At 41.3% G+C, this 72,089-nt stretch overlaps 1 protein-coding gene across 1 annotated transcript; it reads right to left on the bottom strand.

The window, feature by feature from the left end:
• Positions 1-24,842: 24,842 nt before the first annotated feature.
• Positions 24,843-45,460, bottom strand: SLC30A8 (solute carrier family 30 member 8). Its single transcript, XM_033051071.1, has 8 exons — positions 45,129-45,460; positions 36,912-37,120; positions 32,152-32,298; positions 29,109-29,262; positions 28,399-28,588; positions 27,909-28,014; positions 26,210-26,344; positions 24,843-25,201 (listed from the first exon to the last, which is right to left on the bottom strand). Exons 1-8 carry the CDS (start codon positions 45,206-45,208, stop codon positions 25,056-25,058), a joined length of 1,167 nt encoding a protein of 388 aa, XP_032906962.1. The 5' UTR covers positions 45,209-45,460; the 3' UTR covers positions 24,843-25,055.
• Between the last annotated feature and the right edge of the window lie 26,629 nt (positions 45,461-72,089).

The raw sequence follows: 72,089 nt of genomic DNA, 5'->3' as shown, positions 1-72,089 counted from the left end.
CATGAAAAGAAATGTTATCTCCTATTAAGAGGTATTAGAAAACATGTCTAAATACTGATTTGGCAATAAAGAAGAGTAGGTCAGGAACCTCTTCATATTATGAGTTTAGGTAGGTGATCCTCGTGGATTTATATTCAGTTCATACTTATACTGCTTAGAAAAGATTTAATGGAATCACAGAATATCCTCAAGGATATTCCTGGTCCTGCACAGCACATCCCCAAGAATCACATCATGTGTTTGAGTGTGTTGTCCAAATGCTTCTTGAGCTGTCAGGTTTGGTGCTGTGACCACTTCCCTGGGGACTGTTCCAGTGCCCAGACACCCTCTGGGTGAAGAACTTACTTTTAATACTCAGCATAAACCTCCTCTGACACAGCTTCACCCTCCAGTTTTGTCACTGGTCATCCCAGAGAAAAGATCAGAGCCTGCCCCCTTCTCTCCCCCAACTTCTCCTCATGAGGAATCTGTAACTGCAGTGAGGTCTCTCCTCAATCTCCTCCAGGCTGAACAGACCAAGTGACCTCAGCCATCCCTGTGGTTTTCCCTCAAGGCCCTTTATCATCCTCATTGCCCTCGTGTGGACACTCTCTAACAGTTTAATATCTTTCTCATACTGTGGCACCCAATACTGCCCCCAGCACTCGAGGTGGGGTTGCCCCATTGCAGAGCAGAGCAGGACAATCCCCTGCCCTGCCTGGTTGTGATGCTGTGCCTGATGTCCCCAGGACAGGGCTGGCCCTCCTGGCTGCCAGGGCACTGCTGACTCAGGTTCAACTTGACATCAACCCCCAGGTCCCTTTCTGTGGCTCTGCTCTTCAGCCTCTCATCCTCCAGTCTGTCTGCACATCCAGGGGGGCCATTCAATGGGAATTAATGCTCAACTATTGCTATTAATTGGCTACCTTAATTCTTTAGCCATTTTTAAAATCAATTCCCATATGTCTGGGTAATGAAATGTCATTCTGCCAACCAAAGCAGTTGTTATACTGCAATGCAGTGGAGGAAAAATGTAATGTGCTGGTGTAAGGAAAATTTGTCTGGCTTCACCTTCCTCTTCACTCAAAGTTCTGAAAATATTGCACAACAGCTCCAATAAAGCAATAAGTATTATAATGCAGATACAATACCTCCAGAGGTGTTCTCATTCTGGTGTTATAAACATTAATGCATGTGTAATAGTTGGAAATCTTGGAAAAACAATTGAACTTGGACGTCAGCATGCTTTCCTTCTATTGCATTTTTCCTCTATGCAAATATGTGTGTTTTCACAAACTGTTCCTTGTGCACTACAGAAAAGACATCTGCAAGATAATCTTGTCCCCTGGTCTATTTTTGCAAGAGTCCTGAGCAGATTCTTTCTGATGCCTCTCACTTTTAAAAAAATAGCTTTCTAGTGCAACAGAAACATTAATGGAAAACATCTGTTTTCCCTCAAAGCCTGTTTTTTGTCAGGAAATGAAATCCACACTCAAAACCCTTTAATCCAGAACTGTAAACTTCATCTGACTTATGCTGGCATATATTTACATAAAGTTGGTGTGCATAGCTTTAAGACACTCTGTAAGCACTCAGTATTAACAAGTCCCATGGAACTACCAGTCCCATTCCTGTTTATTCATGATATATGGGAATGAGGCGTCTTTGCTTCTGTGGCTTCTGTCATTAGAAACCTCAATTACTGCTTTCTGCCATATCTTCTTGTTATTTTCTTGCTGTCATCTGTAGTCAACAGCTCATCCATCACCGTTGCTTTGATGATTGCCAGAGCCCTTGTACCAAGACCACACTGCCAGTTTGACATCCTGGGGGTGGAATAATCTTCCCATTGCAGTAGGGATTTCTAGCAGCTCAAGTGCCAGTGAGACAGGCTATTCCTTGCCAACGATAAACATGCAGATGAAAAACTCCTGTATTTCCTGGCTTTATGTTTGTTTGTTTGTTTTATTACTATCTGTTTTGATTTGTGGTCTTGGTCATTCTGATTTCTCTCCTGTGCTCATGTTGCTGCTGTGACACAATCTTTTATCCAGGAATATCTTTTGGAAGAAGTGAACATGATTTTATTTGCTCTGGTTGACCACAGTTAGCAGGAATGCATCAAGCTATCTGTATTAAGTCTGATTTCTCAGTAAATATCAGAAAAATGGTGCTGTGAGTGCTAATTCTCCTCAATTTTCCTTGGTTTGCATCAAGGTAGTTTTAAATGGCATGTTTAAACAATATGTTTGCATTCATCCTTTCCCATGTAACCCTCACACATACACATACACATACACCTGTAGGTATAGAAGTGTTGAATTATGTACATAAAGCAGGATAAAGCAAGTCAGGAACAGACCTGACACGGAAGAAACCACACTATATCCCCTGGAATGGTTCAGCTTTGGAAGTGGCTCTGTGTCCTTCCCTTGCATTGCTGGGAATTCCTCAGTGAAGGAATGCTATGAAAACCATCTCTGCCATGTCTGTACAGCTTGGGACAAGCAAGGAGACTCCAAGGGTTTCCATTTTAATCACTCAGAGTCAATTAGTACACTTATGCCTTTCATTACCTTCTTTTATTTATTTATTTTTTTTAATCCCAAGCATTAAAAACTAACCTCAGAAAAATTTTCTGAAGTATTATTTTGGTATATAATGTGCTCTTTTTTAAATTCTCCCCAACACATATCTGTGCTTTTGAAAGCATTATCTTCAACAGCTTGTTTTTGGCACTCAGAGCCTTATACTATTAAATTACTTAACTGGTCAGTCCCACAACCTGGAAATACTTCCTAGAACACAGGATCTTGCAAAAGATCTGTTTCAAGAGATATTTATAAGTGTATTTATTGCATTTTTCGTTGGTGTAATCCAAGATTGCTCAAGCAACAAAATGTTCCTGTTTTGCTGTTAGGGGAATGATGTTGCCACAAAGGATTTGCATATTCCCTACTGTAGCAGTGGCTTTCCTGATGCAGTCAGCATGATGCACACACACCAACAAGGAGATTTGCCATTTTTCTTTCTTCAGAGGAATCAGCTAACGCGTGTAAAAAGTGAGGAAGCTTGAACATGTGCTCAGAGATGATAAACATAAAATTATATTGGCATAAGGCTTTGCTTTCTACTTTCTGTTATAAAAATTATAAGAAATAAGGAGTCAGTCACTCTCCTTGTAGTTATAGTTAATGGGCAGCATCATCATTATTAGAGCAAATACCTGTTCAGTTTTCCAGGTACACCTGCAAATGGAAAGGCAAGCCCTCCAAGTAATAGAAAGTGTAAAGGAAACTATAAGTGGCTTCTGTACAATCTTGTAGACAGTATTTGACACAGCAGAAAGATGAAATAGTCCTCAGAACTGGAGAAAAAGTATTTTGGAGAAGAGATTCAATTCAAATGTTGAAAGTTGCTGAATTACACATAGTGTTAATGAGTACAATTTGATGCAGCTATCAGAAAGGAAAATTACATTTAATATCTCATGGCAGAAAGTGCACCAGAAAACAGAGGGGAAACTGCACTTCATTACTGGAAAAATGAGCAGGCTTTTATTTCTGAAGATATTCAATTCCTGACCTGCCAGTATATGATCTGCCTGGGTCCATGGCTTCCATTCCTGTCAGGAATTTATCCATTCCTCTCAGAAAGTTTATGACTAATTCTGCTATTACTTGGTCAGGTAAATTCCAACTTTGGTAAATATGTGTCATTCAAACATATGAAATTGGCACCAAAAAAAAGCACAGCAATAAACTTATACATTAATATCCAGAATCATAGCTGTCAGTCTGCAGCAAACATAAATGTCAGTATCTTCCAGTCCTCATTTTAATCTGGTGTGTCCAATATTAGGTAAACCATCAGCTGTTTTGTGAGGAAGATTTAAAGGCATGCAAAACACTCCCAGAAGGGAAGTGCTGCCCAGCCCTGGAGCAGGGATCTGCACAGGTGCAAAGGGCAGGAGCAGGGACAGAAGTAATGAGATGAGAATCTTCTCCACCACAGCAGAACTGGCCACTCATCCTTACCCACAGCATTTGTGTAAGCAGAGCTGCCTGACTATCAGGAGAAGGAAACTGCAAGGAGAGAGAAGAAATCCTTTCAGAAGAAGGAAAATGGATATCTTGTATGCAATTGCCACATTCTTTCTGTAGTTTTTGCATTAAATGCCCCATGGGCCAAGGATACTGCCAGCTTGGAAGAGAAATTGCCCTCAGAAGAACAAAAAAGACAGAAGAGACACCTATTGTCAAAGAAGACAAGGAGAGTTTATTATTGCCTATCTCCAAAGATGTGCTGGAAATACAAATATTGAGACTGGCTTGAAACTCACATGAGTAAATGAAAGGTTAGATTTATTATATTTACTATCTCATTTCTGAGCCTGTAGTAAGAAGCATTTATGTTGCATTCTTAAATTTTCTGATTACCATGAGGGTTGGACCTTGTGGCTGCCTTTTTTTCTCTTAACAAAATGGGCTGAGTTTGGCACTGAGTCACCTATTTCCAGAGATAAACCATAAACTATTGCAAGAATCAATAAGATGCTGAAAGTTGTCAGCACCAGGTATGCTAAAAAGTGGCAGTAATCTGACTTTGGCTTTGCAGAAACAATATAAAGTGCAATTTCAAAGCAAATAGGACTGGGACCATGCAAGGCTTCTGTCAGATTCATGTTCTCATTTCCCTATGGGTCTCCCCCTCTTCCCAGCTGGCTGCATTTCTTTTCTACTGGTCACAGGATTTTTAGAATAGTTTGATCAAGAATATTCTCTTTTATCAGCAAGTTTTTTCTTGGCAGGTGATTTTTGCTGAGGAATTTTTGCAATTTGAAGGCTTCTCTGTGTCTGCAGAAATTATCATGAAGAGGAAGGTATTTTGTTTCATGTGAACACTACCATAGGCTTTGGAGTTTAAACTTGATTTGATATCTAGTAATGCAATATCAAAGACATTTCATGGCACATAGAGCAAAAGGTTGTCCCAACAACTTTTTTACACCCCCATTATTTGCCATATTTTCAGTGATGTTTCTGACCCCAAACCAGTTTTTCTGAAATGAAATGCAGTGGTGTGCTGATGGGAAGGAGAGCATTTCAACTCACTTCACATTCATCTATTAATCTCTTTTACATTTCTTTTCTTTGCTGTTATTGAATGCTGGTGAGCGTGCCAGTGGCTCTGGCAGAGCCCTGAGGAGGAGCTGCAGCAGGAGTTCCAGCTGAGCCCAAGGTCCAGCCCTGTGCTGTGCAGTGATACCAGCTGAGCTCCTGTCCCTGGCTGTGCACGGGTCACTCAAAGGGCACGGCAGAGACAAAGGGTTTATTAAAGTTTAAATGACATGGTAGCTGTGAAGATATCTTTTATTTGTTCTGACATCTCCACTGTCAGCAGGAATGACAAAATATTCATCACTCACCTTCCTTCTGCAGAGCTGAGGCACATGGAAATCTGAAAGGAATTAGCTGGGGCATCCTGTCAAAATGAGCTACTGAGTTTGATGGTATTATAGCAAATGTTAATGAACAGGCAGGGCAGGGGTTGCCAAGAGAACGTTTTACGGACACCAAGACAGCTTCACTACTGATGGCACCTCAAGGTGCCCTTCTTTGTGGCATATGGTGAGGGTCTCCAAGCAAGAATATGTTTTGGAACTGCCAGGAGAGAACAGACTCTCAAAAAGGTAACCAGGTCCCTAATATTCACTGAAATCTGTGGCTCCAAGGATCAAAAACTGAATTCTCAGCACTAGGAGGACAGCTGACTGCAATTGTGACAACATAAAACAGCTTTGTTTTTTTCACGTCCTTTTTATGCTTCCTGAAATTATCAGTTACCTTTGTGTTACCTCATTCTCATCCAGTTCCTCAATAAGAGCTTTCCTGAGGTGCTCAAAGACATTCATCAAGCTTCCTGAGGCAGAAATATAAAACTGAATGTCGTCAGCATGCCCTTTAGGCCATACCTCCTCTGAACTGAAATGAGCATTTGTAAAAGAAAAATTATTCTGCCTTCTCATTCAAGCTCAGGGGCTCAAGAGGAATTTTCCTGCTTTATCCCCCAGGTTTTCCCTTTTCCAAGCTTTGCAAATTAGTACCACACCACTTCTAGCCTGAAAGTTTTTGCTACATCAAAGCAAGGACATCTAAGGACTAGAAGGAGTTTCCTTGTCTCTAACATAAGATGCTTCTTGCTCTCAGTCATACAGAGCAGCTGGCAAAGCCATGTATCTTCAGTAGATGGCCATCCAGATGCAGATGTCAGAGACAGGAGCTGTTAAGGCAGAGGTCTTCATTATGGGCTTTTCTCCTGTTTCTTGCTAAATACTAGCAGTGAAATTACAGTCTTAAATTGGTTGATATTTTGCCATCACCTTGTGGAAAGTAAAGACTTCACCTGCAGAATTTGAGACTTTCCTTCTCTGCTAATGTGTACAGAAAGGGCAGGATAGACTTCCTAGGGAACCAAAGTGAAGAAAGCTTTTTCTTTCTTTAAAAAAGACCACTTTGGTTTGTAAAGCTAATTTAATCCTCTGTTTCCCTTGCCATGGAAAGGACAAAGCAGTGACTACTCTCTGTTTGATATTGCTAGGTTAGAGATGAAATAACTTTCATTAGAAGTAAGTGACTTTAGGCAAGGATTTTTATAGTGATAACAAGACACATGCTAGTTACTTAGAATGTCTTACAAGTAGATTTGACAAACAAGATAATCTTGGATCTTAGCCTCTGTAATTTGGTACTGCAAGAGTTAAAGACTAATACTTACTCTGTTATAATAAATAACTAATATTTTGTATCACGTCATAGTTACTGTATGAGTATTTTAGGTGACCTTTTATTTCTGTTCATTAAGACATGGCATATTTGACTGTAACTTATTGAGATCAATAAATGCTTAATGTGTTAACTTCTCAGTCTAATTTTATGTGACACCTTGCTGAGCCAGCAAAAGGGATGGAGGACAGATTGGGATGTGCAGCAATATCTGAGAGGTATTTATGTACAACAGCTATGGATTTGTGGCATGTTTTCCCGGGTTATTAAACTATTTTCACATTGCTAAGTCCTCTAACTACCTATCCATAAAATGAAGAAGGGGTCATTTTGCAGTTCAAATGCAGATTTCAATAGATCAGGGTTTATTTTCTATCCATACTATAGATTTTAACTGTGACCTTGGGCAAATCACTCATTCTCCCTGCCTCTCATTTCTCTGTGTGCTGAAGTAGGGATAATAACTCCTTTAAGGTGAGAATGAATATGTCAGTGTTGATGTGGCACTCCCACTGTTGCTCAGCTCAGGTTCCTACCTCTGCCTTCAGCTAAGACAGAGTTGATCAAATAGTATTTTGCCTACAGTTTTTTTCACAGTAAATATCTAGCTCTTATAATTTTGACACAGTCATAGATGGTGATTGGCCTGAGACTGTTCACAAAATGTTCAGTCTATAGCCTGACAGACTTAAAGACCTCTGTTCACCCTGCCTTTGGTGTGGGGTCTCTTCTCCTTTTCCAAACATAAGCCAGATTCTAACACATTTTAGAAGCTGAAGACTTTCTGGGTGCTCAGCATTGCCACATAGCCACAAGTAGGACTTCATTTCATCAATGTAAAAGGCATAGTTGCAAAAAGACAACCCTGGATTTGTTGTTTTTTCTTCAGTGTAAATAATACATTGATAATGATTTTCATAATTCAGTCTAGTCGATAGAATGCCAGGGCGTGGGTGTCCACTTATCTGCACAGCAGCGAGCCAAGGCAGTCAGTAAACACTGTTATATTTTGTTATCAATGAAGACTGAATCATCTCCCTGAACATTCAAAATGCCCAAATGTTTGCTGTTGGAATGATTACCAGAAAGCCTTTTAGTAATTGTGGTGTGTTATGTATCAATCATGAGAGCACATGTGCTGTGGTTCTCTGCCACTGCTGTTGGGGGCTCATCTGCTCCCCCTTTACACAAAGTCATCGTCATCTTCAGCATCTGGCACAGGATGCCACTACATCACAGGCTGTGGAAGAGATCTAAGAAGGTCATACCTGTGACATTCTCTCTTTTTCTTTTTCCAGACTGATAAATAGCTCCTAGATTGCTTCTTTTTACCTTCTCCAGTGCACATGTTCCAAAAGACATTTGGGTAAAATCAGCAAAATTCCTCTGTGGTGCCAAGGTCACAAATCCCCACCACATGATCACTACATATTTTTGCCCCAGCAAAACCCTAGATTTTCCATATGCCATTGCATATCAGTCATCCTTAGATGCAGTGATAAAGTAAATAATATTTCGCTAAGTGTTCTGCTTTTAAAATCCCAGAAAGCATCCAAGGCAGCAGGAGGCATGCTGCTCTGATCCTGTGAACAAGTAATTTCTGTCTCCTCTCCATCACAAATTCCAAGCTAATCTGGTTACCCATTGAGTCAGCCCTCATGCTACCTGAGATATTAGCAATTAAAATCTGCACACTCTGAACAGAAGGGATTTCTCTTAATACCAGGAAAAGGAAAAGCTCCAAAATCGCAAAAGTCATACTGAATCCATCAGCCTGCCTTTGAACACAAGTACACAGAAAATTCCCAATTGACATGGGATCAGTGCAGAGCGCAGCACTGGAATTACAGAATATAGCTGGCAAATTATTAAAAAATGAAAAAACGGAACCAGTTCTGCTTGCTTTATCATAGATGAAACTATCTTTTCTATTGGAGAAACAAACTATGTCAAAACAAAAACAAAGATTAAAAAAAGTAATTTTGGATAAGAAATGGGGACAATTCTTTTAGGTCATGTCAAACTTACTTCATCCTGAAACAAAATCCGTGATTGATAACTGTTTGTTACTGGTGGCTTAAGTTTTTTAATTAGAATAAAAATCCCATTCTTTTTCTAATTTCATAAATGGAAACACAGACCTTTCAGCTGTCCCAGGGCACTTCTGTGGTCTAGAGTGGCTCAGGGGAGGTCTTTAAATGCGCCCTCAAAATTAAAGAAAAAAGTATTTTTTGTGGGGAGGGTTTTTTACATCAAAGGGGACAAAGGGCATGTTGAAACTGTCTGGATTTCCACAATGCAGTGTAAAAGAAAAGACTGTAAAAACCAAATATGAACTAACAAGCACAGTTTACCAAGGGTGAACCAGATGTTTGGTCAGCTCTAGCCTGTGCCAAGACTCTCAGAGACATAATCCCTACATCCTTTTGGGTTTCAAAAGCAATAAAAAGAGGGCTAAGGAGATTTTCCATCCTTTATTATATGTGGCGGGAAACATGGTGACAAAGGGTGAGGAAAACCTGAGTTATTTAATGCCTTCTTTGCTCCAGTCTTTACTAGTAACAACAGTCATTCTCCAGGTATGCAGACCCCTGAGCTGAAAGACAAAGATGCCATAATCCAGGGTGAAATGGCCAGTGACCTGTCACACCACTTAGACACACACAGGTCCATGGGGCTGGATGGGATTCACCTGAGGAGAGGTGACAGAAAGCTCACAAAGCCACTCTCCATCATTTGTCATCAGTCCTGGCTAGCTGGGGAGGTTCACTGGAAGTTAGCAAATGTGACACCCATCTACAAGAAAGGATCCAGGGAATTACAGGCTGTCTGACCTTCATGCTGGGAAAGGTCATGGAGCAGATTGCTCTGAGTGCCGTCACACAGGACATGCAGGACAGCCAGGGGATCAGGCCCAGTCAGCACAGGTTTGGAATGGCAGGTTGGGTTTGTCCAACCTGGTCTCCTTCTACAGCAAGGATCCTGGTGGATCAGGGAAAGGCTGTGGATGTGTTTATGTGGACCAGTAAAACTTTTGACACCATTTCCTACAACATTATCCTGGAGAAAAAGGCTGCTTATCGCTTGGACAGGTGAACAGTTTGCTGGATAAAAAACTGGCTGGACGGCTGGGGCCAGAGAGTGGTGGGGAATGGAGTTAAATTCAGCAGGGCCCTGAATGCTCCCAGGGCTCAGTACTGGGCCAGTTCTGCTCAGTATCTTTATCAATGATATGAACAAGGGGATGGGGGTGCCACTTCAGAAAATTTGCAGCCAACACCAGGTTTGGTAGGTGTACTGAGATCTGCTCGAGGGTGGGAAGGGCTCCAAAGGGATCTGGACAGGTTGGATTGATGGGAAAAGGCCAGTGGTGTGAGGTTCAACAAGGCCAAGTGCTGGGTCCTGCACTTGGGTCACAACAACCCCAGGCAGTCCTACAGGATGAGGAACAGTGGCTGGAAAGCAGCCCTTGGAAAAGGACCTGGGAGGGCTGGTGACAGTCACTGAACATGAGCCAGCTGTGCCCAGGTGGCCAAGAAGGCCAATGGCATCCTGGCCTGGATCAGAGTGTGGCCAGCAGGACCAGGGCAGGGATTGTCCCCTGTACTCAGCACTGGTGAGGCCACGCCTGGAGTGCTGTGTCCACTTCTGGGCCCCTCAGTACAAGAAGGGCATTGAGGGGCTGGAGCACATCCAGAGAAGGGCAATGGAGCTGGAGAAGGGTCTGGAGCACAAGTCTGATGAGGAACAGCTGAGGGAGCTGGGAGTGTTTATCCTGGAGAAAAGGAGGCCCAGGGGAGACCTTGTCACTCTCTACAGCTCCCTGGAAAGAGGCCGGAGCCAGGTAACAAGGGACAGGAAAGTAGGAAATGGCCTTAAGTTGCACCAAGGAAGGCTTAGATTGGATATTAAGAAAAATTTCTTCATGGTAAGGGTTATCAAACTTTGGAACAGGCTGCCCAGTGGTTTAGTTGCCAAGCCAGAGGTATTTAAAAGATGTGTGGATGTAGCACTTAGGGATATGGTTCAGGGGTGAACTAGGCAGTGATGGGTTAAGGGTTGGACCCAAGGATCTTAAAGGCCTTTTCTAACCAATTCTATCATCCTGAAGCTGTAACATACAGCAGCGACTTTGCTACTTGCATGTAAGTTGTGTGCTGATGGAATTGCTGATGGTATCAGTGAGAAAAGTCAAAACAGCTTCTTTTGCAGAAGATTCCTCAAAATCAGCCTTTGCCTTACAACAACCATCCCAACTGCATCAGGACCCCTCCAGTCTTCTCAGTGACTGAAAAAGGCTCTGCCCTCATCTGTGTAGAGTTTGCTTCAGTTAAGCTTGGAAGAGTAAAGATAATGAAGCAGTCTGTGTGTGTGTTGTGTCCCCTGAGGGAGAAGGGCTGATGCTCATAAGAGGATTAGAGAAACAACTTCAGTGAATTGATGTGGATTGCATTAATCTTTATATTAAACTTTATATTAAGGCCCCTATTTCAGCTTCCAATGAGAATTCATGGGTAAAGCTGGTGCTTCTCGGAAGTCTGTACTCCAGACTGGTTCATCTTAACCTGTTAAGTGCTGAGATAGGCAAGTCCTGGTATAAGGCTGAGGAAAGTTTTGGTACAGGTTCCCGAAGTTCCTACTGAGATTTCATTATTCTTTCATAGCTGATTCCTTTGGTCAAAGTCTTGTTTGCAATTATGATTTCAGACTCCCCACTACAAGAAAGGCATTTACAGAGTGGAAACGTCATTGAACAGAACATCAAAATGGTCAGGGGCTCAGGCACATGACTAGGAAAAAAGGCAGAGAGGGCTGGATTTTTTCAACCTGGGGAAGAGATAGCTCAGGGAGATCTTTCACTATCTGAAACTGCCTAGTGGGAGGGTACAGAGAGGACAAGACTCTTCTCAGAGATGTGTGCAGAAGCAGGATCAGAGGGCACAGACTCAATATGAAATTGAGGAAATTCCTTTTTGATAAAGGAAAAACTTTTATTGTGACAGTGATCAAACATTGGAATAAGTGTTCATGAGAGGAGTGGAACATCCATCCTTGGAGACATCTAAAACTCAGCTGGAGTTGAGCAGCCTACTCTAACTTGGCCTGCATTGAACTGTATGTTGGACTGGGTGACCTCCACAAGTCCCCTCCAACTTAAGTTATTCTGTGGGTTTAAGAATCAGGAAAACAAGATGTTTTCACTGGCTGATTCAAAGGTTTTTGGTTTCCACACTTGGAGATTCTCTGTTTCTGAAGTGTCAGCAGAGTGCAAATCCAAGGGGAAATTGGAAAGTGGAAGGCCACTAGCATAGCCTGCTTGGATCTTCACAGTCCTGAGCAATAACCAGACCACCTTCAGGCAGAAGGAAGGGGCTGAATGGCAGGACCATGGGTGATAGCTAAATTCACCATTTGGAGCATAAAAGCTTTGTTCTCTTTGTTGTGCTATGTCCCTTACAGGTTTTTATTCAAGTGGAAGAATAAGGTCTTTGGAATTCTTGTAAAATGTTGCATGCTTCAGCTGCAGCTGGTGGTTCAGACTTAGGAGGACAAGAGAAAGTGATTAAGGCCATCTGGTATAACTACAATAAAATAAAAATATATAAATACTCCGATATGATCAAGCCTGCTTCTTTTGAAGTATGAAGGAAGTAATTCAAGTGAGGTAAACAGAAGTAGATTAGACCTGAGAGCATTTCACCTTGGTTTTCTCTAAGAACCAAGCATTGCTCTGTTTTTCAGGTTAATCTTGGTTCTTCATCTCATTCCACACTGGCATGCTCGTGGATCAAGGAAATATTTATACAGTAGGATAATCCACAGCACTCTTTTTCCTCCCTTATGAACCTGCTTTTTTTTTCCTTTTCTCCACACTCTCCATACACATTCACCAACCCAAATTGTTCTTGTTACATAAACTGTCAACTTATCTGTATAATATTGTGTTAAGGATTTAGCTAGAGAAACAAATTCCCTTGGTGTGTGAGCAAGATTAGAACAGCGAGTGTATGTGATGGATTTGTGGACTTAAAACTCATTCAATTTTATTTTGATTATGAAGGCAAGGTTAAATATGAATGATATTAGCAGAAGTATAAGCATGACTCTTCAAAAACTCATGAACTTTAAAATCTCTGCAAACCTGTGTTTGGTGCAGCAATATCACATAAAAATTGGCATGTACTTTCTCATTAGTTTCCATTGCCTCCCTTAAGCAACTAAAATTGCTAAACACTTCAGTAATCAGCTTTCTAGTCCTACTTACTTTTCTCAAAGCCAAATCTTCTGGACACCCTCACAAGAAGAGTTAGCATGTGCTTTTTGAAAGACTAGAGAGATCAAGACAAAAGCCCTCACTGATGTTGCAGCTTGGTGTCAATGATAAATAACATTGCCACACTGAAACCTTCCCAGGAGTGCCCCAAGCTCTGCTGTCCAGTCTGGAAACCGCAAAAACAAATGCTGACGCAAGGGACTATACAGCAGCAGCTCGCTGAAAATGCTCTCAAGCCCCTGTCTACTCTTTCTGCCTTTGGGGCAGTCAGAAAACATAAGTCAGGACAGACAAGCTTAATGTCATGTCATTTATTGCCCATGAAATTTATTGCTCACAATCATTCCCAGCTCAAAGGTGTCCTGAGCATCAGGAGGCCACTAGTGTTAGCTATGAGTGGGTGAAACACACTTCCCATCCAAATGTCAGGTCAATTACCAGTGTAATTGAGGCTGCCACACCCAATTTCATGGTGTTTTCAGATGCAAAACTATGTCAGCTGGGGTGTCTCCTAAGCCCAAATTCCCCAAAAGTCTGCTGATGAACTGACTAAACTTAGAGAAATGTCTTGATTTGATTTCAGGGTTGAAAGTAGTAGATTTTGATAGTCATTTTAAATAGACTTTCACATAACCAGAATCAATCCGGTATGTTGGTAGTTCCTACTTAAGTGATTTCTGTAGGTATTTACTTCTAAATAGCAAGATACATTTCTCTGCTATAGAGCAGCATGATGTGGACTTGGAACCACTGACATGGACTTCAAACCTCTTCCCTATTCCACTGCAAAAAAAAGGAGTAAATAAATCCATGCTTATGACCTGTGGTGGCCTGTTGCCTTTCTTGTGTGTGCTCTTGCTAATGATCAACTGAATGATGGAAAGACATTTATCAAGCAAACTGAGACTTGAGGTCTTTTCCTTGAAAATCTTCTTCTCCAGGTGGGAGCCAGACTGCATTATGCCCTTCAGCTGTTGGAACAAAAGCCTTCCAACCAAAAGCCTTTGCACTTTGAACACCTCCAGTCAGAGGAGACAGCAAAGTTGGCAACACTGCAGTTTTAGATCTGTTTTTTTTTAACTGTTTTTATCACCTGCTTTTGTGGTACAAGGAACTGTTTGCAAACTGGAATTGAACACTGGCAGCCCCAAAATTTCTTCCCGATATGCTGACTGCTTTGTCTCATTATCTGTATTCTGTGATGGCAGAGATTTCAATCCCTGTTGCTTGTCAGAGTTTCGTCATCTGCAGAGGGGAAAGACATGATGCATACTTCACTGTGGATTTGCTGTTATTTCATGTCACAAACTGCTGTGTTTTGAAATACAACCTTTGGTCCTCTCTTAAGGGCAGATTCACATGCCTTTGTGCTCCAGATTATGTCTAAATAAAGCACCTTTGTTAAACACGGTTTTTAAAGTAGAGAACAAATAATTGGTGACTATTGCAGCTGTTCTAGAGTGGGGTAAGTGTTAAGCACCAAGGGAGCAAAGCCTGCACTGAAACAACAGCCTGTCCTCTGGCATCAGTAGGTGCAATGATGGAAGTTCCTTCAAGTTCTGGTACACACCTGGGAGACACCAAAAGCAAGCGAGAGCTCTTCCTGACATCTCAAATACTGGCAATTGCAAGACAGGAAAAACAGGTTTTCCAGGCGGCTTCTGACTAAACGCTAACAGGTAGCTTGACACATAACTTGAAACTTCAGCATCATGAAAAATGAAGGTACAAAAACATCACTTTGAACAACTAAAGACCTAGAATCCACTGGCCCTCATCACTATGTTTGCTCCATGTTATTAGCAGTGCTAGTTCCTGCTGTGAACTGGTCAAAGCTTAAGAAATATTTAAATCTCAAGAGCTATGCAAGATATTAGCATATAAGTCATAATGCATGGAAATCATGACATTTTCCATTTCTTCTGGTCAGCCTTATATTTCAGTAGGAATATGAGAAGTGAAGAACTTTGGAGCAGAACCTTTTGACAGCAACCTTTTGATAGCATTTGAATATCCATGATTGTATTACAACAAAATTTAGAGACAGCCTTTTTTTGGGAGGGTGGTGGTGGTGGTAGTGGTGGTGTTTGTTTGGGGGAGTAGTTTGGGTTTTTGTTTGGTCATTGTTGCTGCTGTTGTTACTTAAGAAATAAGAGAAATATTAGGTTGGGCTTTCTTAGTTTATCAGAGGGTTTCTACACCCCAGAGAATTAAAGGCAGAGGTGTTGCTGGAATGCAGCAGACTTTTTTCCTTATCACTTGTTTTCATATAACAAAGCAAAGCTACAATTTGAGCTAAAACTGCAAGTAAAAATTATCCCTACCTTATTTAACCAAAGCTGTCTCCTCTGGTGCTAGCAACATTATAATCCTGTTTATTCTCCAGTGAGTTTGGTTTGTAGGTTCTTTCAGGGGAAAAGACTTTGCTGAAGTAAAATAAAACACTGAGGGAAAATTCCACATTTTTATTCCTTAAACAAAGAAGATAAAACCCCAGACTTCTCCCCTTTTGCAAATCCTCTTTGAAATAGCCCAATGAATTCAAATGGTTTAATGGTTCAAACTGAGAACAAACACATACCCACTTACTCTTTTGAACAAACACATAAAACATAGAGCAGTGTGATAAGGTAAGGTTACTGAGGCACTTTGTACTTACCAGAGCTTTAGCCTCTCTTACTTGATGGACTCCTAACCAGCTTTGACTTTTCATTGACTTTCCTCACCTTTAATTTAAGACTGCATTGACTTTTCCTGTCACCTTAATCCATTTCTAGCATTAAATTGCTGCACAGCAAGCTATAATGCTACTCAGTATTGATTATATTCTTTTCTCTCAATAATGTTTTGTTACATACATTGAAAAATCGTCCAAGAAGGTTCCTAGTGCTTTGCTGGTTTTTAGTAGTTAATAATTTCTCCTTTTTTTTCTTTCTTTCTTTCTTTTTTTCCCTTTTAATGTTTCATTGCTCACTTAAACCCAGGTCAGTGTTTTGGAGAAAGGAAAGCTGTAAATTATGTGGTGCAGTGCCTATACAGAATGTATTTGATCTCTGAGGTTTGCCATAAATGACATCTGTTTGAGAGTAAATCCTTCCCAGGTCCCAGTAGTGGCTTTCCAAGACAGCAAAATCTTGTTCCCATGGCTGATGCACAGCTAGTCCAAGCTGAGTCACCACAGAAGGACTGGGTGACAAGGAAGAATGAAAGCTATCTCAGCCTTGGGATTTCCCAAATATGTAACCTACCAACAGGAAAACACCTCCCTGGAGGATTTGAGGTTCAGGCTTAAGACACTTGGAGGACCCTCCAGTACTGAGCAGCTAGAGATGAGCTTCTCAGGGATGCAGCAATGCCAGAGAAGTGACACCTGCCCATGTGTCAGGCTTGCACACACAGTGCCTGCAAAGCCAGGACAAATTTCCTCCATGTCCTTGCCCTAAAATGGTGGCAATTTTTCCTTTTTATACATGGGCTTGTTCATGTAGGTTTTTACACCAAGGTAGGCCCTTACCTTCATTACAATAACCCAAACCTGACTAATAGGCATTTATTTCTTATGAAAGAACTGGAATTACAGAAGTGAAAAGATGAAACAAAATATAGTATTCTGCAGGCAGCTACCAAATGGAATAACACTGTGTTAACTGAGGCTTAAAATACTCTCTGGAAACTTAAAAGTTGCCTGAAGAATTACACAAGGAAAGATAAAATCTTTTTTTCCAGCTCCAGGATTTAAGCCTGAATTTATTGTTCCATGACAGGGTGTCTCCTCTCACTATTTAGTGGATCATAAAAAGAAAACTTAATTTTTCTACTAAAAAAATGACTCATGCTTTCAGCCAGGCTCAGTGATGTGCCTGGCTGGGTAGGTCTTCAATGCTTTTTTGGTAGAGAAAGGATGGGACACATCCACAATAAATATAAAATGGTTTAATATTTTTTGCAGGAAGGAAAGTACTGTGTTCATTGCTGTCTGTCTCCTTGACTGCGTTGTCACCATGCAGGTTCATTCCCAGGAATGTAACGTAGGGCTCATGGAGAACAAATCTTCCTCCTGTAATTCTGCAGACTCCCAGGGCAAAAAGGTGCACCTTTGGTTGTCCTCAAAGTCAGCCTGCTTAGGTGGACACATTGCTAAAAAATTAACTACAAGGTAATATGAGGTGATATGTTCCAATACACCTTCTTTAGCATATTTAAAAGAATCTTTTGGCTTGTTGTTTTTTCCTTCTTGTGTCTTGTGTTTGGTATCGCTTTTTTTGTCATGGATGTTAAGTCCTCTCTGACTTTCCTTTCTTCTTTCCCACAATATTAATGTAGCTGTCTAATGCAACCTAGTCTGTACAGGTAAGTGCTGACAGGTATTTGTGGTTATGTGTCTGTTCCTGGGAACATTAAAGCACACTCAGAGAAATCTGGTTTGTGTAACAGCTTCCACCACAGACCTCAGATATGACCTCACAAAAATCACCCTGATTTCCTTATCAGGTTTCTTTCTGCTGTCCCTGGTCTCTCCAGCCCTGCTAGAGCAGAGCCCATCTCTGACCACAAAAACCTGAGCTGTGTGTGCTGCAAACTCTGTGTGCTAGGAGAATACAAATTAATGGCATTAAACTGCTACTGAAAAGCCTTATTGACTCATGTCTTCTACACGATATTGAAGCCTGTGTGGCTCTGAAGCCTCTGTCACAGTTAATACCAGCTTTCAGTCATATCTTTGCAATTGAAACTCAGCAGGGGACTAATGGATGACCAGCTATTTTCTGCTAATACACCATAGAAATGAGTGTGCCTGATCAATTCTTGAAAACACTCACAGTGCAGAAAGTACTCACAGAAAGTCGAAGCTATTCTTTTTAAGAGAACATTTTTTATGCTCCCTGATTCTGCATTTAATTCTGTAAGTGTAGTTTAAAGGGCAAAGGGAGTTTTTAAATTTCATTTCACATTCAGACTCTTCTCCTGTCGGCACTCCTGTGGAATTGTTGCTGCTGCTCATGCATATTGAGGGGCAATGTGCAGGTTTGCAGGCGGAGTACATCTCTGCAGCTGATTCCCAGCCATTTCCCAGGTGCTTGGTACCGTGATAACATTGCAGCCCATGGGGTTCCCCGTTTATACCCTTATAATTTTTAATTCCATCCTACAATGGACTTTCTTTTGCAAAAAGTGTCTGTACGGTGGAGGAGGGCTGGATGCAATGTCCTCATAAGCTCATCAGCAGTTTGTGCTGCTCCTTCAAAGTGTACCACATCCTTCAAAGCACAGCATGTCTTTCAGAGCACTGCTAAAGCTTGCCTGTCAGCAAATGAGAAAGCAGGGCAGGAGCCAAAAGTTAAAGACCCGGGTTGCAGGTTGCTGCTGGGAAGCACAGCTTCCAAGCATTTTGATATCAGAATTACTGCCTAGACCAGGAGCTAGCCCAGAGTGCCTTGTGCCTCTTTGTGGATTAGCAGGTTGTGCCACGATTAATGAATTCCTGCTTTTTCTTCTTTAGACAGAAAGTACATGAGCTGTTCCAGTCAGCTTCAGTCTCCAGGAAAAGAATCAGTACAGAATATAATAACACAGTAGGAAAAAAAGAATCTGGTGCTTCACCAAAGTCTGGATGATGGTCCTGCCCTTGCAATTCACGAGGAGTCCCTGCAGGTGAGAAGCTCCTACAGTAGCTGCAACATGCAAGGACACACACGGCATGTGTCCCAGCAGGACACCTTTCATTGCATGCCAGGGCAGTTTCTGTGGTGTGTGGTAGGAGAGACAGCACAGCTGGCAGAGCATGTGGCTGTGCAGTTTGGGAGGCAAAGCTACAGAGCTCTGCTGTTAGACTGCGAGTCATGGGGTGAAGTGTCCCTGCTGCCACCAGGAATGCTTCACAATAAAACCCTTTCTAGCTTCTGTTAATTCATTTATTTTCATCCTTTCTTGGAAAAACTGAAAAATTGAGAGTCAATCCCTGAGACTGTAGTGAAAAGCAGCATGTCTCTCATGAGCATAACACCTGGGATGGAAAATCCCAAATGTGCACCAGTAACCATGTTAAAAACCCTCTGTTGTGCTTCTGTTCCAGACACTGTTCTCACCGGGCTGCTGTCCAAAACTTCCTTTGCTGCAGTGCACTCTTGCTAGACACTGACTGTCTGACACAATGTCCAAGCAGAGAGAAGTCAAAGGAGGCAGTTAAGCAACTGGAAGTCTTTAATTTCTTTCTTGCTTGAACTGTGTGTACTCAAGTGAGAACGGATTTTATTTTTTTAGCTGAAAGAGATTATCAGAAAGCTTGAGAACATGAAAGAGCACCTTAAGCTGGAGACAGTTCAGATAATTTTTTTGCTATGAACATTCTAAATGACTTTAGTACAAAGTGAATATAAAGCAGTGCTGGACATGTGTTAATATGTGATGTCTAGAATGGCTGTTACTCTTTGTTTTTATGAAGTTCCTGTTGTGAAAAAAGATGGGTCATTATGGCACATTTTCAACAAACATGGAGCAAAAGCCAGTTTCCTTCTGAGGAGCTTTTATCTAACCACACATTGAAGAGGGATGGAAAGGTTGTAAGTAGAAAGGATATGCACTAAGTATATGTTGGCATTGAAATTTGAATAGGTGGGTAATATAGGCATTGATGAAAAAACACAAATGGGGAAAAATAGAGGGGCAAAGAAGAAGGGAACAGTAGACAAAGGGAATGAAAAAGGAGGGAGAATGTATCTGCTATGTCTGGGGAGAAGGTCCTGGGGAATGTGTGTTGGGGCATGCTAACTGTTACAACAGAGGAGAAAATGCTCCAAGACAAAATTGATATAACCTCTAGACATTGGAAAGAGACATACTGCAAACCTGCACAGCCCTTGTTCCATAGCCCACCTTTTGCTGCCATGGACGGGGATATCTGTTTGCCTTCCTCTGGAGATGACAAGTTACTATTGTGATTTCTAAGTGGGCAATATAATCCTTGATTTCATATACAGTTCTCATAATAACATCTCAGGAGAACAGAGAACTATCTCTGTAACTTTAGTTGCAGTAAGACTATTCTATTGGTGATAATACCTGTTCTTATCTGTTCCCAGTGTGAATAATTATAAATACTTCTGTCATTGTTTGGTGTTCATCTCAGCACACTATTGGCACTTACACTTTTTGTCACTGCTCAATGAGCAAAGTTTAGCTTTGCATTTGACTACAGTAATTTCACGAATACAAGCCGCACCAATTTGACCAAAATTTTGGTGGAAACCCAGAAGTGCGGCTAATATTCCGGGGCGGCTAATCTATTAACAAAATTCTAAAATCTGCCAACACGGAAGTGAGAGCCCGCGGCAGCCCCAAGCCAAGCTGGAGCCCGGCCGGCCCCGGCAGAGGTGGGAAAGCCTGGCAGAGGCGGGGCCAGCAGTGTGGGGGGCGGGCGGCAGAGCCTGAGCCAGCAGGGCGGGGCAGGGAGGGCGGCAGAGCCTGAGCCAGCATGGCGGGGGAGCCCGGGAGAACTGGGGCTAGCAGTGCAGGGGAGCATGGCAGAAGCAGGAAGGCCGGCGGGTGGGGCTGCCTGGCAGCAGGGGAAGCCCAGCAGAATCGGGGCCAGCAGCGTGGGGGAGCCCGGCGGTGCGGGGGCCTGCAGTGCCGGCCAGGGCGAGGAAACGCGGCGGCGGTGCAGACGGGAGGGGGCGGCCGGCGAGCCTGGTGGCGGCGGCGGCAGCCCTGCCGGCGGGGCGAGCGAAAGCGGCGCTCGCGAAAGCGGCGCTCGGCGAGCGAAAGCGCCGCTCGTGAAAGCGCCGCTCGGCGAGCGAAAGCGCCGCTCGCGAAAGCGCCGCTCGCGAAAGCGGCGCGGGGCGGGCGCGGCGCTCGCGAGGCGCGGCGCTCGCGAGGCGCGGCGCAGGGCGAGCGAAAGCGGCAGCGGGGCGGGCAGCGAGCCCGGCGGCGGCAGCCCTGCCAGCCGGGCGAGCGAACGCGGCAGCGGGGCGGTGCTGACGGGAGAGGGGGGCCAGCGAGCCCGGCGGCGGCGGCAGCACCACCCGGCCAGCCCCGCCGAGCCGTGGCGCTGAGCTGGGCCACCCGGCCCCGTCGGCAACCATGAGCGGGCCGAGCCTTCCTGGCCCCGCCCCGAGCCAGTAAAGCCTGCTATGCCGCGATCCTGTTACTAATTGGCCAATTTGTGAAAGCTGCGCACGGATTCTCGCGACGAACGAAAGTGCGGCTAATATTTGGGGTGCGGCTTATCTATTGACAAAGACAGCAACATTGTCGAGGCACCGGGGGTGCGGCTTATAATCCGTGTGGCTTGTATTCGTGAAACTACTGTATTTCAAAATTTCTACTCCAAAATGTCTTGAGTCTCTACAAACTCCTTATCCTTGTGAAAAGTGAAAGAGAGAATAGTTTTAGGGGGTCAGAGAAAGACATAATTTGCAAGCTGCATAATGATTACTTTAAAATTTAGAGGAAAATAAGTATACACATGTTGACAGAATTTCAGTATGGGCTACTCAGTAAAGTCTGTACTTGCCCATATGAACTGAACTCCATCAGAAAACAGTCAGGCATGGAAACCAGACCACTTACAAGAGAAATACTTCTCCATTTCACAGTGGTTCCAAAAATAATTTAGATATAGCAATTTTTTGGTCAGTTTTCTTGTAGTTATTCTTCTGACAATCAAAAAGAGGTAAAGTTTATAAAAGCAGACAAGTCTAGAAATTGTCTCTGACCTCTGCATATCTCAGTAGCACTTCTGCAGAAATCCTCCCCAGTCAGACAGAATTCTGAAGACAACCTTGTACCAAGATCATATCCCTGAGGATCAGACTAGACAGGAATGAAGAACAAACATACATTTTACATTCATATGCATAACAGGGACATTAAAAATTCAGCTCCTTATAGCAATATTTATAACTACAAGTAAATATTTTCTCTAAATTAATCTCCAATCTACCATATTTAGGTAAAATTTCCTTAAGTCTTTAGCTAAAGATATGTGGTTCTTTTTGCTTAAAATACATTTATTGCTGCTAACAAACCCAGACATCTCCTCTGCCTCCCCAGTCCTGCCCTGACCTTTACTACTCACATACCCAGGTTACACCACTGTGGATGGAACCTGCTGCCTCACCTCCTTCTTAAAACCTTTTTACAACTTTCCCCTACTCTCTTTCATTACAGATCATTATTTCGCATGAACTCCCTTCTTTCCTTACATCCCTATATTTCACTAATCTTTTTTTCCAAAACGTAATGAAACACCTTCCCACTTTCCTCTTCAATTAATTTGCCTGATAGCCTCAGCAGTCCTGGTGCTGACTACGGAATCTACTTTTTCCCAGCTCCTCTTTTGTTGCTTCCATCCAGATTTTTCACAGCTCTACTACTCAGAGTAACTTTCTTAGTGGACCATATCACTTGCCTGTTTAAATCCTTTCCAAAATAAGCTCTTGCTCTTAAAATTCTGGTCTTTTTCCCTACTTCAATCTTAATCTCAGAACTGAATCTATGTCCTATATGGATGTTTCTGTCACCCACACGTTATCTTTTACACTGTCCTTGACCATAAAACTCTTCCTCAGAATTCCCTATTATATTCATATCTATGTCCTCATTTTATTCCACACACTGGGAAGACATTTTCTTTCGTATGAAGGCCACAATATTAACTTGTCCTCTCTAAGTAATGAAAAGAATACTCAGGTTACCTGACAAGCACAGCTGAGTTGCCTTTGGAAGGAGGCAACTATGCTAAATTATACCAGCAGAGAAACTGGCTGAAATACAAGTTAACTTCATCATTTAGAATTTCTTACTGTGCTTTGATTTATTTGTGTCTTATCTTCTGGAGTTTCAGCTGTGAAGGGCGAGAATTATCTTTATCACTGTACTGAATATCACTGCTATGGCCTGAGCTCTTTCAAGCTGGTAAATAATGAGATACTCATGAAATTCCTAGCGGGTGTTTTGTTTTAATACCTCATCTGATTTCAGTGGGAGGTTTACCTGAGCACGATTTTCCACTAAGCAGAATAATTTCTTGTTCCCCCTACCAGGTAACAAATGCCAGCTTAATACATCAATCCATCATCACATAGTTAGGTGTTATCTGTAGTCAAAAGCCCCAATAAAAAATTCTAATCTCCTTAGAATGATAAAGGAGAAAACTAATCCGAGCCTATTGCTAATAAAACTGAATTTCCTAAAAAGCAAAGGCTATTTATACCTTAATAACACAATGGTCCTTCCATCTATCAGTCTGGAAATTCAGTATCACTGGTACCACATAATTTATTTTGTTCTAACAAACCTGTTAGTAAAGTGAGCCCTACAGCTGTTGGAGAGAGAACTGTGGAGTGGGAAAACATTATGTCTAGTTCTGCATGGTAAGCACTGTTATGGCCAGGGGCAGAATTGAAGTTGTTTTCTGGAGCACTGGAGCATGCATTTTGAAGTGTAACCCTTGCTTTTGCCAGGAGGTGAGAGTTTAATTCAGTTGGTTGGACAAAAATAGAGGGATTGCAGAAAGACCTGACTCTTTGTTCTCAGTTCTGCTGTAAGCATTGCCAGAAATGTAAAAGAGGATGATTTAACACGGTGTCTTGGTTCTGGCCAGGACAGGCTTCATTTTTGCAGTGGTCAGGAGGGGGCATGGCCAAGACCTGGAGGTTATTCTATACCACCTCCTGTCATTTCCCAGGGATGAGGAAAGGGTTGCTTTGGAGTGGTGGAGTGTGGCAGCACGGTGGAGTATTGTCAGGAGGGAGCACTCACACGTGAATCATTCATCTCTTGTACATTCTGTCATTGGTGTTGCCGCTGTTACTGTTCCTTTTCTTACTTCATTGCTGTTTCCAGTAAATTGTTCTTATCACAACCTATAACCTTTATCTTTTGTGCCTATGATTCTCCTCTCCAGTCCACCACAAGGGAGGGGGAATGCGGGAGTGAAGAGCAGTGGTTTGGAGTGTTTTGGTGGAAACACTCAGCTGGCGAAACCATGACTCACATCTTGTTAGGAAACGTGGGAATTAGTTACCTGAAGAAGAGGCATGTCACTTCCCTTTACAATGAACGGCTGTGTGATATGCCAAAGCCTTTTTTTAATTGTCTGATATAACTTCAGGAAGCAATGCCACTGGGTAACACCCCACAGGCCACTCTGAACTGTGACACCAGACAGGATGTTCACAATGAGTCCCAGTTTTTCTTTGCCCTAATTATTTTTTTCATTTTCTAAGAGCACCTGGTCTGTTTTATTGTCATGACTCAGTGGTATCTTGTGACATGGACACAGAAATCCACCTCAAATCTTCTCCCATAACTCATCGTGGTGCAGCACTATTCAAGTTATGGGTTGACAATTCAGAGTACTGCTCATGCCTGGCAAAAAAGACTTTGCCTGAAGGCTACCTGGAAGAATAAATAGGGCTAGCTAAAAAACAAAGAGCTGTTTGTCAAATATGGATGGAATGAACTCTCTTGTGATCCATGGTACATATTTAATATTTCCCTTCATAGGCAGGAAGAGGAGTGTCTGCCAGAAGGCAGGGAAAGCACCGCCACATTCTTCCCCAGATTTCTTCATGCTCTGTGGTAATCTAAATTTTCTCTTTGATCCTGGGTGTTGAATTTGCTAACACCAAACTCACATTTCATTACACCTGTGATAATTTGTCTGTTGGTAATTTGAAGGTTGATTAGTTTGTTGTTACGTGTAATTAGAGACAGGCAATCTAAATATTGCTTAACTGCCAACCTGCTGGTCTAGTCAAGAATAATTTAGATATTTCTCTTGTAATTGAAAGAAACAGCTGATGGACAGGCAGCCTGGCTGATGGCTGGATTTAATACATGTTCTCTCATGGTAGATGACACCAACAAAGAAATGCCCATGCTCTGCTTGCAGTGGCAGGGCTTGTCATGTCAGTTAATTACCATTTGTTGTTAATCAATTACATTCAACCAGCACATACAGTCTCCATTGACCTGTAAGAGGGATGATGGTTATTTGGCATAGCATGCTGCTCCCTTTAATCCCTGGGCTCTTGGCAGAAGACACAGACTGGTTTCTGATCCTCTCCTGATTCAATCTGAATGGTGATGGAGTGGAAGCTGTAGTGCTCAAACAGGGCTTGGGTGACATCTCTCAAAATCTTCTGGCTGTCCATTGTGTCTGCTACAGATAGCAAGCAGAAAGTGATAAAAACACACATTTTGATAATACTTTAAAGAAGTATTGTATACTTCTAATGTAGACATTAATATCTAATATAGATATGCTATACTTCTAAGACAGAAAGTTTTAACAAGAAGTTTGTTTGAGAAGTGTTTCTTGTCCTTTTTATCCTCCTTTCAGGAACCCCCACGTCAGCAAACCTTTGTTCATTCAAATGGGGTTGGAATATGCAACTTTGGCAAGAGTTAAGCTAAGTAATCACCATAGAAATTCAGTTTGGCAGAAGACTGGAGGAAAGCAGAAATATTTAATAAAGATTAGTTTATCCAGTCAGGGAGTAGCAGCAGTGCCAAGTGATTTGGGTGGCTGATAGACCCTCTGTTTTCGAAAACTGGGGACTCTGTATAGAACTTCACCTCTAGCCCTGTCCTTGGCCAAGCACAGCTGGCTTTTTTTTTCTCTTAATACATAAAAATCTGACAGATAGAAAAGAAAATTGACGTAAGTAGTGGACAGTTTGTCAACTGGGATAAGAACTACAATTTAAAATAATATTTTAAAAGATAAACTGGAACTAACTCTAAACTCCATCCATTTTTAAAGATTGTTTTACTGCTGGAGGTACATCAGGAATGCATCTTGGCCCTGTAAGTTTTTCTTGTCGAGATAAACAGTTGTCAAGTTTGACAAAATTATAATAAAAATTCAGTTTGAGTCTAATTCTTTTAATTTGATTTAAATATCTTGTCATTTACTTCATTGCCCCACTGCCTCTGCAGTTTTCAAGTTCTGGGCTAAGTAGAGGTCCCTGTTGTTTAGACAAGGTTTCTGGGAGTAGGATCTGGGAGCTTTATTTGTTATTATTGTTGATTTCATTTTTCCAACAAAATTATGACGATTTTTTTAACAAGCAACAGATATACAGTCAGTTTAATCTGAATCAAGAAAGACTGACCTTTACCTGACAGCAGCTGAATAGTTACTCCCTGCTTACAGAAATTTACTGACCTGTGGCAATGTGAGCAGAGAGAGCAGTTTGATTCATTGTGAGAGACCAAAGATGAAGGTTGTGAACAGATTCCACTTTTTCAACTGCTAAAATTCTTGCTTTTACAGCATCATAAGCAAATCCTTTTGATGTTCCTGAAAAGGAGGAATTGATGGAAAAACAGTATTTTTAAGGAATAAGAATTATGATCAATAGAAGAATCATTTATCATTTAGATGTATGATTTTTATAAAAATATTCAATGCTTTGAAAAGCCCACCTACTTTAGAATCACTGGGTAATATAATCCTATCCCTTGTTTTAAACTTCTCCATGGAAGGCTGAGACTCATGCATGTTTTAGGGGACAGTCTGAATCTGCAGTTTACATAAGGCAGTGAGCTATTTAGTAGATCATGTTGTAGTTTTGCACCAACATCTTTTGTGAGTGCATCTCTATGCCTGTGCGAACAGCATGAACTCATCATGCTCCACTTGGATCAGTAAACTGAAACAGCAGCTCCAGCATCCAATTTCTTTGGAGAAAATTCTGGGCAGAATATTCTACTTAGGAGAAGGAGACTCCCCAGAGAGTTCCCCAGGAGAACAGTGGGCTTGGTGCAGAGGGGAACAGAGCACTGCTGACTTTGGCATGTCAGCACTGCCCACAGAAGCTGGGAGTCACTGCTTTGAGAAAGGGACTCCTGAGTGTCAGGGGTTGCTCCCCCTTCCTGGTAGTTTGATTTTTTTTTTTCCCCTAGTAACCAAGAGATCTGATATTTTGGCAGCTGAAACACAGTCAGTTGCCACACTCTTGTCTGGGTACACTTCTGCATGGAAGTATCTCTATCTCACAATCACTGAAAGCAAACCAGCCCTTGAATGGAACTACTGTAACAGCATCAGATATTTTATTTCTTCAAACAGCAGTAGGTGCAAGTGAAAGACAGAAGAAATAGCCATGCAAGCAGACACACTGAGTAGCCATTCAAACACTGCACTGTTAGAGCTACTTTTCCCTTTAATCCTCATGTCCTCACAGCTGACAAAGAGGGTGCATTATATTATTCAATGTGAGGAAGGCGAAAACATGCATCTGTGACTGCTCAAGTCATTTGGCCTTGCAAATCAAATACTCAGGCCCATAGCTGACAGGATTAAATATTGCTAAGCCTGGCTCTTCTTGCTGCTGCTGTGCTGAGAATTGTCTATTCCCATGCACTGGAATGAGACTGGAAAGCTCCAACAGCTTGCTTTTCTGGACTGATGTAACTAAAAATCTTTTAAACTTCTGTCTCTTGCACTCAGCCTGTTTCACAGACACAGTTCAAAGCACAGTCAAAGCACTTTTTCTTGAGAAAGAAGGGTAAAGGAAATACGAAATGAACAAGGTGAGCAGGCATCCTATGTGCCAAAGGGGTGATAGAAAGAAATGCTACACATATGGCAAACAAAAGCAACTCAGAGCTCATTAGAAAAACAGCAGTACACAGATTTTTACAAAAGCTGGCATATGTGTAAACCTAATGTAATGGTAGAAAACAATTTTGATTAAAATTAGAAGAAGGTTTGAGGTATGATTAGAACCATGAGAATATCAGAAAATGATGCAGAAATGTGCTATTACACTTTTTTCCCCAGCATATATAAGCATTATGGAGAAAGCAACAGAAAAAGAAAATCAAAATATAAGTGTATTGATTCTGGAAACAGGTCCTACCTTCCATTAACACAGTTAAAATATCCCTTAAAATCGTGATGGTAGTTGCCAAGACAAAGGTGGAAAACACAAATGTGCAGATTGGGTCGGCTATTTTGTACTGTGGCTAGAAAAATACGAACACACCACTTTGTTATTTCAATTATTGCTGGTTAGTGTCATTTTTAATTAGTTAGCATGAAAGAATAATAAATTGCATTCATCTAGGACAGAATGAGTGCTGGCCTCCTTTGCCAGTTAGGGAGCTTCACCACAGGGAATGAAGGTGCTACAGATGGAGAAAGGAAGAGGCACCAAAGTATCCAGCTGAAACACCAAGGTTAGACTCAACAGTTATTCCAGTTCCCAAGAGTAACTATAGTTCTCTTTGATACAAATACAGTGTGCATGATTAAGACTGAAGAAATATTTACTTAGTACGTAGTGTCACCACACTGGGAAAATAACAATCATTGATTGCAAGGCAGGCATATGAACTAATAAAACCAACCTTAAAGAAGATGATAAGTGCACTAATCAGCACACTAATACTCTGGAATAGATCTCCAATGGTATGCACAAAGGCTGCCCGAAGGCTGGCATTGCTCAGAGCTGTCTTTTCCAGAGGGGCTGACACGAATTCCCTGGCTTGTGCCCCATGGCTGTGCCCGTGGCCAGTCTGGTGCAGAATCAGGCTTAGTCTGCAAGAGAGGTAAAGCTGCAAATATCAGAGGATGTACTGCATCTCTGAAAGCAGTGAGGTCATACACATCACCACCCCTGTCACTGCTGAAAGCTGAACAGTAAAATCTGACACATTCAGTAGGAATGCAGAGTGCTTGAACAGACAATTCCTAGGTTTTCAGTGATTTGCATAATCAAGAAAGTCTGTGAATGGGGTAATTAATGAGGCCTCATTTTCTATAGAATTCGTGAATATTTTGACACCTAATAAAAAGTGAGATGGAGAGTAATCTTTTCCTGGGGTTTGTAGTTCATAATTTGCTTTCCCAGTGTGGCAGCTAACAGAAAGGAGGAGAGCAACTGCAGCTTTCAATGAGAAGCAGGACCTTTCTTTTTGACCCCTTTCCATGTCCTCATGGAACTCATAAGCACTTAATATTTTTTCAGGCCATTATCTCTCTATAGTTTTTTTAAATTGAATTAGAGCAGCAGGTTCAAGGTTGAAATGTCATAGGAGAGGAGAACAAAATAACTTACAGGATGTTGGTGAGCACGGCACAAGCAGAGGTAATGAGCATCACTGTAGCATCAATATCATAATCTGAGTGTAGCAGCCTCATGCAAGCCAAATATATCAACACACCAGTCACCATCCAGACTATTATCATAGACATCAAAGCTCCCAGAATTTCTAGGAATGAAAAAAAAAAGTGATTTTAACAGTCAGAATAGGAATGCAAAAGAATTTAAGAGGTTGGTGATAATGGTTCCAGGCTTATGAGCTTCATAGCCAGGAGATGCTGCTTGTATGCTGGCAGACTTAAAGCTCACAAAGAATGGGCCAACCTCCTTTCTGATCACAGTAAATCCAGTGGCTATCCAGGGTAGCCTTGTGCATGTGACGGCCTAACTCTCTTCTACCTGCTCCTACTTTTGTTCCTTTCCCAGTGCTAAGTTCATGCAGCATTTTAAGAAATTCGAAAGATGTAAAAGATCATTTGGGGAGTTCTGGGAGGAGCAAAAGGAGTTTGCCTGGCCCTGACTGTGGTGTGAAACCCATAAAGACAAGCAGTCCTCTCCCAGCAAGATTATCTTCATCACAGGAGCAGAAGTTTGAAGGAAGAAGAGAGGCACAGTTCACCCAAATCCACTGTCAGACATAATCTCCTTCCATTAGCCTCCCCTTTTTCTGCACACCTCTCACCACTTCACACTTCAGAAAGACAGTAGCAGCTCCCAACAAAGTCCTGTCAGCAAAACTTATCCTGGAACTCATTCTGCCAATGCCACAAAGTCGTTTTTGTGCCACCAGCTGTGATGAGAACAAAAGAAGTTATTTTTTCCCCAGGGTAGCAAAATTTAATTTTGTCTCTATTGGCTTTGAGTTGGGCTCAAATAAATCCAGTCCCCAAGGCCACCTTTTATTGCAGTGTTATAGGAGAGGTCCAGGGAAGTGCATATGAACGTGCAGCATGCTTTTAATAGGATATGGGACTAGTAATTGCCGTGTGACTTGAATGGGTAAATGAGCACAACTGAGACAATACCACAGAAAATGCAAGCTCACAGTAAGACAGCCAGAAAGCATTTGCCCAGACCTCCACTGACAATCCATTAAAACGGTTTATGATTTTTTATATCATTTTATGGGGATCCTCCCTTTAGCAGGCTGCAAAAGCTTATCAATCAACTGTTTTGCCTAAAACTGGAAAATAATAAATCAAAGTGCACCAACAGGGGAATCTAATTTTGCTTAAAAGTAGAGAGAAGCAAACATAAATCGTACAATTTCTTTTTCACAAGTTGCAGGTTGAACCCCTGCAAACTCGGCCCAGCTGAAGGTGTTGATGTCTGTGCTATCATTGGCATGAAAGCAGCCAAGAGCTCTTGTGAGCACACACATCCACCTGTGTGGATTTATGCATATCTTCCATAACAGAACATGTTAGTGGTCATCTTTACGTATTAATTTTCAATCGACTATCTTGGCAAAAGTTTAGTTAAGCTTACAGTTCAGCAGCACTAAATACTTCACTCTAGATTCTCAGTTACTTTCAGAACTACTAGCACTAGCAAACAATCGTGTAGGATTGTGGGAATCTCTGAGAGCAGCTGAGGAAAATTAAGGTGCAAGAGAGTTTTTGCACCTGAAAATAGTTTGGCTCACACTATCAGTCTTATTTCAATACTGTATTTCTGTGTTTGTGAAAGGGGCTGCACTGCTCTGGCATGGAGGGCACGAGGCATTCAGATGGCTAAACCTGAGCACTGCCACACAGAGTCCTTGCATGACAATATCCATCAGTCTGAGAGAAACAGTGAAGAAAACACCTTCCAGTGTCATGAAGGGCTGCACTTGCAAGATCTTGGTAGTCAGTGAAGAGTGACTTTGCCACCTGACTGCCCTCAGCTACTCTACAAAGGTACCCACCTTCACATTAAACTGAGAATATAGCTGGGAAAATAAGCAAGAAAGAGGATAACAAACATGGAATGCAATTAAATAGCTTCTAACATTTGATGCAAGGCTCTTTCTGCTACCAGGATAAAAAGGGCAATAAAGGATTGGTTTTGAAGTTCTTAATTGCAATGACAAAATAAAAATTATCTAATTCAGACTGAGGATGAAGTTACATGAAGTGGCTGAACCTGCCTACATCAGCAAGAGAGGTCTCTCACTTTCTTTCCCCCAGGATAAGAAATAATAAACATGAAAAGTAATGGTAGATCAGCTGTTGTCAAGTAGTAGTTTACTAAGGCTGCAAAATTCAGCTGTGTGTTGTCTACATAATGCCAACCATGCTTGAGCCATACTGAACCTCCCACTCACCAGCAGCCTGTTTCCAACACAGCTGGTAGAATACACTTTGGGAGCTACAGAGAGACAGGATGAGTATGGCATATGCCTTCCCTGGTATCTCTGCAGCTTCAACCAACCTTGGCCCACAGACATCTGAGTCAGAAGCTATTGAACTTTGCTAGTTACTTAGACTTTACTACTGAGCACCCTTGAAGCACTTATCATCTGAGCCCTTGGTTCAGGTGCACAGGTGTCTAGAGTCATTTGTGGTATACTGACACCTCCATGTGTGGCTTGACACAAGGTGTATGATTTACCTATAGACTTCCAGAGTGGCAACTGGATTTCAAATGGCACAAATCATTTATATATAAGCAACAGAACTGACCCCTGAGACATCCAACGTGAGACTTGCTTTCAGACATAGACAAATTAATTGCCTACCTGTAGGCATTACCTAAGTGTCTAAGCTCCCTCTGCAGACAGTGAACATCAAATTAATGGTGATTGACAAGTTCCCTTCTTCACTGGATGACTGGGAACACATACTGGTTAGCACCAACCCAAGTCTATGGTAAACAAAGATGTGCTTTTAGATAAGAGATGACTCTTTACTTGTTTGAAATTCACTGTCTTACTCCATTTTGTGTCCTGGGAGCATTAGTGCACTGTCTCTAAATGTCTGCAGTTCAGTGTTGGACATCAGCATGCTCTCCAGCCCCTGGCTATGGTAACTTCCCTTTCCCATTCCACATGTTCATAATATGACATGCTTGCTACCTGCTCGGTGCCACCCAAAAGTGAACTGTTTGGTGGGAGGTTTGGAGGCGAGCCACAGTGAGAAGAGGCTGATCAGGAAGCTTGTCAGGTCCACCAGGATGTGTGCTGCATCGCTGACCACTGCCAGGCTCCCGGCAATCTGCCCACCTGCGTGAGACACATCTGGATCACAGCTCTGGTCAGAAGTCTGAGCCAACCAGATCAAACTCTAGACCTGATTTGCTGAGAATCAAAGGGAACACTCTGTTGGAGTCAGTGAGTCAGGGGTCTCTCCAAATTCTTCAGAGAGAAATCAGAGTGCAGGGATTGAATTAAAGCCTTCGGATGGATTGAAGTATATTAAGCCACTCACACATAAAGTAGAGGTATAAGTTTAAGTTTAAGCAAGTGAGTGAGTAAGTTTTAGTATGAGCTCCAGTGCTTTTAGTGAGTGAAAGGTTTCAGATGCCAGAGTACAAGTGTGAGTTCTAGTGAAGGCTGAAAAACATAATAGTGTTTTCAGTGAAGGCTCCAGGAACACAATTTTAGACATAATAGAGCTACAGTAAGAATATTGCTTACATTTTTCAGATAGAACAAGATAGACCATATGCATAGTTTATACATAATGTGGTGTGCTAAGAAACCAGAATTCTGATAGGTTAAGGAGGGGTGGCCTGAGTTTGTGTCTTAGCTTGTTGATTCTATATAAGAACATGTACTGGGGAGAGCTGGTGCTTTTTGCCATTGCCTTTTGCCATTGCTTTTTGCCATTTCTTTTATTATTTTGCTTTTGCTTTTGCTTTTGCTTTGCTTTGCTCACTGCCATCATCAACATCCGAGAAGACGACAGGAGCTGCCCAGCAACATTGGCCCCACTGGGACCTCTGGGAGCAGCTCCTGCTTCTGTCTGGGACTTTATACCAAAACTTAGCATGGACTTTAATGTCTGTGACTGTGCCTTTTAAGACTGATGTGCTTCTGCAGTAAACAACTTTTCAGCAACTATTAGCTGCTTTACTCATTTAAAAAAATAACCTGGCGAAGTTGGTGCCCAGAGCACCGGAGGTCTAACCTCAAAACACTCAATTTTCAGTCATCATACAGAACACCCAAACCTCTTCAAAGTTAATTTCATTTTGTACCTCGTTCATGCAGTGGAAGGTATGAATTAATAGAAATAGATAAACCAAATTTTTTTGTTAGAGAGACACCTAAGAACAGTAAGTGTTGTGATGCACTAGTTCTGTAGTTACATTACTATTGTACTCTTTGACTACTTTAATATCAGATTCGTTTGTGAAAAGCCGTATTAGGAATCATTTCCAGTATCCTCACACTCTCTTTTCACAATATTTTTATGTATGTACAACATTTCAGAGACCTAGCTTATGCGATTAATTTCCTGTTAGTCACAGGAAAATATGCATGTTCTTCCTGCTGCCTGACTGTTTATTTGTCACAGGCAACACTAAAACAGAAATACATGGAAAGATCCCAGTAGAAGAACTGTGATAAGCAATCAACCATTTTAGTGAGGGCATAGAGAAAAACGTTCTGTTCTCAGGACTAATTTTGAATCAGTAATGCATGAATTAATTTTCCTGCTAGAGCTCAAAAAATGTGACTAAATATCATTTTACTCTCTGGGGATTTGGATTTATGTGGATTCTGAAGGAAAAAAACCCCACCAAATTAAAAACATTTTGGGTTATTTTGATTCACATTTCTTTTACTCAGTAAACCAAATATCATTATTTTGCCAATTTCTTCTAACCATGTCTCAGGGCTAAAGGCAAATCCAAATAAACTAAAAGTTTGCTTTAAACTGCCCCAGCTCCTCTGGCTGCAGGAGAAGACAAGGATCCCAGGCAGGACACTGTCCTACCACCACACTACAACAGAGGAATCATTTCATCAAAGTGGAAATGTAGAAGAGTAGACATGTGAAATAATAGAGCCAAAACACCTAGTTTCTGCATTTGGCAATGAATTTCCATTCTTCAGTAATTTAATTAATTTCAGCTCTCTCATTTCTCCTGACCACAACCCATATGAGAATTAATGAATCCTGAAAAACATCATAAAATGCCCCACTCAAATCTCCTGCAGCATACCACTGCCAAAAGGACATGTAGATATCTCTCGTTTCCTTATAGTTGGAGCATTTTCATGCCAGCAGGATCGACTGTCTGTTTAATTTCCTCCTGTTATTTTAGATTAGAATTCTTAACACCATAAGATATTTCAGCACAGAATTTTGCTCAAAGTTACTTCCCGAAAGGGAGAAAACGTGGCTGCAGAATTTAGGGGCATCTCATTCCTTGCAGTAAAATGACAAATTCATCAGAATAAGTATTTGCCAGCTCAAAGTGCAAATGCACAGATACTTTTTGGTCGTGGCACATGTCTTAGACTTTCACTATTTTCAGGGTAACTGTATCTCAAGAGGGAGACAGTTCTGCTTAGCAGGGGGAAGAAAGTTCGTCTGGCAGTGCCCAGATGTTAATAACCCAGGCATCAGGTATCTTTCAGCGCACAAATATGTAGATCATAAGCTGTGGGCAAAACCCCATTGCATTTTATATATCCTATTTCCATGTTTAGTGGGACAGCATCTCAGAAGCTTGCTGCTAGCCTAGTGTCTCTGAAAAATGTTTGCAAATTTTTATTTTATGTATTGCTGGCATAACTAATGCCTTGGGTTAATTTCAGAGATCTCAATCTGCTTAACTTAGCAACTTGTCTCTCTGATCAAGTTTTTATGTTCTGCTCTGACATGAGACCACATGCAGAGTTTGTCTTTCCTTCTTCTGCCCGAGTGGAAGTGCTTTGGAATCCACATTTGGTCGTTAACCACCAAAAATCATTGGAAAGCACTTTCATATCTGGGCTCCACACTGGGAAGTATTGATCTGACTGACATCTCCAGATCTATGGAGATTGTGATGGATCTTCCTTAGAAGAACAGAAGATAATTGTCTTTCAAAGAGAGCTGGTGGTGTACCAGGCTCAACCAGCAGCGCCCCATTTGGGAGAGCAGTAATGGCCAGCACAGATGGTTTGAGAAAAAATATAGAAAGATCTAGGCATTGAAAGAAGTACAACTTTTAAACCTCTCTGGAAGTGATGCAGCTTTGTTTCTTCTGTTTAGCAGACTAACGCCCACAGAAGCTGTTTGCCCTTAGAGGGCAAGGAGGGGAGGGGAAGATATTCTTGATCTTCAGGAGTAAAATAAGTGCTGTAGTTATAGGCTTTTACAGCTTTTTATCAATACTCCCAACAAGTGGCCTCTAAGACTTACTATTCCCTATAATGCATGTTTATAGCTTAATAGACCACAAGCAGTAGAAATTGTCAGTCACTCAATGGTCAATCATCAGGCACAGCAGTCTTGCCTAATGATTAAAAAAATTAAATGTATGGTTCATAATTACAAAAATCTCCACAGAGAGCTGTCTGTAACTGCAGTTAATAACTGGTTTGTCAAAGTTTAATGGTCTGAAGCAAAATGGTCTTCAAGCCTGTTACTTAAGCTGTCACTGCAAAAAAAGCTGCATGATTCATTAAGCAAAACGAAACATTTAGTTAACATATCATCTGTCCTTCCAATTATCCTCTAGCACAGCCGCTTTCACCAAACTTAAGCCTACTGATTATATGGTTTTGTTAATAATGCATTACTTCTGGCGCTGGAAATTACTGCATGGGGATTAGCAGCAGTTTTCATGGGGGAAATGCACGTGACCTTCAAGCAAGAGGGCTTCATGCAGAGGGAGCACGTGGGAGGGAAGAGCTGGGGAAGACCCTGCTGGGTTTGGCAGCCAGAGGAGAAGGCAGAAATGCAGCAACTCTTTCAGTGCCTCCACTTCTCACTTGCAGAAAAGACAAAGCCTTTCTGTTTCTTTTTCATGGGGCTCCAGAGATGTCTGAGCTGGGAAAATATGGGTTTCAGAGGCCTTCCTGGCTGATTTTTGTTACATCAGCTGGAACACACATGGCAAAAGTCTGTGGGATTCCTCATGCCTTCCCTTACCTCTGCTCACTGCAGAGAAGGGCAAATCAAAGAGCCAGGAACTATCAGGTGGATATAAATACCACAGACTCCATGGAGAGAGCAGAGCAGGGAGACAAAATGAACGCCAATGCTGTATGAGCAAGCCAAATACTTACATTGGATATTGTGGGGTGGGTCCAGAAGTGAAAGCTAATTAGGTAGGGGAATAATCTTCCATTGATCCAGAGACATGCCAGCAGGCCAATTTAAAAGATAAACGTGCCCTGATATAAATACATTGACTTAACTGTAGAAAAACAGATGGCAAATCTGGCCCTGGATTTCCTTGGATTTTGAAAAGACTTTTGCATTTATTTTCAGATCCTGCTGCTAGCAGCCTCCATCAGTGCTGAGGTCTCACTGGCCTGGATAAATATGTAAAATCTTTTAATCTTTTAAAAAGAAAGTAACTGAATTTATTAGAAATCTTTCATGATTCCAAGACATGCATCTGTCAAGCTTTAAGACCTGGAAGAACAGTTCAGACCATAAACTGATCTTTGTATTCCTATCCATTTGCAAAACTTAAATGAATAAATGAAAATATTTCGATAACTTCACTTAAACCCTCTCCTCCCTCCAATTCTTTTTAATGGCTGGGGACAAAGGAGAGTTATTTAACGCCAGGTGGGTTCACCCTTGCCACCATGGTCCCTGCAGTCAGAGTGCACACTGAAGGCAAGAATGTGGCTGTGCTGGGCACCAGACTGGGCTCTTTTTGAACACACATACTCCCCTGTTATCTCAGCAATCATGAAGAAGGTGCAAATTACTGATGCTATGCAGAGCTTCCTCCTGGCTTGATGCTGCTCCCTCTTTCTGTTCTCATAAAGCTGAGAGTAGCTGTGACAGTGATACGCTGGATTAGCTCCTGTAACTTCTGCTTCCTGCTGCTGCCTCTCTTCATTTGAATTCTTCTGAAGCCAGCTCATCCTTTGGGATAGAAAGAAATAGAAGGTTAAAAAAGAAAAACCTTGGTTATTCAGGCGTCTAGCCCTGCAGCCCCAGAAACGATGTAATTAATGCCTTCAAAGGATAAAAGCAGCATTGGGAACAGCAGAGCAGGTCATAGAAGAGGCTTGCTCACACAAGCAAGGCTCTGTGGGAGGGAGCTGCACATGAAATGAGTGTTCTGGCTGTGTTTCCCAGCTCTTTGGGCTCTCCTACATCATTTAGCAGTTTATGAAGCACAGGGTGGCTTTCTTAGGCTGTATATCTCATGCACACCATAGGACTTTGAAAAAATTGTACTTCATGCAAATAGCTACCAAGTTCAGCATAACATGGAGAAAATTCTACTAAAAAATTCAGGATTTTATTCCCAACAGCTTTGTCAGAAAGGCTAGTCAAAAAACACCCCAAACTTTTTTTCTTAAATATAATTGGCTAAAGACATTTCTCTCCTCTCTTTGCACACAGAACTATTTTATCTCAAATTTCCACATATGTACAAATTCTACCAATATTCCAGCAGAGCCTGAACATAGAAAATATTAGCCAAAAAATCTCAAAGGTATTAAAAAAAATCAAAGAAGTCAGTTCTCCATAGTACATATGACCCATAGTGCATGTAGAACACTTTGTGCCACTGATTTCATGGTAAGGTGAGAAGTCCAGCAGCAGTGGCTCTTTGAGCATTGCTCCATCACCAAGTGATCTCTCAGCCAAGTCTGCTCTGCCACAAAACCTCAGTGTTGTGCCTCTCAGGGCTCCTGCACAGGACACATGGGGTGGGGGTGGAGAGATCTGGGGCCAAGCTCACTGCAGGGCAGCTGTGGGAGCTCCTGGATGACCACCACGTCTGGAGCTCTCTGTAGAGCAACCAAGAGAGTCCCCTGGGTGGCCCCAAGGTGGTTTGTTTAGCAAGGGTGTTCCCTTCTCCTTATCTCTCAACAGAAAAGAGCCCAAACTGTAAAACAAACCGCCTCAAAACCCCCTCCCAGGGGGACTGAAAACCATTCTGTCTCTCCCAATACAACACCTTTTGCCAGAGCTACTCCTAATGTGATGAGTGCACTGAGATTGTGGCACCAGAAGATGAATTTTGCCAAGATGCACACACACAGCATCCCTATAACCACATGTTGCAGTATTTGAGGTCTATGTGTGCAGCGGCTACCCAGGAACACAACAGACAATAAACTCTGCTGGTTTTTTTCTGAAATTAGCCTGGGGGCAGGATGTGGGACTGGGCTTAGTTGCCCTAGTAATAACAGTGGCTTTTCCCCATTTTGACTTCAGGCTTTCCTCTGGGACTAGGAAGTATTGTTTCTACAGCTGAGTGAAGGAAACATGTGCTCCAGGAATCCTGGTGACTTTCTATAGTGTTTCTAGTGTTTATAGAAGCATCAAGATTCCTAAAATCTCACTGGAAAGAAATCAGCTGGTGGCTGGCAAACTGCAGTAGTCAATGTCCAGAAAAAAAACTGTACTGAAATCACAAGCTTTTTCCAGCTGGTTTTTTTGGGGCAGCCTGAGGGGGTTGCAGCTGCTCAGCAGGTTTGAAGCCCTTCCAGATGCCCCACACTGGTGGGCAAGAGGCAAAGGCACCTGCAGAGCTGATGCCTCCGCCTTTTATGTTCATCAACATCACAGAGTACTGGCAAAAGAAGAGCTGACCCACCTTGGCAGCCAAGCCCTGCGACTGCACATAATCAATGTGGATTTGGTTCTGTAAATATTATTGAGATGTTCCAAGGATGTGACATTCCCCTGAGTCAGCCTGTTTGCAGCCAGGTTAGCATGTGGTCTCTGTTTGCTCAGTGACTGATTCCCCCTGTACGTGAGGAGCTTGTGTGAAAGAGCAACTGGTCAGATTTAATGCCTGATGCTTGGAGACAGCGAGTTTTCTTAGTCCTTTTGTCAGCATTTTCCTTTATTTTCCTCACAACAAATAAATAAATAGGAGTTGGACTGTCTAGGGAATGGGCTGCCCATCTGGCAGCTGGGGTCCCCACCAGCCAGTCCTTTAGTTTTACATTTATCGGGTTCCTCATGTGCACTGTGTCGTTTTTGTACAATATTTTACTGATGAATTAGACACAGAAGGTACCACAAATTAATTCCTTCCAGATGGCTGAATAAAATGCTGTACTTCTCTCACTCTTCCCTGGAGATCAGGGCAGGCAAGATTTTCTTTCTCATGATCTCTCTCTGGAGTTAACTTCCAATGCTTTTCTATAGTTTGCATGTAAAATTAATTCCCCCTTTCCTCAATTTTCATCAGCTGGCATTGAACATTAAAATCATCTTAATGACATGAGTCATGATCAGCTCAACAGCCTCTCAGGCAGGAATGCCAAAATTACTGCTGCACATTCTGAGCCACCAAGTCCTTTCCTTGCTGTTAACAAAATAGGTCGCTCTGTGATCTCACTCTCTTTTGTTTTTTGTCTTTCAGTCTCTCTGTCAACTAACAAAGCTTCAGGGCATCACTGAGGGGCAGGAAAGCACTGTCCACAGATCTTGCTGGACAGATGCAAAAGCAAACAGAGACAGCATAAACCCACAAATGTCACATTTTTCTGTCTAAAGGGCACCTAAGTAAAAGTGCCCCAGTTGCCAGAGGTGGTGAGCATTCACTGCTCCCTTTGAACTTGCAGAACAGCATCTGGCCCGATGAGTTGGGAAAACTCCTGCCAGTTCCTGCACATAACCATTATTTTTCTTTTTCAAAAGCTGCCTGCCACTAATTAAAAGAATCTAAGAATCTAAGAGGCAGTTTTATAAAAGTGTGAATCAAAAGCTTAAGGTGCAAAGATCAGCTTTGTTAGACCAGAAACAGCTTCATGGTGTTTTACAGCAAGATGTAGCCTTTGAGCATCAGGTCTCTGTGCTGGCATATTGCAGAGTCACAGATTAAAAAATAATCTTTTCTCCACTTCAAATTCTCTTTTCTTTGTAAAAAAGATAGTCAGGGGAATGTCACTGAAAGGCTCCTACTGAGTCATGCCCGGAAGGGGGAAGCAGAAAATATTAATACATATTGCAGTTTTCACACAAATCATTAGCAAGAGCTTTTTATTACAACTTCCTTTCTGTTTATTTTCACTTGATCTGCTGGGTGCCTTGATCTGCAGGCTTATGGGAATAATTGCTGTCCTCCTAGACCATTATGAGTTCCCCAGTCAAAAGAGGAAAATGTGGAATCACTGCACTTTCCACAGGAGATCATCTCCTTCATGAGGGAAAATAGTAATTTTCTAGTGCCTGAAAGGATAATGAAACTGCCTTCAGAGAAAAATTTATCAAAGCCAAAGTCACTTCCCTTATGCTGGCACCATTCTGATTTCAATTGATGTACCAATCTTGAATATTTTCAAGGTATTTAAGACCCTGTTAATAACCTGGCCGTCCAGTTTCTCCTTTTCCTTACTGTGGGCACAAAGTAAAGGCAAATATTTATATACTTACAAATATTTAGATGTCTAGTAGATAGGAATTCATGCCCTAGTTATCTTATTTGGCCTCATTTTGAGGGCCTGGCCCTGTATGCTTAAATGTATTGTCAAAAGTTTTCCTTCCAGATAAAACTATAACAATAGCTGCCTGGAGACAGACCAGAGGTGCATGTAGCCCAATATCCAAATTCTGTCATGAGCATGAAGGAATACATAAGGTCAAAGTACCAAAGAGGAACATTCCCAGAGAGTTACTGCTCCCCAGTTCTGAACCAGAGCTCCTGTCCAACATCTCTACAGATCTGTGTTGCACATACCCAGCTGACTTGAAAGCATTGAGTTCCACAATGTAATTATGATGTGTGTAAAAATAATGTGTCTTTTGTCACTCTGGAGCTGTCTGCCTGCTATTTTAATTAGTTCTTATACCATTAGAAATAATGAGTGACTATTCCCTGTTTACCTGCCTCACATCATTCATGATTTTTTGTATCATTGTTACACCTCTGAACCATCAATTTTCTGAGCTGATGCCCTGGCTATTTAATTTCTGTTTCATATCACTTACTACCTTGGTTCTAATTTTCTTTCTGAGATGAAGTGAGCAAATCTGAATTGGGTGTAATGGAGATGGCACATGTCCAGTCCTGGGCAGACACAGCCCTTTCTGCAGGGTCCTAGTGTCACCTGCAGGGGGGCAAAGGCAGTGGCATTGGGTTTGCTGTAAAATACTGTGCGCTGCTGGGCCAGCAGGCAAGCCAGTACAAAGGAGACAACCACAGGGCCCTCAGCTAAAACAGTCCAGAACTCACAAGAAGCACCTATCATCTTCCTGAGCATTGATTCTGTAAAGGATAAGGAGTGGTGGAAAGCCTTTATTTGATGAGAACTCTTTGATCTCATAAGAGCATTCATATCACCTGCGGGAAGGGAGAAAAAGAAGAAAACGTTCCTTATGTGCTTGCTATACAAAATCACTCTTCACCTGAAGAAATCATCCCCCAGGTTCACTTCAAACTTTTTGCCTGCTGGTATGAGCCTGGCAGACAGGAACCAATTAGGAGTCTAAGGCCTATAGATGGGAATATCTACAGGTAAATGCCCTGTGTTAAAAAGTTTTGCATGAAGACAAACCCTAACATTTTCACGCAAGTTTCCTGCTTTCAGCATTGCCCACCCCTGGGTTTTTTCCCTGCCTTGTCTCTTGTCTCAGAGACAAAATAAAAACCAAAACTTTGAGACTTAAAGCCTTGAGTTTCACTTGTGTGATGGTATCCAAAATCCCACTACAAAGACAGATAAAGAACATAATAAGAAATTCATGCTGGATCCAAAATCTAGCTCATAGCATAGCTGGCACAATCAGATGCAAATCTACTCATTTATGAAGTGGGATATTTAATATTTCTGGTCAATATTACAGTGATCTGTTGCCAGCAAGAAATAAAATACTCTGGCCTGTCTTCATTCATGGAAACTTAAGTAATTTGGTCAAGCCATAACCTAGACCATGATAAAAGGTTATCTAGATCGCTATATAGGTGATCTCAAATAGAAAAAAATAGAATACAATTGATTAGTCATTAGAAGAACTTATTCTCTTTTAATACCACCACTGACTGTGAAAAGACCATACGAAACTGTCTTAGAGACCTAGTTAAGACCAAATTTAAAGATACATGATGTATGACTTTTGGACAACATGTTTTGCATGAAGCAGGAGGTTCTGAGTGCTCAGCTTCAGACCCTGTAACCATTATGGTTCATGAACTCCCTCAGGTCTGGTGGGAAGTGGTGTCCTGTCCTGAGACCCACCCTGTGCAATCCTCTGCTACCTGGAGGCAGAAATGTAGGGATATCCTGATCATGCTGGCAGATTATGTCAACCTGAGGTGCAGCTGACAGACTGGAGGCCAAGGCTACCATGAGGAGCCTGGAGGAAGAGCTCAACAGGAGCCATCTGATTTCACAAGAACAAATGTAAAGTCCTGCACCTGGGACAGACATTTATGAGACCACATCTACAATACTGTGTCCAGCTTTGGGTCCTTAGCACAGGAAGGATCAGTAAATCAGTGCAGGTTCAGTAGAGGGTGATCAGGATGATTAAAGGCTGGAGCACTTCTGTGAGGATTGGACTTTTTGTGAGCACCTAGATGCAACCTGCCAATATTCTCGAGGAGGCTATTGAGAAGATGGAGCTTTATTGCTCTGCATGGAGGAAGGATGAGGTCATTGGTCATAAATTGAAACAAGCTCTGATTGAATATAAGATTGTGAAGTTAATTGTTGGAGCACATTGCTCAGAAAGGTTGAAGGGTTTCAAAATTAGATTGGAGACAACTCTGAGCAACATTATTCAATCTCTTGGTTGGACCACAGACATTCTTAAGGTCCCTCCCAATGTGAATTGTCCTATAAACCTACAACTGGTCTGACTTTCCAAGGGCTCAGTTGAAGCCCACCCCTTTTTGAGCATTTCAAGTTTGACATGGGAAGCCTTACTGCATACAAACCCCCTAGAGACTACAGGCAGGTATGGCATGTGCAAAACACTCTCCTCCATGACCCTGAGTGCAGGGAAAGGGGTCACCTTTCGGGCTTCCTACTCACACGGTCAAGACAAAACTAGTTTTGTTCCCTGTGTATTGTAATGATCTCATTTATTAAAAAGAAAGCGGCTGAGGGATGGCAAGGAAATGGCAATCTGTGTAAATAAATTCTGTCTAAGGCATTACAGCTGCTCATTAACGCTACACATGGGGACAGAAAAATGTAGTAATTTATACCAAAGGCTAATATGAGCTTATTGCTACCATTGGCTTGAGGCAGCTGCTCTGTGATCCCAGGCCCAGAGGGCTGAATCTCCTCGCGGGCTGGCTGTAGCCCAGGGGCTGGCACCCCAGGCTGCTGGGTGCAACGGGAAGCAGGGCAAGGGCTTCCCCTGTGCTACCAGCTCTTTCCAACAGGAGGGAGACTCTGGCTCTCAGCCCCCATTTCTGGTTATTTCTGGAACACAGTAATTAAATTGTGCAGTTAATCATATTTCATCTGGCAGAAAAAGCAAAATGGAGCTGCAGCACAAAAGTCATATGGCTGGGTGACAAGTCTTCTTCATTTTGGAAAGCTGTGCTACCACCTCCATCGTTCAGCCACCACAGGACCACCAGTGTAGAGCCCTCCTGGGACCAGCCCTCCAGCTCAGGGGCTATTGCATGTAGCTGCAGCATCAGCCCAACAATTTCAATTGCTGCAGGAATTCAATCCTAAATTAAGAAATATTTATCAGAAAAAAATGACTCCAGAAGGTGTGTCAGCTCTCAGATGAAAGGATCAGCAGCCAGGGATTCTTGGTCCCAGTGTGCATCCTGCCCTTTTACTTAACAGGGATACTCCCCATTACCAGTGATCCAGGGAAAAAATGCTTCCTCACAAGGATGCCTAACAACCGTCCCTGTCTCAGGGGACCATATAATGAGTTTGCCCAGAGTTGTCCTTTGTGTCCAGAGGTTGCAAGGGGCCAAAGGACCTCAATCACTGAAGCTGTGCCCACAAAATTGCGAAAAAACCCACTGAGTATCTTCAATAACTAAAATGAACTGCAGAACTATATAGGATCTGTTTGAAATATAAATATTACCACAGAAGTCATTTTGGACAGTGCCATCTATATTTATGGAGCCATGTAATAATATTTAAATAATAACCCAGACGTTCAAATGACTAAAATACGATGGCACTGACCCCAGTATAAGAACATGAAGAGACAGATTTCCATTTGAACTGACAGTGTTTACGCCAAGTTTCTGTCCCACATGTTTTAAGAGAGCCAAGCAATAAATAACATGAAAACCAATGAGATAATGGAAATGTCAAGAGGTGCTAAGCTGTAACTGAGCAGCTACGTTCTTCTAAAAATACTTGCTAGTCTGAGTCAAGAGGAAGAATGAAAAAAAGTTAAACTGCAAAACTATTTTGTGATAGACACTTACACTCATTTTTTAACCCCATCTACAGTATTTCATGTTTTTGGAGGATCTTTTCCTCACTCACAGGACTTCTGGCACACAAGAGGTACATTAACTCTAAGTCCCACAGACTATCCACAACAATAAAGCATCACCTTTCTTTCAAACAAAATGGATAATTTAGACATTCAAGCATGAAGGAGCCTTGAGCCAAGCATGGTGTCAATAGCACAATTATAATTCAGCCTAAAATTGCAGCATAATCCATAAGGTTTTGCATCCTACAATAAATCTACTAAGCTTATAAAATACATGGCAAGAGACACTTGCTTCAACAGTAGATTGGTTCAATCCATCACAGACACAGACACATCAGACTGTTGTCTAGTAAATGCTTCAAATATCTAATAAGAAAGTTTGGGAAAGAAAAAGTTGAACAAAACATTTTGAAAGTAGCAAAATTTATGCACGGTGAAACTTTTCAGACTGACTCCTGCAGCAAGTTGGCAGATTGGTGATCTCATATTGCTCTGACACAGAAATGTCAGTGAAGGAAACAAAGAGTTGTGTTACCTGTCTAGGGCCAGGGAGTACTTCTTCGTGTCCCTCTCGCTCACAAGACAAGCTCTTTCAAGACCCTTTTCAGTAGCCATGAAGAAAGTCAATGGGGTTTTGCTTGGTTTTGCCCTTTAAACTCTCTTTTCTCTGTCTGAAGCGATATGAGCAGAAATTTCCTCTCGACATATGCAGCAGTCTCTGCCAAATATTTTAAAATGAAAATGTTTTAATAATCTTCCCAATAAACCCAAGAGAAACGGCAAGAGAAAGCTTCTTTCCTGGTGCTGGTGGCGTCACTACCATGCCAACCAGTGACTTGCTGAGCATGTCAGATTGCAGATTTGGGCCTCCCTCCCTGTTTTTCTTTTTTTCCCTTCCATGTTTGATGCTGGATCTGCTCTTTGGTCACGCAGGGGGTGCATGCTCTGCCAGGCACAGGCCCAGGGTCCAGCACAGTGGAGAGGAGCTCACATGGATGCACTGAAAAAGAGAAGCAAGGTCATTAAAACAACCTGATTTGCCTGGAAACAGTCAAGCCCCTGTTTGCATTTCTGCATGGCTTGGGAGGAAAGTAAACCTCCCTCACTCCAGCTCTGTGCAAGCCTTTTAATCTAAGCAATCATTCTAAGTTCTTCCCCTGGCATATTGTCTCCTAATGGTTTGAATCAGAGGAGGCTGCTTATGATTGCCATTTGCAGCACAGGTTATTGAAATCTTCATTTCAGCAGGAGGGACTGCAGGTTGTTACTTGTGCTTTTTTCAGTTTATTAGCTCTGCTGCCAGCCACAGTCCCTGGAGGGGAGGAGAAGCCCTCCAGCCTCACCTCTCTCACAGCCTGACCTCAGACATTTGCTTCAGCACTAATGGGAAATCTTGCACCGGTGCTGGCTGTGTTTTACCAAACCATTGGCAGAAGCAGACTGTGAGTGAGAGCCCTACCTGTGCACTGCCTTTGTGGGAGAGATCAGAACAGGGCAGTGGTGGGGCTGCACTTAAATTGTGCAGTACTCTAATATGAATATAAGCTGGGATTGCCCCTTCCTTCGCTCAGCTCTCAGAGCACATACTCTGTCTGAAATTCGTGGGGACAGGTGGTACATTTGTACATATAAATGCAAACAATTTGGCTTATGCCAACAGAGATCCACATGTTCTCTCCCACATGTCAGCTCTGCAAACATTTCCCTGGAAACTGTGAGCCAAGGAGCTGACTGTATCTCAGGCATTTTTCTGAACAGCCACAGCAGAAATGCGTGTTTTTTCCACAATGTGCTGCCCATCTTTGCTGCTCTAATGCCCTTTCCCTGAGAGCCTTTTCTCAGGTTCTTATACCAAATTATGCACCCTTATTAGGTGGAAGGGATTGATTCTATGACTCATTCCTGGAACTTCCTGTCTTCTTCTGAACTGTAAAAGGTTGCTCTTTAATGTTTTTTAAAGTTGCTGCCACTTACTAGACCTGAAAATGTGGTTGTCCAGCAAGGCTGGTTTGAGAAGAGACTCAGGTCCAAGGATATGTTTATGGACACAGGGCATTTGCAGAAATCTTACAAAACAGAAATGCCACATTTCTTGTGACCCCAGAAATGCCCTAAGGAGCAATTTTATTCTGCTGCCAAGAGGGAGTGAGGGAGGAAAACGAAGATGGCCTCTCCAACTGTGCACCCTGGAACCTGACACAGGCTTGTAATCCACACCCAGTGAGAGAGTCTTCTGTCTCCCCATCCCATAAATATCACCATTATTGCAGTGTCTCTGTAAGCATCTCAACTAATCTTTCCTTCAGAAATTACCAAAGAGCAACATCCTGTTGCAGACTCGGGATATCAGAAAAATAAACCTGACCCGGAACCTGATTTACAGGGGATCTCAGCTTTTCTAGGGTGCTAAGCCAAAGTATCAGGTCTAAGCATGTTCAATTTAAGGAAAATTTAAAATCCACCTCAGAAGATTACAGGTAAAGCCAGTTTCTGTTTCGAGTCACTGTAGGCATGTAACTTCTGTTAGTGAGATGGATGAGTTTCCATCATTTTGCAAAAGGATCTTGAGCCTCAGGTGCATACCAGCAAAACGAAGCCATAGATCATTCACAGCATTTAATCTAAACTTCTGTTTTGTGTTTATTATTGTCAGTGCTGATGGTTGTGCTTCTCAGGAGACAGGCTGTGAGGCAGGATAGAAAGAAATCTCTTCTGAGCTATCCACAAAGACTTGGGTTTCCTCTTTATACAGACTCTGAAACTCATTAAGAGAGAGACAGCTGCTGTCTGTGAAATTTCTGTGTCAGAAAAACTATTCAGACCATCTCAATAAATTCATCTCAGGCTTTCAATAATAGTTTGTTTCTGAGCCTACATTAAAAATACCACAAATCCAATCATATCAGTTTTAATGACCCTAGTCAAGGACATTTCTCAAGATTTGCATCGAATACAGACATGCAAGGCATTTCACTGGCTTTTGGAATTGAAAGCTCCTTGTCATTTTTATCCAAAATCTCTGTTAGTAAAAAGGCATATCCTTGATCCCAATTCAACTTTAATCAGCTACACTTTAAATATGAAAAAAATCCAATCCCTCTCATCCTGTCATTATGGGAGTAGATACTGACAGCTTAAATGTACAGAGGAAAAATCAGTGCATCTATTAATTGAAAATGCCACTGAAGTCGATCATTTTTATGAGCCATGTGACATCTTGAAGATCATCTGCAAAGAGTTTCTCTACCTTTCTCTGGCATCAGCTTTGGTAGCTCTGCACTGCATCACTGGGAACCTAGGGATCCAGCATTTGTGATTTCTGGGGCTTGGTTATTACAGTTTTTACATTTGTAGAGAGAATATGCTTTTTCACCCAGTGAAGCTCCAGTGCCTTCCAGCCATCTGTCATTTTGGGATCCAAGGCAGGAAGCAAGACAAACGGAAAGAAAATCCACTTTCCTCTTCCTGAACCCATCAATGCAGTAACCCTTCATACATGAGTGTCAAAGGGAAAACACCTACCTCGATTTAGATCCAATTTAAAAATCATTAAAAGGATGTTAATGTTCAATATTTTAAAATACTAAATTTTTAAACATCAATACTTTTTATCTTGGATTTGCTGCCAATTTCTCAGAAGAATGGAGACTTTTGGTAGTAACTGAGGGGTAAAAGCCATCTGCAATGTTCTAGATGGGTATTTGAGATTGCACAAAGTCTTTGGGGAGAAAAAGACTTTTGAGGCCCTTGTCAAAGGAATTCAAACTTGCACTGGGAGTGGGGATCTGGAAGGAGCATGGTACTGTTCTGGGGTGTACACCTTTACTTCCAACAGTAAAAGTATATGCTGCTACCAAATCAAGTAGAAATCCTTCTACAGAGCCTGGGGTCTTGGGTCAGGACATCTACTCACGTGAACAGAGTTCCCAGAGTGTCCAGAGCTTCTCCTGGTGAAGCCAGTGGTATGAGACAGGAGTCTTTGGAGGAGCTCAAGGCATTGCCATGGATGGTGGGAGAGCCCAGGGTGCCCAGTCTGGGCAGGGAGCACACTGGTAAATAGATGAGTAGATAGGGCGGAATCTAGACCCAGCAGGGGAATCCTGAAGGACACCACAAACATGAGCCTTGCACAGCTATAAACTTCCTCTGGCCCCTGAAAGGCCTCTTGAAGATTTTTTTTCCTCCAGGCTGTGATATGATTATGGGTCTAATCTGTATGGTGGCATGGGGGAATGGGGGAAGCAAGGTTTAGCATTTTTTTGCCCTTTTAATCTTGTTTATTCAAACTTTTATCTTGATCTCATTTTCATAGGGTCAGCATTTCAGAAGTGCTCTGAATCAGCTTCCCAGCGTCTCAGGTCTTGCAGCTGAACCCCCATTGTACAAATAACACAGCTGCCATTAAGTTCCTTGGAGGGACCAGGCCTTCAGAAGTAAATGGTGCCAAGAAATTTTATTTTGATGCAAAACCACTTTACTTTTCTGAGAGTATGGCAAGCTACTTTAGTGTCTGAATGTCCCAAAAGTCCTGTCCAGGAGTAGCACAGTCTAACCTTAGAAGAAGTTTTTCATTCTAGGCTGTAGCTGAAAAGAAAAAAACAGTGCAGTTGAAAAACTAATGCTAATGTCATCTCCAATGTTATTGTCAAAGAGTGTGCCAGCTTTTATTATAAAAATATATTATCTTTCTCTGAGCACTTAGTCCTTTTCTGTCTCTTTTCCACTGCAATTGCAAAGGGCTTCTGCTTGGTTTTGTTTTTATGATGTCTGAAGTTGGTTGGGGAATTAAGCCTGTAATTGCATTGCTAACAAGTATTTCTTAGATACATTTATTTTTCCTTGGGGAAAGAGACTGCTAGGAAGAGAGTACACATATTTTGGCAGCAAAAGAGACAGCTATGACATTTGGCTCCTAAGTTACTACCTGGATATCATTTTAATTGTTTTCTTCTACTAATAAAATATAGTAACTTTACTGCATTAGTTCCTTTATTACACCTCCAACATACATTTCATTGTCATGCTCTTCCTAAGTACATTTGGGTCATGAAGATACATTACAATATATATTGAGAACCAGTTTGTTAAAAACACAAGGTGTTCTGCGTTATTTCTCACCAGTGCAAAACTAATTGGTTTTTCTCAGCTACTGCATATATATTTATTTTCCATTTTATCATCTCTATAATTGCAGTTTGAATTAGGAAAAGGACAGAGCGACCTGCTAAAAGCAGTTGTAGGCACAATTTGTGTTTTGCTTCCCAGCAATCAGGAATTCTCAAGCCTGTCAAACTGCAGTGGGTGTTGAAGAAGTGCTCACATCCTTCTTGCCTGGGCCATATTGGCCATTGCTCAAGCTCTTTTTTTTTCTTCCACGACTTCCAAAATTTTCTTTGCAATGATGTGTATTACTGGGAGGGAGGAAACCAGGGCTCACAATTCAAATGTTCAAGAACCTGAAACTTTGAAGGAGTGAGATGGTTTTTTGCCTACTCCCTTTCCAGTTTCTGGATATGTACAGTGAACTCAGGGACCAGGGCTGGGGCAGTGTGAGCTCCCCAGCCACACCTGTGCCGTGGCACAGGGATGGCATACCTGGAAATTCCTGCTGGGAGGCACCTTCTTTGCTCTGTCTCCTGGAAACAGCTACTGGGTAAGATATTCTTTGCAGCCACATATTTTTTTGTCTCTTTCCTGCTAAAGAAAAACTGAAAAGTTCAGAACAAGTCCAGGGCTGGGACTTCAAAGGCTGCTGCATTATGGCATGCAGCAATGTGCCCATGATGTAAGGGATCCAAATGGGACACACTGGGTGTCCTTCAAGGCAGAAAACACAGGGGGATTCTGCATCTGGCATCTCAGAGCTGCAGCACTTATGTGATCCCCAGGTAGTGCCCACCTGGACTCCCAGACAACCTGAAGGGACATCAACCTTGCAGCCTGAAGTTAAACCTGTGGAAATAGTTGAAACTCTTCTAGTTCAGGGAAGCAAAGCACGCTAGATAAGCTATAATTTTAATGGCATTTTCCACACGTGCATACCTTTGAGCTGCCTACCATAAGTCTGTTTCCTGCCTAGATTCTCTGGATACCTTTTATACGGTGCATATGAAGCATCTGGAAATTAAATGAAGAGTTAAATAATGGCTCTCTTGTGTATGGAGCACAGTAAAAATTACACAGAGAGTTTTTATAACTTTTTTAATATAATAAATTTAAAGAGACTGAATGCTGGTTTTATGATATGAGATTTCCAGATTGCTCCCAAGTCAGCAACAAGCTATTCATAATCTTTTATTATAGCATTGTCATGATAACTGTAATCAAGTCCCTGAGCTACCTGATGATACCAGGGTAGCAGCAAGTTAGTAAATATGGATAAGTTTGCATTTAATATGATGTTTAAAGGCTCTGGCTCCTGCTTTTTTCTAGTATTAAAACTCTGTTGATAAATTTGGATCTAGTTTTCTCTTTAAAAGTATTTGGGTTTTGTAGATACCTGTAGGATACCCATGTATAAGCTGATTTGGTAAAATACAAGTTTGTGTTCCTACTAGAGCAAACTTCTTCACCAGCCTCCCTCTACTGTCCCCCAATATCTGGGGTTTTCAAACACCAATAAAAATTTGATCTAAGCAAAATCTGTTAGGAAGGCATCTAAGTGAGAGCATGCTGATTACTACAAAGGTTGGTAGCACTCACCTGCTAGGCTTTTTGGCTTTTTTCTGCATATCCATACCAGAACATTGCAGCATCAGCTGGACCCCAGTTCCTGCAGAGCATCTGGGCTGACCTCTACCAAGGGCTGAATCAAAGGACTTGCTTTGATGCCCTGTTCCATGTGTTTTAACATTTTGAGGTGCCATCTGTAAAAACAGGCCTTCTCTTGGGATTTGCACACATCAATAAACTAAGTACAGTAATTTCACGATTATAAGCCACACCATTTTGACTAAAATTTTGGTCCAAACCCGAAGTGCGGCTTACATTCAGGAGCTGCTTATATATGGACAAAGAACGAAAAGTTGCTGTTTTAGTTTGGAGGACAGGTGTCTGCTGAGAAAGGCAGGATCTTCTCTTTAAAATGGAGAATGTAAACCCCCTCCCTCCAAATTATTATAATTTTGAAATCAAGGGGCTTTCAGGCAAAGATATGGGAATTAGGAATAACAGTTCTTTTCTAAGGAAATTAAAATAGAAATACAGTACTACAAAGAAACAAACTCCAAACCCTGACAAAGTCAGAGTACAACCTGACACCCTGTCAGGCAGGGTGTTGGTAGCAGTCCCATTAAATGGTGGCTGCATCCTCCTGCAGTGACAGATGTGACTCAGTTGAAGCAGTGCTCCTGCAGAAGGTGCAGTTTCCCTCCAGAGCTCCAGTGGGAATGTGGAGAAATCCGGTTTTCCTCTGGAGTCCAGTGGAGAAAGGGGCTCCCTTAGTGTCCCAAAACCTCTGTTTTTATCTTGGTAAGAAATGTTGGGCTCTTCTCCCTGGCTGGAGCAACTTCCAATGGGATGCAGTAATTTTATCAGTCACACGGTGGGACTCAATGGGCCATTAGCAGAAAATGACTCGCTGGAGGAAGGATGGGTTGTGAAAAGATAAAGAACAATGCCCCGCCTGGTTTTAATGGATGGCCCATTAGCAGAATATCTGCCGTTGAGATAAGGATCACTGCCCCCACTGTCAACAGATGGTGATAGAATGGATACCTTTTATCACACTCTGTATTGTAACCCAAGACAGTTCTGACACCCAGAGGTGTGTCTTATAATCAGGTGAGGTTTATAATCATGAAATTACTGTAATTGCTCCAGGTCATCTTGTGCTAGTGCTATACAGACAGCAGTGTGTTACAGCCATGAGATTTGCATTTGGAAAATGTAAATCTTCTCTTGCTAGGACCCAAATCAGAACAACACTTTCCCCTTTTCAGCCCCACGGCTGCCCATTCCTGTACAGCTTACACAGCCTCCTTTTTAAGCCTCCAATGATGGATATTCCTCATGCAGTCTATTTCTGTGCTTAATTACTTCTACTATTAGAAAGCTTTTCCAAATGCCTAACTTAAACCTCACTGTAATTTAAGCCATTATTTCATGATGGAGAATTAATTCCCTCCCTCTCTACAGCTACCTTTTATATGTTAGAAGCCACAGTCATGCCTCTCTCTTCTTTTCTTTTAGCAAACAGCTCCAGTTCCTTTGGGCTGTTGTTTTGGACTGTTCTCCCCTGGACACTCACCAGAGGCTGGATTGCTTCTGAGCATCATGGGCACATGTTCCAGCTGGGGCCGTGCCAGTGCTGAAAGAAGAAAGATTTCCACCACATGCCACATTGACAAAACCCTGCTTATATATCTCATGGCAATGGACACTTCTCTGGAAACAGGAAAATGTTATTCACCTTGTTTCATCTGGTTATTTACTAAGTGCCCTCTGCACCCAGAGAGATCTTCTGCTGCTATACTGGTGTTTACCCCACTTTGGCTATTGCAAATTTGAGGAGACAATTACCACTACCTGTGTATAAATACTTGTCCCTCAATCTATTTGCATCTTTTTTCTTTCCTTTTTCCTTTATTTTTTTGTTTGTTTTTTTGTTGTTGTTGTTGTTGTTTTAATTATTTATTCAATTTGTCAAAAGTATTCTGAATTCTTACCCTATTTTTCAGTCCTTCAGGTAACCCTTTCCAGATGGAGGTCATCTGAAAAATTAATAAACATGTCCTGTGTGCCTCTGCTCATAGCAGTAATGAAAATACCAAATAATGCTGGTGAAGGACAAACCACAATGAAACCCTGGCTTAATGAATTAAAGTGCATGTGTACACAATCAGCAATTGATTTAGCACAGAACTCACAGATGTGGATACCTACCTGTGGTCGCTATGGCAATGCTGTAATGTACAGCTGGAAGTCCAACAGAAACAATGATAGCACAGTGAAAACCTTTGGAAGTTATCCTTGTTTTCTAACAGGAGTCTAAATACTTTCTTGGAACCATGTTTTGACCAGGGTAATAGATGGTGTCCTGGAAAAAGGCCTCAGGACTTAATTTTTAACACCTGTGCCCAAGAATATGGGGGAATATGGGTCTGGATCTGTTATTTTTCTGAGACTTTGCCCTTCACACTTACCACATGGAAAGACTCTGGTCAAGGCCTTGAGAATTAATTAATTATGGAGAGTTGATGGCTGCAGTTCCACACCAGTAACCTGCTGGGTGGTGAGTACCTGTTCCTGCTCATGTGGCTCTGTAGGACCCCTCTTTATATTAGATTTCCTTCTGTCCTGAAACTCACAGGCCTCCTCACCTTATCTACAGGGTCTGCAAAAAAGTTGATTTGTTTCAAAAGAATTATATTTTAAACTGAGATTAAGGATCCTTTATTCTTTTATATATATTATTATTAAGCAAAATAAAGGAAAAAATCTCCTATGCACTTAAGAACTTTTTATATTGAAAGAAGTAAAAGAAAACAAATGAAAAATTGCTATGAAAAGAGCTGTTTTGCTTTAATAAAAAAAAGTGTTTCAGGAAAATGTTCAAGTGGTTGTATGCAATGTCATGTCATCTGCCTCTGAAATCCCTGTATTGACATTTGCTGTGGCTGTTCTTGATCAGCAGACAACATATAACGGCTTAATACATGAAGGGCAGCAGTATCAGAGAATGATCACCTTAGGATGTACCTAAAGGTAGCTCCTGATGCCCACAAGTTCATCAAAGAGATGAAGCCAGGCTTTTCACAGCTGGGTGCCTGGTGGGGGGATGAGAGATAATAAGCATAAAATGAAGGGAGGGGAAAAAAAAAAGAAAAAAAAAAGAAATTCAGTCTGGATATGAGCAGGAGGACAGGGTAGACAGCTCCTGAGATGCATGAATTTTCCATGATCCTGTGATTTGTACACTGCTCAAGACATGGCTGTGATTTTAACTTCCACTTTGAATCTCCTGATTCCTTTTGGTTGGGATTGCATGGAGTCAAATACATTACTTAGTGTTTTTCATGGTGTAAATAATCTGAGCAGCACTCAGTGAGGAAACACTGGTTGTAATGTAAAAGTAAACAGCCTGCTTTAAGAGAGAGAAATACATCATGCAGTTTGAGGAAACATCTGCAATTAAAATAATCACTGTGCTGGAACATGGCACTTATTCAGGAAGAGCCATAGGTGGGGAGAAACAATTGTAATAGATCATTTTCCTAGCACCCAATCTATGGCAGTTCTACACCACAGATCTGCAGTTTAAAACTTTTGAGTGCAGTGAAAGATGATTTATTTAATCTATATGGTACAGTTCAAATGTCCTGTGATAAAAATGAGCTATTGATCTGAGGAGATTCTAATTTAGATCTGCTCACTTAAAAAGAGTAATAAACTGAAACAGTCTGGAAAGCTTATGTTTCAAATGACTTATCAAGGAGTTAAAAAATTTAGTAACCTGAGCCAGCAATAACTTTAACAGTAGCCAGAGTCCCAGATTTTACTGAGCCAAGTTTTCCTGAATTATTCACAGAAGTATGTGGATAACAGTTCTTTCTGTTACACTGGTGTCGAGAGAGATGCTCAACTGTAGTAGATCTTATGAAAATGCATGAAGAGTAAAATACATTCTGGAGAGTTCAAAATATAACTGTAGCAGTGATAGCAAGTAATAGCTTTTCAGGCATAAAGTGTTGTTAGTAAAGTATGAAGAGTTCAGCCCCATTTTCCAACAGTTTTTGCACTGCTGAAACTTGAGGTTTTGCCAAGGATTTGGTGAGATTTTGAGAAAAGGCTTGATTAATGTTTTATTGCTGAAAATCTGACCAAGTAGGTACTTTGGCCATCCAGTTCCTCACAACTACACTTTGTTTTAACTGTCTAGCCTGTATAGCTCTGTTTTTTCAGTGAAGCTTATGAAATGAGTATGAATTTAGTGGAATCACACACAATAAAGGTGAATGCAGTATTTGCTGTAAGATTGCACTCAATTTTCAGTAATGCACACAGGCTGTATCCTACACAGTGGGGTGTACTGTGCCATACCCCCATTAGCAACCTGGATAACAAAAAAGCATGGATGTGCTCAAATGTGAAATTAATGAACAGGGGAACTTAAAGCACTTGAGAGGGTTAGAATTTAAAACAATACATTGGAGAAGTGATGAAGTTGGAAAGATGGAGTGGGGCATAGACAAGAGCAAAAAGTGCTACACTTGGAAAGAAAAAAAAGTTAAAAAGGAAAAAATAACTGGGCAGCCACACAGCAGAAAAGATGGCTACAGGGAGTTGTAATCTATAATCTAAACATAACTGATGTCATGCTGTTGCCAGAAAGGCACCTTCAAACTTGGAAAATGGACAGTAGCTCTCCTCTCATCAGCACTTCTGAACCTTGACAAGGAGTGCCATGTCCTGGTTTAGATGTCACATATCCGCAGATAAAGACCTTTCACTTGATGTTAAGAAAAGTGGCACTTTGAAAATATTTTCTGTAGAGCATGACTGAAATATAATAGGTTTGACTTAGCTTAGCAGACTGGTAGAAAGGCAAAAGAAAGGTGATATTGCAGAGGGTGTGCAGAGAACAAAGACAAGCAGCAGATTAGGACAATTTACAGCAAAAGAGAAAGCTGAGCAAGAAACTGTCTAGTTAGAGGACTAGCTAATCAATGGAACAGGTAATCAAAACTTCCATCATCAAAAGTTTTGAGAAGTATTTAAAACAGATATGAATTTGTCCTTCAAAATGCACCCTACAAGGGGGGCCAAGAGCTCCTAACTCTTAAGTAGACTCTCATTAGTAAGTAAGAGGAGTCCCAAGCAAGATGGCAGAGGAGATCTTACACAAAGTTACAAAGATAGAGTCCTGAGATATGAAGGATCCATGTTTAATTATACATGATAAGATTTGATTCAATTCTCCCTGTTGGGAGACTGTTTAATCACCACATGATACCGATAAGCTGGCAGAAAATATTTGTAACAGATTCCACTTCCAGTAAAATAATTAAAAATGCACTAGCACAAGAGCTGAAGTCCAAAACAGGAGCACCAGGAGTAAGATGGAAGCTATCTTTTCTTTCTATGATAAGGACAGCTGCTCAAATAGAGGTGAAATCATGTTTCTCTTTCTGTGGGTTGAGTGTGTCGGGGGCTGCTCTGTGTAATTTCTGTGAGTGCCCCAGGAGCATTGCACCACTCCCAGAGCACTTGTTGAAATTAAATAGATTTGAGGGGTTGTTTCTATGGGGTAATGCTCCAGTCCCTCAAACAGCATGGTTGGTTACTGTCCAGATAGCGATGGGAGTCTCTGTTGTGAAGATCCTTTCAACAGCATCTTCAGCTGGACCTGGTGAGGCTCCCCAGACTTCTGCTCATGTTTTAGGATCCATCCAGGCATTGATCCTGCATGACCACTCCAGCACAGGTATGGTCTGTTTGTACTGATAGTATTAAATTATGCACAAAATATGTATCTCCACTTTACCAAATGCTGACTGTATGCCCATTTCTGCATCTACACAACTTCCACTATTTACAATATCTTACCTGTGCACAGTCTGGCAGAAACTGCCTGGGTGAGTCATTTGGATGGCCAGGTTCCTGGCCAGGTTAATCAACACATCTAACACATAAATACTGCCTGTCAGTCTATCCAGGCACAGCAGAAGCTGTCTGAGGAATCTGCAGGCCAGGCTGACACTTTTGGATGACTCCTGCAGCTGCTGCCCAACAGCTCTGCTGTGCAGGGGCTGGGAGTTCAGGCAATGCCTTCCTACAAAGCAGTGTCTTGTCTTGGAACAATCCCTTGTTTCATGCATGCAGCAGCTGGCTGAGAGCTCTGGGACCAGGAATTAAGGGTGAACACTTGCACATCCAGGCCAATCCCAATCCCCAGCTGCACCACACTTACAGCTGTAGGACAGCTTGAATTTCGAATTTAGGTCTCATGTTTGACTGAAGTTCCATGGCTTTTGCCCCACATATACTCACAGGGCAAAGGATACAGCTAAGAGTGGAGTCCTGTGTCTGCTGACTATCCTCTGCACCAGTTATCACCTTATTAAATCCCACTGCAGTGTTTTTACTCTTTCCCAAAAGAACACATTCCCTATGCTTTCACTACTTGTCATCGTGAAACTGAAGCTCTTGGTTAAAATCTTCACTTGAAGGACAAATGTAGAAGCACACAAACCTGATGATATAGCAAATTAATAATGGCTTGCCTGCATCAGGAAGTAATAGAGATGTTTAGTTAAAATTACTGTTTCAGGGTTGGTGGATGAGACCTTTCATCTCCTGTATGCAAACCAAACTTCCCGACCCAACAATGATGTCTGTCCGCAATAAGCACAAAGCCCTACTTGTATTTAATCCTTGCACACATTTCTCAGACTGGGTCAATGTAGATTTTATTACATCCTTGAAGGTTCTTTCCCCATGACTTTTCCTACATATGTAGTGTAGGTAGGACAATGATGATACAAAATTCAGTTCCAAACATTGCAACTCCTACTCTGCACCTCCACCAGCCATGTGAGAGCTTTGATACTTTTCTTAGCATTATCTGTGCAATTAAGTTAATTTAATTACCTGCAAATGAAATGGTTTCACATCATGACTGGTAGTTTCAAAATAAAAGGACACACTGTATTTTGGAAATTTGGATGGGAAAAAGATAAGAGGAATGATATTTCAAGGTGGAGAAGAGAAGAAATTTTCCATTATATAAGAAAATAAAGAAATGTCTACTCCAAGGAGGTAATTATAGGTTTTTGGATCTGTGATCAACGTATTCTCCTGTTCTTGGCTAGACACAGAGTGGAAGATTTGGAAGAGGGAAAGAGATCCACACTGAGAAAAATTCAGAGAATCAAAAGTCAAGTCCTTGGTTTTGTACATAAGATAGCTAATTTCTTCATTCTTTTTTTCCTAGTTAGGCAGCAAGCTAAATAGTGGAATAATTTCCTGGAATTAATTTTTCATTTACAAACCAGAATACAAGTTCCCTCTGCTACAGTGGGAATGTATTAATAGTTTGAGGCCAGATATCATATGTTAATAAATCATAGAATCATTCAGGTTGGAAGAAACCTTGATGATTTTGTTCCAGCCCCCTTGCCTTGGGCATGGACATCTTCCACTAGACCAGGTTGCTCAGAGCCACATCCAACCTTGCCTTGAACATTGGCAGGGATGGAGCACAACATCTCTGGACAACCTGTGCCGGTGTCTCACAACCCTCACAGTACAGAATTTCTTCCAGATACCTAATCTAAACCTGCTTCTTTCTGTTTGAAGCCATTTCCCCTTGTCCAGTCACTGCATGTCTCCTGTCGGCCCCCTTTAGGTACTGGGTGGTGCTATAAGGGCTTTCCAGAGCACTCTCTTCTTTAGGCTGAGCACTCCCAACTCTCTCAGCCTGTCTCCACAGAAGAGGTGCTCCATCCCTCTGATCATCTTCATGGTCCTCATCTGTTCTCACTCCAACACGTCCATGTCATGCTTCTTTGGGGCATGCACTGCAGGTTGGGTGTCACAAGAGCAGGGTAGAGAGAGATCCCCTCTCTCAATCTACTGGTCACATCACATCTTCAGAAACATCAGTGGAGCTCTTCAGAAGAGCTAATTCCTAAAGGAGTTCATTTCAGAGTCATCCACTGGGAAGTGCAGTGACAGGGGTGCATGACTAAGTTTTTGAACTGAAATATGGTAGGACCAGGGATAGCTCATGGGGATGAAATTCTGAGGATTTGAGTTTCTATAACTGTAAAAGCCAAAAAATGTCACTGGTCTTCTCAGGAAAACATTTTGAGATAAAAGCAACTTGATAGCATTGTAGGAAAAAACCAATTTGGAATCAGGAAATTGCCATACTTCAGTGGATACTCCATCAATATAAATATCCACTGGCTGCTGGAAAGCTGCTTTTAAATAAATGGAAATAGCACATTTTTGCAGTATTTTAAGGGAGAAAGAATCTCCTTTTTACCAAACAGCCGTAGTCTTTATACAAGCCGTGGGGATTTCTACAGCTTTCAGCATCACTGAATCTGAATGAAGGATTATATTTATAATCATAAACACATAGAACCCCACAAATACCACTCTGCTTCACACTCAGGACTTCACAGACACAACCAGGAGAGAGTTCCAAAGCCCACTGGAATTGACTATACTCATTCCAGCTATTTCAGTGGCCTTCAAATCAGACCACAGAGGCACAGGCTGCTTGAGCCAAAGCAGATTCCTCTTTTGTTACACTATTGTTTGAGCCTCATGTTGAATTGACAGTGCTTTATGCCTCACATGATGCTATAAATAAAAAAATCTTTGTGTGTAGTGCCATCGTTGCCATATGTGACAGACAGATGCTAGTAGTTCCAATCAGGGTGGGCAGAAAAAGGGTTAATGACCTGCAGGAAAGGTGCTTGAGCCACACAGGCATCTGCCTTTCAACCCATCAGGAATGGTCACAGCAGCAGGACTGGGTACTATACAGACAGAGACTGAAATTAGACCTCTTAGAGCCATATTCATTAGCAGTCATTTCTGTGGATTTTCAGAGTATTTGGGATGCCAGCTAGAAAAATACAGCTAATTTTCTGCATATGAAAAGCCACTAGGTATTTTTAAGTGCGAAAACGCCAGTGCTGTTATTCACACAGCAGAAAAAAGTCATGTTGTTTTCCACAGCTAGTACAGTGGTAATAAATACCCTATGAATAGCAACCAAATTTCCAGATTTAAGGAGGATTTTGGCCACTTCATGCATGAAGGATACATGCACAAGATCCACACACTCATGGTTGGGTGTCTAAATCAGCCTGAATTATTGTTAATGATTTCTGGTAGGAAGGTACCCAAATGCAGTGTATTCAACTGCATTATTTATTTAAACTGAAGTGTGCTGGGTACCTGTCCCACCTCCTGAAGTTCCCACCTGCTTGCACTTGTGAGCTGTACCAACACCACTCTGTCTCTTGATTTGCTGTATTTAGCCAAGGGGTGTTGTTTCATCTGTCCTTATTTTCTCAGGGTAGACCAAATTTTACTCTTATTAACAAAATGCTGCTCACTTGACATCAGTGCAGTAACTCCAGTGCAAGAGACAGGTTGTGTTTACAGTCACTTTGCTGCTGATTATTTAGACCTCGTAAAGGAACTTGGGAAAAGACCAGGCAGTCTATCAGCTATTAACTTAGAGACTATTTCACACTTCATATGTCTTTTCTCTGCTTTCAGAACTGTGTTGCTCAAAAAGGCTTGTCAAATTCCCATGATTTTGCAGCTAGTGTTCAGGCTGCCTGTGTTAGTTCACTGAGTATGGATTTCCAATACCTCTTTTACATTTTCATGGTTTTACAATTATACATCTCTTCTATCATTATCTGGAATAGCCAGATGCCAATTTTGTTCTGTCCTAATTGCTGCTAATGACTTATTGATGTAAGCAGTTGCTTTCTACCTCTTAGTGCCTTAGAGGTATTTATACATAGCTCTTTAATGCAGCATCAGGATAAATATTTCTTGGTGAGAAAGCACAGCTTTCTTGATTCTACTTCAGTGCAGATTTACTGAATACCTATCAAGATGGTGGAGGTCAAAATACTTAAAATTACTGGTCCATTCCCTAAGTGTGTTTTTGTTCATAATGGGTAAGTATGTCACTACTGAATGGGCTACAAAAATATTACACAAATAACATACCCTATACAGTGTACCCTACTCTGTGCCTGTTGTGTTCAGTGCTGGGATTCAATGTTTCTGGCAGCATTATAAATGGGACAAGCACTTTCATGGCCACATGTGGCTCCTGTTGCACTGCAAAACTCCACCAACATCACAGAATTTTCTATCAGATAAGGCAATCACTGGTCTGTGATATCTAAAGCCATTTCTGTTCAGGCTCCTGATCTGGGATTTCTAGAAGGATGTTATCTTTCACTGAAGCAAGTTTCTCAGTGCAACTCTACAGAACTTTCCAGAGCTTCTCACTACTTGCCCACAGTCTTGCTGCTGGCACAACTGTGTGAGAGGTCCTGACTGCAGGATGATGCTTCAGAAAGCTCAAATCAGACTTGTGCAGGATCCAGCACATCACCACAGAAAACCTCAGTAAGGCAACCACAGGAAGAGTGAATACAGAAAGTAAAGCAAGAATCTGAGGCACTCAGACTAATTAATGCTTGGCTGGATGTCCTGTTTGAAAGACGGGTGTCTGCTAAGAAAGGCAGGAGCTTCTCTTTAAAATGGAGAATGTAAACCCCCTCCCTCCAAATTATTATAATTTTGAAATCAAGGGGCTTTTAGGTAAAGATATGGGAATTAGGAATAACAGTTCTTTACTAGGGAAATTAAAATAGAAATACAGTACTACAAAGAAACAAACTCCAAACCCTGACAAAGTCAGAGTACAAGCTGACACCCCGTCAGGCAGGGTGTTGGTAGCAGTCCCATTCCATGGTGGCTGCATCCTCCTGCAGTGACAGATGTGATTCAGTTGGAGCAGCGCTCCTGCAGAACGTGCAGTTTCCCTCTAAAGGTCCAGTGATAGTGTGGGAAGGTTTTCCTCTGGGATCCAGGGGAAAGAAGGCTGCTTTGGTGTTCCAAATCTCAGTTTTTATCTAGGCAGGAAAGACTTGGCTCTTCCCCCTGGCTGGAGCATCTCCCAATGGGATGAAGTAATTTTATCAGTCGTACAGGGGGGGACTCAATGGGCCATTAGCAGAAGAGATCTTCCCGGAGGAAGGATGGGTTGTGGAAAAGATAGGGATCACTGTCCCACCTGGTTTCAACAGATGGTGATAGAATAGATACTTTTGGTCACTTGCTGTATTGCAACCTAAGACACTGGATACTTGTACCAGGGAACTTTTTGTTACAAATTTTTGTTCCAAAGCACAGAATAACCTCTGATAATTATATCAATAAATGCAGAGGTGACAAACCAGATGCAACACCATTTTATGCTCTTAAAAGGAAGAATATATTTTCTGTTTGCAGCATTTTAATACTTAGGAAGGAGCTCTTAAATGGACTTTCATGTTATAGGTATGGCGCTGTCTTGCAAAACTGTTTCTAAATAGTTGTCTCTGCTTCTAAAGAACAGTGCTAAAAGTAGATATCGAAAAAGTTAAACTTACTGAGTGGTTAAGAAAGAAAGTGGGGTTTTGGCACGTACAATTAGAACCTTTGTCAGTTTTGCAAACTATTCCATTTTATGCATATTTGTATTAATTTCTGCAATTCAGCACCCCACACAATATACATTTAATGCAGAATTTTTATTTTAGCAAATCTGAGTTTCATTTTTAATTTCTGGGTAATTTTCTTTCTTTTACTTTTGTATCTCATTAAATGCAAACGCTCATAACTTAAAACTCTTAAAACTCTTAGGTTTTTTCTTCAAGTTATATTTTAATGTTTTAATGCTGGTTTAAACAAGGACAGTAGTGGTATCTGTCAGAGAGATGCTGCCAATAAAATTCAGTGCATTTTTTTCAGCAGAGACTATAAAGAACATCTCTGACTATAATGTCATTCAGAAACATGGTTGTAAAAGAGGCTCATATCTTCCTGTTTACTCTCACCTTGTGATTTATCATGATGGAAGTTAGTGTCATAGGAAAATTCAAGGTTGCTTTCTTCCAAGCACCACCTGTAAATTGCATTGAGTAGCAGGAGAGAATTGTTTTTAATAGTGTAAGAAACAGGAAGGCTGATTTTGGAAGCATTTCAAATATTCTACCATTGAATATTGTCCCTTTTTGTCAAGCATATGGTAGACACTCCTGACTGAAACAGAAGGGCACAATCAAGTTCAGATTATTTTAAATGCAGTGGTTGGTGCTTAAACCAATTGTGTTAATAAAAGAACAGGACAATTATGAAAAAACTGTCCTTGTATTTGGCCTACAGCTGCTCACTGATGTAAGAAGAGGCACTGTTTAACCTCAGGTAGTGGAAGGTAAAAATAGAAAGTTGCACTTTTGTGGTCACCTTTGTGCCGTTTCAGAAGACCTGAGTTTTTGAATCTGAGTTACCTTTAATCACTTAAGAATTCTGTAAGAATCACACATTCCTCAGAGGAACTACTCCTCCTGTAGTAGGAGGACATTGTGGGGAGGACCTTTATGGATACTAAATCTTTCCATGTGGAAAGCACTGTTGTTAAGATTAAGAGGCTAAAGAAATCCAGTCACAGAACTGGAGAATTGGAGTAGCAATATACAGTTTCATCTGCTCATGCAAAGAGAGGATACTGACTGCTTCTGTTAAGCTGGGGATTAGATAAAGTATCAATGTCACAGTCATTTTAAACAGTCTTAATATATTTTTTCAAATTAGATGAATCAGTAAGTGGGAAAACAGGTTTTCAGGCTGCCTTTAGCAGAATACTGTTAGCATAATAATTAACAGCTAGCAACCCACATATTCTTAGTGAATAAAGATTTACTGGAGCAAAATGAATAAAAATAGAAAATGTCTATTCAAATTCCAAACAAACACAAGCTTCTTTTTTTCCATAGGAACTGAGAGATAACTAGCATCTCTCAAAATTAGTTCATTGATTTTGATGACTAAATATGATTCAGGAACTTCAGCCTAAATTATTCTATCTTTACTGAGTTCCATAAAATACTACCATGGAAATAGAACAAAGACATGTCTTGGATTCCTAGAAGTGGCAAGATAGACAATTTCTCTGCTTAATAAACATTTTGGTGGTACAATTCAGTACTCAACCTCTACTGGGTCATGGCTCAGATGGACAAGGAAATGCACTGGATCTGTTGAATTGTCAAACTATTCTTACTGCATTAAGTATCTTCTCATCTTTGCCCTGATTTCTTCTCCAGCGCTCTGTTTTAAATCTTGCTAAGTCCCCAAAGACAGCAGAACCCAAGTTTCAGCCTAGCTGTGGTTACAGACTTCACCCAGGATCTTTTCTCTACCTGAGAGCTGAGCAGTTAAAGTCAACCAGCTCTCCACTGGCGTGGGTTGTTGAGGTTATCTTGCCTCCTGTCAGAAATCATAATCAGAAATCAGCTTTTTTCAATAGAAAAAGAATGAAAAAACCAGCAACTACTTCCTTTCCTTAGGAAGTGCTTCCTACCTTACTTCCTTACTCGCTGCTTCATTTGTTTCCTAAGAATAACCATGGCCCAAACAAGGAGGTCAAGGTGGCCAGTTCTCCCCCAAGGGCACAAAGAACAGCTGAAGGAGAGGTGCCTTTTCTTCCCAGGAGGATTTGTGCTCGGAGCATTGAAAACAGTTTCTCAGCAGCCATCTGTCTCTGCATGAAGGAATTCCCAGGAATGTCCTCTCTCCTGGGAGTCTCCCACACAAACCTGTTTCTCTTTCATTAGGGTGACCCGATATGTGCATTTCTGCAGTGTGTGCTGAAAGCACGCCGGGTCTGTAAGTTGAATGTCTCCAGTAGGAGTCATGATTGCTCCATGAAACAGCAAAAGCAAGGTCACACAAATTTCACTGCCTTCCCTTACATCTCAAGAAGATGGAAAGTAGCCAAACAGAGGAGAACCACGTTGTGTGGGAGTGTGCAGCACATTTTCAGGCGATGTTCACAGGTCCCTGGGCCATGGCATGACTGACGTGAGCTTGGTGCACCCACGCCGTGGGGCTCCTTTGATGTCTGAGCAGCACTGTCCACCTTCCACTGCACCTATTGATGGGGACCTGGTGAACCTGCCCCACGGCCCTGCTTAGATCTGATCCTTTCAACAGCAAGGATTTCAAACCTCAGATATTTTCAGAGGCCCAAGGAACAGACAGGCTTGGTGTGGTTTTGATATCAGACCTTAGGAGGAGAGTTACTTCTGGTACATGAGGGGGTGGTGAGACATTTTAAGTAAGTAGTCAGATGTATTCCTGTCTTCTTGAACCTGCACAATGACATTAGAAGAAAGAGTGTTAGGAGTACGCTTGAAAAGGGAAGACAAGTTTTTTAAAACTTTCATAGAAAACAGTCCATAAGGAATTCTGAAAGTTAAAAAGAATTGAGGGAAACTGTAGGAAGGATTTGTGACCTGAAGAGAAAAAACCAAAGAAGGTGAACTTACTTAGCTTTTGAAAGCCAAAGAACACTGCAGAGTGGTTAAAAGTGTCTATAAGAGAAGAATATCAGATAACAGCATGATTTTAAAAGAACTAGCAGGTCATTCCTCAGCAACAATATCAAATGGCTGGAGGCTGAAGTTTGAAAATAAATTGAAGAATTAATTAAACTGCCAGCTAAAATAATTGAAAATAGAACAATTCCATTTGTTTTCCAGATAAATGACTTTGTAACCAAAAGTTTTCTCTGTGGAAATGTGGATGTTTTCTATTTTCAGTACAAATATGCAGTTTGATGCCTTTATGGTTCAACTTTTACTAGCATGTTGCCCTGTTGGCATGAAGATTACACTTCTTATTAGAGTCTGTTGCAAAAGGTCTCTTGATGTATATGGCTTCTCAACAAAAAAGGGAGAGAAGTATAATAAAGTATGGAAATTAATCAGATTTGATTATGGTGAGTTTGAGCAAATCACACCTCCTGTGTTTGGAGCTGTTTTCAGAAGCATTCTGAGAATCAATTACACTGATTTCAGGATTCAAAATAATTAAAGGGGAGGGAGACATTTTCTAAACAGTTCTAGTTAGTACATGCTAGCTGAATATGCACATGATTAAGTATTTGTTGCTCAGACGTCTCTTAATCAAGACTTGTTATCTCTTTAAAGTATATATTCACTTAAGGAAAAACCCTTGTGTTTCTTTCATATACATGAAATTCTGGTTGAATATAAACCTATACTCTTGAAAATTAGGCAAGTAGTCTGATTTACCTTGAATTAAACTGTAAATAATGGAAAACTGTAGAGTCTAAGAAGTAGAAAACTATTGCAAAATTTACTGGATTTTTTAAAAATCTACTTATCTATGCCAATATTTCTGTCAAATATGCTTCAGTAAATATAATAAAAGAAGTCTGTATGTATGATGATATTTCAAAACTTCACACCAAAAGAGCATGAGGACAGGTCAGTTGAACATTATGGAGCATAGGTCAATCTTCAAAATCAAAAAGAAGAAAGAAAGAAAGAAAGAAAGAAAAAGAAAGAAAGAAAGAAAGAAAGAAAGAAAGAAAGAAAGAAAGAAAGAAAGAAAGAAAGAAAGAAAGAAAGACAATAAAGAAAAGAAAAAGCAAAGTTCCATAGAGAGAAGAGACCAGCAACATGGAAACCTGGTTAGGTCTTACTTTGCTGAAGTTCCTTCCTTTGCACTTTTTAGGTGCCTTCTTTGACTTGATTCCTAGTAATGCTCTAGGTAAAATTTCCACAGGTGGCAGAAATTTGCTAAAAGAAGAATTTACTGTCATTCCTCCCATTAATACACGGGAATGTAATATTCATTAAAAAGATTCCAGACTTCAGTCATCCCCTAATGAACATGCAAATTCTCTCATCGATGCATAATAGAACAAAAGAGATCTGTGCCTTAGGAATTACTTCCACCAATTTCTATAGCATTCATTAAAATGTCATATTTCAAACAACATTTTGCAGAAGTTACTTATCAGATTTGCTTATGGGACACATCAGAAAGAGGAGGAAATGGCAGATGTTTCCCCGCAGTTCTACTTTGTTTTTCTTGGTTTGGTTGGACTTCAATGTGCCACAGGTAAAATCCAGCATAAAATATTTATGCTTGGTGTTGAACTTTATTTCTGCAATATAAACAAAACATCAGGATTTCCTTTAGGATGTGGGAAGATTTCATTAAAATCCTTGCAGATCCAATGGGTAGAAACCAGCAAAAAGAAAATCTGTGCTACTTGTGCCCACGCTCTCTTGAGCAATGACAGGAAGGTATCTTTAGCTGAGGTGCTGGTTTGTAGTGATTTTTCTGTCTTTGGTTGCTTTACATAATGTTTTAACTCACAGCAGTACAGATCTCTCTAGAAATTTATTATTTTACATTATATGCCCTGACATGTGCTCTGGACAGTGGTAAGAAAAAGTTGCAGTGAGTTACACTTCAGAGGTAAATAGTGACAGAAAGAATCTCAAGTCAAAGTTAGTCTGGGAAACTGGGCTGCCAGTAGGAGGGAAGGATAAGAAGGGTGGACATCTGAAATTTAGTTCAATTTAGGCTCCTGCTCTGAATTGCTGTCAGGATGCACTTTCTCTTGATTACCTGGGGAGCCCAGAGACTAAACCTGTAACTTAGGTAAGATGTCTTAAAACTCCTTGCATTAACCAAGGCCTCTTCTTTCAAGTGCATTTCAGCTATTACATGCCTGGAATAGCTGTGAGGAAATCATATATGATTGCTGCTTTCCTTCTGCTAGAAAAACCTAAAATTTAATTCACCATGAAATGAGACCATGAGCTTAAATGATAGCTAAAATGGCTGTGAAGCTGCTCAAGCTTTGTGAGAACTGAAAAATCCACGAAATGCCTGAAGGAGGATAGTAAAACAGTAGTCCCCTGATGGTGTGTCCTTCTGGTTAGTGTACCATGCCAAGGGGTTAGGAGAGCATCACTCAGGTCACATCACACTGGGAACAACCACCCACTTAGACAGAGCTGACCTGATTGCTGTAAGAAGATGTCTAGAGCAGTTCAGTGAACAGCAATAATATTTTTGAGGTGAGAAATGCAATGTAAACCCCTTGACCTTGCTGTGCTTACCCACCTCTGAGGATAAGAATTTCATTTTCTCTTTGTTTGTAACAGCATGAGGGAAAATAACAAGGCAAGGCTCTGGATTCATCCCAGCTGAGGTTCACTTATCAGGTACCAAGTTGTTCTAAAAACAATTCAACTTCTACATAACAGAAAGTCAGTTAGCATTAGATTTTTTGCTAACTTTCTGTCAATGTATGTGAGCACAAGAACATTTCAATATCAGGGTTTTTCTTTATCTGGTGATGACACTATTTAAAATGGAGCAGGGGTGAGGCGAGGAATACCAAGTCATACTTGAGTAACTTTAATCATTAAGAACTTGCTCTTTCATAATTGGCTAAAAATCCTCCCGTGTTTCAGTCGTTAGTTCAATGGATTAACAGCACAAGGACACTGACCTGCCGTGTCTTTTCAGAAGCAATTGCTGAGTGGAGATCCAGGAGCATTGAGCTCATTATGCATCCTAGGCAGGGGAGGATCAATCCTACTTCAGAGAGGGAAGATGGAGAGCAGAAAAGGTGGGAGAATTAATGGTAAGGCACTATTTTTTTTCTTTTTTACATTTTTGCTATGCTCTCTCTAAAGAAAAAAAAAAAGAATCTGTATTAGGTCTGAAAGTATGACTAGATGTAAAACCAGCTTGTGCCATTTTAAGGGAAAAGCATCACTCTAAGAATTACTTTGGCTTGTCAAAAATTTTGGGGAGAAAAGAGGGTACAACCAAGCAAGCAGTGGATTTAAACTGTGTCGGATTTGGGAAGAAATTATCACTGCAAAAGTCCTTCAAGAAAGAAAATGCTTTGCTGAGTAAATGATTTGCATCCACTCCTGGTTTCCACAAGTAATAAAAGAAATCTGATTGTCACCATCTTCTTGCTGCAGTTTAGTAAAGTGAAAAATTGTGACAAGGTTTTTGCTGTGGGACACCAACAGAGCCCTGCGGATCAGCACACTCCTGTTCTCTGGACCAAGGCTAAAGCTGAGGAAATAGGAGGCTCTAATCTGGCATGACCATTGCAGGGCTCAAAGAAGTCAGGCTGGTTACTGGCTTCCACCAGCCAAGGCCCTGTACCAGAGATTAATGACCCTACAAGAATTAAACTCAGAGAAAGAGTTTGACCAAAGCTCTGCAACTCTAACCCAGTTAGATTGCTGTCAGTTTGTCCTATACCCACTCGCAGGATCAGAATCTTTAAGCTGATTAAACTGTTCAATTGGTAAATGCAGTTGTATTAAATTTTTAGAGGACAATTTGATTGCATTTTTCAGAGGGAAAAAGTCCAGCTGGCTTGTTCTGACAGTGTTAAAATGCTTTTTGTATTTATGTTAAAATTTATTCAATAAATTAGATATTGTGCACCGTTGGAAACTTTTTTCCTAATGCATGGAAAAATGCATTTCCTAATACAATATCACAATGAAATGTTTTTGTGTTTTTCACTTAAACTATCTGAAATTTTACTGAATGGGAAGTTTCACCATGCTGGCTCTAAGTTCTCATTTAGAATTGAGAATCACGACAGGGAAGTCACCATTTCTTAGAGAACAACAATAAACCCATGGATTTTCATCCACTAACAATGACTGGAGAGAAACTGGGGAGAAAACTGAAAGAATTTGGAAAAAGTAAGCAATAGTCTCAAAGCAATAATATTTTTGACATGTTCTTATTAGTATGATAGCTCATTCTGCTCTATGAGATACTATGTTGATAATCTAGTGCAAAGTTGCTGCCTACTAAAGAATAAATTTTCTTATCTAGTATATAGACGTTTTCATCCCTATTGCCTATTTTAGGGTTTAGAGTTTGTCTTCAAATCTGAGTAATGCCAGCATAAATCAAGCCTCAAAGTGAATTCCTTGCTGGAATTCAATTTCAGTATTTTGCCCATCAGTGTTCCTGGTGTAGTGTGGTGGTGTTCTGCTCTGATGTTGGCATCCAAAAGTTACATGGTCGTGTGTAACCCAGACAAAGTGTCACTGTCACAGGAGAGAAATGGGCTCAAAGGATCTACCAAAGGTAGATTTACCCCTGACTTCCATTTAATCAGGAAGATTAAGGTAAGTAAATACAAATCCATGATAAAAACAACCTCTGAAATGTATTTTGTTTTTTGAAGAAAGTAGAAAGAAGCTTTCAAGTAAATCCAGAACCATCTTCAGAGCAAAAAAACCAATGTCATTGGGTGTCACCCTGAAAGTTGGTTTTATCTGGGACACAGCAAAGTTCCTGCTCTAAGGAAGGAAACTGTGTAGATTTACAAAAGACTGGCACTCTGTCCAACAGAACTATGCCATCACTTACAGGCTGTTACCATAAAGAACTGTGGATTTATTATTTGAGAGACAAAAATGCTATCTACTGGACTTGGTTTCCTATAAACTAGATTCACAGACTTCAAAGCTCTAGGTTCAGCACTCTTTTCTTTTTTACCAGATAAAACATGATGGCAGAGCTCTGACCTCCTACTGAGTCAGAGAATTTCCTGAGAAAGATTTACATGAGAACAGACTGCTTGCACACATCCTTCACAGATGGATTTCTCCTGCTTTCTGTATTGCTGTTACTCATGGCTACTGTACACATCACTTGTTTTAGTTTTGATGCAAATACAGTTTAGGATTTGTTCAGGTACAACCTACAGTTTAACCACAACTCAAAAGTTTCAATACTCAAAGGTGGCTTATAAGACGGATAAGTAAAAACTTTTTAGAAGAGCCTGTTATGCTAGGACACGAGATAATGGTTTTAACTTAAAAGAGGGATAGTTTAGACTAGATATAAGGATGACATTTTTTGCAATGAGGATGGTAAAACACTGGCACCGGTTGCCCAGAGAGGCTGTAGAAGCCCCATCCCCGAAAATATTCTGGGTCAGGCTGGACTGGGCTCTGAGTAACTTGAACTAGTTGAAGGTGTCCCTGTTCATTGCAGGAGGGTTGGAGCTAGACAACCTCTGAAGGTCCCTTCTAGTTAAAACCATTCTATGAGTCTGTGAGTTTATCTAAATCTTGCTTTTTAGCTATTTATATCATTGCACCTCAAAACACTTAGCTAAGAATGTAATAGCTTTTGAGGCAACAGAAATATGTAAAACCCACATATGTTTGTATGTTCATATGTTTATATGTTTGTATGTTTATATGACGTGGTCACCCACACCCAGCAGGAAGTGGCAGAGTCTGGCTGCAGGCAGGTCTGTGTGCAGCATTCCAAGCAATGCTGCATCCACTGATCTGACTGTTATTTGGCGCTTTTCAGAAAAATCATGAAAATAAGAACAAATACCAGAGGGTGGAGCATGATATGAAGGCTGTGAGGCTGATAGGGGTGCTCAGAATTGACCTGAATTGTTACTGTTGGACAGCAGCTAAAAGGGGCTGAGAGTTGGGTGATGAGCTTTCTCCCAAATATATTTGCCATGTGAGCAGCCTTGCCCTCAGTGCATATATTGCAGCTCTATTTCTAGTTGTGATTTGCAGCCAGTCCATCTTTCACTCATGTAAGAACTGCAGAATGATTAATATTTCCAAGTGTTTGTCTCATCAAGAAGAAACAAATGTGTATTTATATTTGTCTTGCTTTTTATTTATGGATAAAATTCCTAGGGACTCTCCTTTCTAACATACAGCTGCAGATACACACAGGTCCATGGCACAGAAAAAAAATCCTAATTAATGTGTGCTGTAGCACGCTGTGGCAATGAGTGTGTCCCAGCAATATTCAGTGACAGAGATGCTTGAGAAAATGAGGGACAGCAACCAAACAGCACTTAAGGACTTTGAGAAATGTTTGCACT

This window comes from Catharus ustulatus, chromosome 1 (assembly GCF_009819885.2).
Source record: "Catharus ustulatus isolate bCatUst1 chromosome 1, bCatUst1.pri.v2, whole genome shotgun sequence".
NCBI lineage: Eukaryota > Metazoa > Chordata > Aves > Passeriformes > Turdidae > Catharus > Catharus ustulatus.
The sequence above is the reverse complement of the archived record's forward strand: the minus strand, read 5'-3'. Positions and strand labels throughout refer to the sequence as shown.

Bases quoted from the DNA above. Each gene is read 5' to 3' on its own strand.
- SLC30A8 (XM_033051071.1), bottom strand. From the start codon at position 45,208: ATGGCTACTGAAAAGGGTCTTGAAAGAGCTTGTCTTGTGAGCGAGAGG. The intron at 37,121-45,128 runs GTAACACAACTC...TCTATCCCAAAG, and splicing joins TACTCCCTGGCCCTAGACAG to GATGAGCTGGCTTCAGAAGA. The intron at 28,015-28,398 runs GTTGGTTTTATT...GTATTTTTCTAG, and splicing joins CACTTATCATCTTCTTTAAG to CCACAGTACAAAATAGCCGA.